The following is a 72,089-nucleotide window of genomic DNA, read 5'->3' as shown; positions in this document are numbered from 1 at the left end:
ATTGTTTGACAACCGATGCTGGTGTGTTTACGTCCCCGTCACTTAGCGGTTCAGCAAAAGAGACCGATAGAATAAGTACTGGGCTTAGAAAGAATAAGTCCCGGGGTCGATTTGCTCGACTAAAGGCGGTGCGCCAGCATGGCCGCAGTCAAATGACTGAAACAAGTAAAAGAGTAAAAAGAGTATACGCATAACATGGTCTCACTCGGTTGGGACTACACATGTGTTACTTTGACATCTTTCCATAAATTTTGTTTATAGGGAGAAAAATATTGAAATATCAATAGATGCGTGAGTGAGAAAGAAACGAGGAGGAAGGTTGTTCAGGAAGATATTGATCTTTTCCAGAGTACTTAGAGATTCTGTCCAGATTAAAAGCAGTCGTCATGTTATCTCTTTCATGCCTTTTCAATATACTTTCTAAATGCAGTGCTATAGCTTTCCTCTACATCGACTTCCTGTCCTATCTTTCCCAAACCTCAGAAACGAATTCATTTTTACTTCGTTTTGATGTAGTAAGCCTCTACAGAAATATTCCATATGATTTTGGAATAAAGACGATTATATACGGGCAGATAGAGAAGTAGTATATATATGCGCGCGCACACAACACACACATGTTCTAGTCTGTGTTAACATCCCCCTTTTTGCTTCATTGCAGATATATTTGGTTGGATATCGTTGGTATTATACTATTTGGGTATTTCTATAATCTGTCATCCGTGATAATATATAAGTTGCTTTGTGAGTATGTTTGGTAAGTAAAATTATCTCCCTCCTCTTGCTTCTTTCTTTTTCTTTCCTTTTCTTTCTCCTTGTCATACTATATATATATATATATATATATATATATATATATATATATATATATATATATAATATATATATATACACGCACACATATATATATTTATACACACACATACACACACACACATATATATTTATACACACACATGGAAGAAATACAAGCAAGCAAAATAATATTCTTAAGATTATAAAACTGGAAAAGTACAGGACAAGATATTACATCTGGTAAAGTACATAACAAGAAAACTTTTACTTAAAATATTGCAGCTAAGGATAAAATTTGTATACTAAAGACTATTTAATTTTCATTTACAAAGTAACATTATAATTAAAAAAGGTATCATCATTTTGTTAAAATATTGACACACTTGAATACTTAAAAGATAAGAGCCAAAAGTACAATTATAGCTAAAGTTTTATGCAAAGTAGAATAGTATATATGGTAGACAAATTCATTGAGTCAAGACTAAACATGGGAAGACGTGGTAATAACTTAGGCAACAACTCAAGCAAATTTTATTGTTATAGGTAGATTTTACTGTAATATATAACCAATTTTTGTATTATTCTATTTATTGCGCTAATTATGTACTACTATATTTTATGGCCTATTTTCAAGTTTCTAATTATTAATTAATAAGTGCAAAAAATATTTTAAGTTATTTTTTTAATTTTTAATAGAAGTAGCAAGTAATTACAAATAGAGGTAGTGACTTGTAATAAAATTTTTAGTTTTAATAAAAGCTAATATTTTCTAAATCTAAATATTTTATTTGAAATTTTATTATCAGCTGCAACATTTTCCGAGTGTAATAACTTGTCCTGTACTTTTCCAGTTTTATAATCTTAAGAATATTATTTCTCTTGCTCCATGTAATCCATGTTTTTCCCAGTCTATGCTATTATGCTAATTAATAATGTGTCAACTAATAATATAAGATTTTACCTTATTGAAAAGTGTCTATCATTTAAGTTTAATTAGAATTAGTTTATTTTTTGAAATAAAATTTTAATTATACTTAAATTCATTTTCTTTTTACTTATATTTTTTCATGATATTTTACCTCACAACTTTTTTATACTAATTTTTGTTGCATGGGATCAAAACTATAACATTCCACATGCTTTCTTCTATCATTCAAGCTAAGATAAATGTATTTTGCTTTTAAAATAAAAAAAGTTATTTAGATCTAAACTTGATTAGAGGTGTTACATACAGGGACCAGTCCTCTTCAAAAATGTTAACAGTTTTTAATTTGGTTTAGAACTGAATTAGCGACAAAGCTCTGAAAGATGGTGCGTGTGAATAAATTGCGGTCTTAAGCCGTAGTTGAATGATATATATATATATATATATATATATATATATATATATATATATATATAGATATATATAGATAGATAGATAGATAGATAGATAGATAGATAGATAGATAGATAGATATGGATATATTGTATTTTGGAACACTCTTTTACTTGTTTCAGTCATTTGACTGTGGCCATCCAGGAGCATCGCCTTTAGTCGAGCAAGTCACCCCCAAGACTTATTCTTGTAAGCCTAGTACTTATTCTATCGGTCTCTTTTGCCGAACCGCTAAGTTACGGGAACGTAAACACACAAGCATCGGTTGTCAAGCGATGTTGAGGGGACAAACACAGACACACAAACATATACACACACATACATATATATATATATATATATATATATATATATATATATATATATATATATATATATACATATATACGACGGGCTTCTTTCAGTTTCCGTCTGCCAAATCCACTCATAAGGCTTTGGTTGGCCCGAGGCTATAGTAGAAGACACTTGCCCAAAGTGCTACGTAGTGGGACTGAACCCGGAACCATGTGGCTGGTAAGCAAGCTACTTATCACACAGCCACTCCTGCGCCTTGGTAATTTTTGTTTTGCAAAATAAACACATGCACTATATTCGTCCTTCACTCGTTTATTGCTGTTCTTTTTCCATTGTCCGGAAATCTTTCGTCATACATCTGTGACCACTTCAGCGACACTTTCCGTTTTCGTGTGTGCTCTTGCTCTACTTATTTCAGTCTCTTGTTCTATGATGTGTATCTTTATATGCACATGCGGTTGCTTCTGTGTTTGTGTATGTGTGTGTATGTGTGTGTATGTGTGTGTGCATGTGTATGTGCAAGTGCGTATGTGTATACAAGTGTGTCATTGTTCTTAGTGGAACAATGACCTTCCCCTCAACCCCTCTCCCCCGTTGTCACCCCTACAACTACTATCATTGTTAGTCGTGTTGCTGTTACTGCTATGGCCGTCTGTGAAGTTACTGTGTGTGTTTGTGTGTATATGGGTTCGTTTCCTATGTAGTTTGTATCCATGACCTTTAAAAAGATTTTTTTTATTTATCTCTGTTTCTTATATTTATCACAGGTATGTGATAAATATATTTATTTATTTCTATTTTTATTTATCTATCTCTATTTCTTATATGCATCATAGGTATGTGCATATATGTCTGCTGTGTGTTTATTATGTTGTTTGAATCTGTTTTATTTTTTATTAATTTATTTTTCTCTCTCTCTTTTCCTTCCTTCTGTCTTTAGTCGTTATATTGTGTGGTATAGTGGTGGGTGTCCGTGCTCTACCAACATGCTCGAGCAGAACATAGAGGTTCGATTAATAGCATAGAGGTTAAGGAATTATCGATGCATAGAACTGACACGACACTTAGACAGATCACAGAGGCTACTCACATAACAATAGACAGAAAGAGCCTCAACAGAAGACACGAATAGAAAAATAACATCCACCACAACACCACACATGACGACTAAAGACAGAAGGAAGGAGAAATGAGAGGGAAAAATAAATAAGCAAAAATAAAACAGATACAAACGGGGTAACACACACACAATAGACATATTTGCACATACCTATGATACACATAAGAAATAGAGATAGATAAATAAAAATGAAAATAAATATATTTATCACATACCTATGTTAGTATAGGGTATTTCAATGAAAGAGGTATGTTCATAAGAGCTTTTTACAGTTGGAGAACCAAAACTTTCCCGAATTACTAGCATCCATTGGGCAGATACTTAACCCGTGTTTCAAAAGTGTAAAACAGATAAGTGATAAATGTCCTCCCAGATAGAATACTGATTTATAGCTAATATTGTGCCATGCTAGGAACCGATCACAGAATCACAAATCAACAAATATTTTATCAATTCTGATGTAGGGTACTGCCCAAAGATCTATGAAAGATGAAATGTAGACAGGAACTTCGCTGCGGGCTAGCTGGCGAAGTTGACTTCCGGTTATGCAGGCTTTCTACTAAGCAGGAGTTGACTGGCGGCTATCGCTCTCCTCATGTATTTAACTCAATAAATCTTTCCTTATTACATTGTGGGTCTTATCTAATTTTTTTTGTGTATAGCTTAAATAAAGCTATAACTGGTGACCCCCTCGAAAGAACAACAGCTTTTGCTTCGCACATCGAAGTCAATAGAAAATCAAAGAAACATAGCAAGAGATCACACAACTGTACTGAAGCTACCACAGTTCTGGTTGAAGAGATCTGAGCTATGGTTTGTGCAGGCTGAAGTGCAACTTAACGTACGCAATAAAACTCCAAACCTAACAAAATATTCGTGTGTAGTAGCGGCACTAGGTGAAGACACGGCCACGAAGGTGCTGGACATTTTAACACAACCCCCAGCAACGCACAAATACACTACGTTAAAAGACAGCCTGATGGATACATTCCGTTGGAGCGAACGGGAAGCGGCATCAAGATACTAAAGGAAGAATTAGGCGATTCCATACCTTCGGAGTTGATAGACATGATGTTGGCATTAGTTCCCCCTGATGAATCACTTTCCTTTTTATTTTGGGAAATATTCCTAGGCAAGTTACCACTCTAGATCCAGACCCTCATAACTCAGACCGAGATCAAGGACTTGCGGCAGTTTGTGAAAGCAGCCAACAAACATTTTTTTATCTAGTAGTGTTATAGTCAACGCAATTGGGTCTGTCCTGAGACATGGTAGAGTTAAACAAGACGACCTGTGCTTCCACCACACAAAGTTCGGCAAAAAGTCTACGAAATGCAAACAACCATGTTGCTTCAGGACTCCTTGGCCATCGGCCCCAGGAAAATCCAGGGCCGACCGCCACTGAATACCCTGGTGGCCGGCAGACATGATCACCTGCTCCTCTATGTCTGAGATCGGACCTTCGGACGTAGGTTCTTAATCGACACAGGAGCAGAAGTCAGCTTGATCCCTTCGTCGGCAAGAGACCTCCGTTACTGAAAGCAACAGTCAACCTTTAACGGCCGTCAGTGGCCCCACAATCGAGGCGTTCGGTTGCCGCATCAATTCTCTCAACATCGACTCACAAAATACACATGGGCATTCACCATCGCCGATGTCCATCAGCCCATTATCGGGGCAGACTTTCTTCGAGCATACTTGCAACTGGTTGATTTGCAGGGGAGACGACTCATCAACAACAACACATATGCCTCCGTGTCTCTGGCAACATCTGCACATGCTGCCTCCCGCATAGCAACGGTCTCTCAGACCTAGAATGAATTCTCGAGTCTCCTTTCGAGTCGCCCCACGCCGACATTCTCCAAACTTACAACCTGCTATGGAGTAACACACCACATCCCCATCACTGGCCCTCCAGTATACAGCCATGAACGTCCTCTACCACTAGACGAATTGCTATTGCAAAGGCTGAGTTTGGTAATATAGAGGCGTTGGGCATAGTTCGTCGATCAAGCAGTCCCTGGTCGTCACCCCTTCATGTGGCACCAAAACCCAATCGAGGTTTGCAACCTTGCGGAGATTACTGGTATCTCAATGCAAATCCTTTTTAGCACGTACAGGACTTCTCAGCCCAGTTAGCCAGGTGCTCGGTTTTCTCGAAGGCCGATTTATTCCGTGGTTACCAGTACAAGACGATGATGTACCGTAAGTCGCAGTAACCACTCGTTACGGGCAGTATGATTTTCTACGTACACCCTTTGCTCTGAAAAACGTGGTACAATCCTTCCAACGCTTTATGGACACCACGTGCAGGGTCTTGACTTTGACTTTGCATATTTAGATGATATCCTTATCGCAAGCCAAAATGCGAAGCTACACAAGAAGCGCCGAGTTACTGTTTTTGATAGACTTTGACAGTATGGTCTAGTAATCAACCCCGCCAAGTGAGTTTTTGGTGTTACAGAAATTGACTTCCTGGAACACTGAATCACAGGCGCTGGTTCTACGTCCTTGCCAGAAAAAGGAAAGCTATCATATCCATTTCACGCTCCTCCACAAGCAAAGCTGTACACCAATTTCTGGCCATGGTAAACTTTTACCATGCCTCATCCCTTCTGCAGCAAGAGGAATGAGATCCTATACAAGGCACTGTCAAAAGATGGTTCGAAAAGATAGGTGGAGTGGGATGGTGCAATGACCCCAGCCTTCAAATTCACTAAACAAGCTCTGGCTAAAGCAATCATGCTGTCCCATCCACATATGTCATGTTTGACTACACTCACAGTCAATACCTCCGACACATCCACTGGGGGCATTTTGGTCAGTGGCGACCACTTGCCTTCTTCAGTCAACAACTACGACCTGCTGGCTGTCTATCTAGGTGTCTGCCACTTTTGCTATTTTCTTGAAGACCGTAGGTTTGCAGTGTTCACGTTGCAACCCGACAGATGACGATAGTAGGACCTACCGCACTGCTATCGCGTCACTTTCCTTGCAGGATGTGCATTTGGCTCCAGTGGCATAATCCTGCTGTGTCATGTAACCACTGGGAAGCTACGATTGATCGTCCCATCAGCCTGGCGCAAGAAAGTTTTCGACGTCATTCATGGACTGTACCATCCGGGTAATAGAGCCACACGGCACCTGCTGTCGAGCAAATTTATCTGGCACGGTATGGCCAAACAAACTGGGGAGTGGACCAAGACCTGCATCCACTGTCGATAAGCCAATGTTCATTAGCACACTAAAGCACCTCTCGGTAACTATGAATCACCAAAGACCCGATTTAGCTACGTTAGCATTGACCTTGTCGGCCGCAACATGGAAACACAAGAAGTCAGCCGAGCCTTCATCACAAACTGAGTTGCCCCTTTCGGTGTCCCAGACAGCATTTTATCCGATCGGGGTCCACAATTCACCCCAAAGCTGTTGAATGACATGTGCGATCTTTTTGGAATCACAATGAAGCGTATAACAGCCTACCATCCACAGGCCAACGGGTTAGTGGAGAGATTTCATTGCCGCCTGAAGGAATCCCTGACAACCAGACTTAACGGGTCCATTTGGCTTGATCAACTTCCATGGGTGATGCTGGGAAATCGCACCGCCCCAAAGGAAAATCTCAACACTTCTTCCGCGGAAATGGTGTATAGTGCCCCTCTTACAGTGTTAGGAGAGTTCCTTCCGAACCTGAAATCAGACCCGGATGTCAAAAGATACCTCGCGCAACAGAGAGAGTGTGGGCCAGTTGCGCCCTATTCTCATGTTGCACCTAGATCATCCGTATCAAACGACCTCTGCACAGATAACTTCGTGTTCGTTCGACGTGAAAACCTCTCCAGTCACCTTACGATGACCCATTGAAAATCATATGTTCAGGAGACAGATCATTCCAAATCTTAGTTGGCGGACAACAAGGCGCAGCTTCGATCGAAATGTTGAAGACGGCCCATCTTGATAATGATAGCTCCGTCCAAGTAGCTCGACCACCAAACAGGAGCCGCCCCAAGCAAATCACACCAACCCTCGACAAGGAACAATCACCAAAGAGCCGTGTAACCACAAGCATAGGCAGGGCAGTTAAAACGCCTTCCCGGTTCCAACGACAGAGCTATATGGAGGGCGGAGAGCTATATGTAGGCCCAAGAATTTATGGCAGATGGACTGTAGACAGGAACTTCGCTGAGGACAAGCTAGGGAGATGGTCTGCGGTGAATTTGACTTCCGGTTAAGCGGATGTTCTACTAAGCAGGAGTTGACTGGCGGCTATCGCTACCAACTGAATATACTTCTGCTCTCATGTACTTAACTGAATAAATCTGGGTCTCCGTTAATATTTTTGCGTATAGCTATACACAAACTATACTGCTGTACTTTCACAGCCAGCACTGGAGAATGATGAACTAAACAGTGATAGCTGTTTACCCAACTGAACTAGAAATAAGTGTATTGACTAGTGTCAACACCTCTAGTAAGCAAATACTAATCTATGACCTCTTGGCAGGTAATCCAATATCATTCTGTCGAGGCAATCTACATCTCTCAGCTTGGCATATAATGCAAAACCTATTAGAGACTGGCATCCTGATCAGGAGGAGCTATGTCCAGTAAGATGATCTGCAGAATACCATGTTTTATTCTGGAAACAAAAGAATGGGTCAAAGGAAAACGAAAATTGAAGTTAATTAGAATAGGCTGTCGACAATCGTAGAAATACAGTTCCTTTCTTTTTTATTTTTTAGTCAAGAGGGAAGGCTTTTCCCATGACTCATTACAGGGCCTCTGAGAGACTTATGAGAAGGAGGAACTGGAAATCTGTTCCTCCTGCTTGAAACTGAGTGAACTATGCTAAACTCGCTAAAGGAAACTCAAGGTACCACGCTGTGGTGTTAAACTGGGTGAAAGGTTAAGTCAGCCATCTGTGTAAGCCATGATATTTGAACTTTGGACATAACTAGCTGGAACAAATGAAACTACAGATTTATAAGGTTAAGGTGGTAAGATATTCTTGTAGGGATGCAGCAAGGAGATGAAAATTAGCGATTGTAGGCTCTAATTTTAGTCATTTCAAGACAACATTGTATTTAAAAGGTATTTATCAGACATTGCATTACAGTTCAGTTTACATCTTTGACAAATTGTATTTGTGTTTGACTTTTAGTGGCGATAAAACGGAGCAAACTTTACAAGAATCCAGTACAATAAACAGCATTTTCTACACAAGTATATATGTTGGGTAAGTATTAAAATATTTATATTTACTGCGCAAAATGCCTCTTGGGCACTGTTCTTGATCGTCCCTTATATTAGATGATGTTGTAGATGATTGTGTTATCAGCACTAACACCATAAAGAAATAGGTATGAGATAAGGATATGCCTCACCACATGTCTTGGGAATTGACAATATGAACAGCATATGATGGAACTTTAGTTTACAGATTGACAAGCAGATACAAAAACATCTTGTAATAATTTTGCTTGTCATTACGTTACTTAACCCGTCGGCAACGCTTTTATGTGATTAGAGAAAAAATGGAGAAAGAAAAGAGCAAGAGAAGAAAAGAGGATAAGGTGAAGAGTGAGGCAGAAAGAGAAAGAAAGAAAAGAGGGAGAGAGAAAAGATGGTGAGATAAGCGTTCATGTCATGAGGTAGGGTGAATGTAATATTTATTACGTGGTTAAAAATGTTGAAGGTAGTGATGATATAGAGCAGAGTTAAAAATACAGTTTTAGCAATGGGATGAGGTTCTGATGGTGAGATTAAAGAAAGGCAGAGAGAGAGAGAGAGAGAGAGAGAGAGAGAGAGAGAGAGAGAGAGAGAGAGAAGGAGAAAGAGAGAGAGAGAGGAAGGAGAAAGAGAGAGAAAGACAGTCAGACAGAGACAGAGAGAAACAGAGAGAGAGAGAGAGGCAGACAGAGACAGAGAGCAGGGAGAAAGAGAAAAATAGCAAATGAGCTACTTTTGATACAGACACAATTAATCTACGCTTTCAGTTTTTCAGGTGAGATTAAAGAAAGTCAGAGAGAGAGAGAGAGAGAGAGAGAGAGAGAGGCAGACAAAGACAGAAACAGAGATAGAGAGGAGAAAGAGAAAGAACACCTTAAGCAAATGTTTTCTACTATAACTCTGGGCCGATTAAACTAGAGACATAAGTTTTGAAATATGTGTGTCATTAATTTTTAAGTAATACAATCGGAATTATACGTAAACTTTTCTATAAAAACATAAATAGATATCTATGAAGAAAGAAGATATGAGTATTTGGATTTTCAATGTCTTGAAAGAATTCTGAGTCTGAAATCATATCTTGAAACCAATATTGTTATATTTGAGAAGGGTTAAAGTTAAGACTATAAACACGATCACCGACTCTTAGTCGCCTGCATTACACCTGATTAATTATGTTTTTCCCAGTAATGACAATAGACAGAGATGCTCAAGATACGCAAGATACGCAAGATTATCCACCACTTTTCCAACAACTCTGGCCACCTTTTTGAATTGAATATCTTTATTACCCATGGACATCCTTATTTAATATAAAACAGCGCAGCATCTATGATGTTCGGAAAGATTTTTTTCACATTCAGAATTGTTGAAGCATAGCATTAACATCCGTGGCAGTTGTTATTTGTCAGCACACTTTCAAAACTTTCATCTTCCCAAAACTTGCCAGCACTATACTTAATGTAGATATACACTCTTTCTCATTTATGTTTCTTTTAATTTTCTGTCTTGTGCTTTGTTCTCTATAATGTTCATGCACTTAATGCTATGTTCTAGCCAGATTCGAACCACCTTGCTTGGATTTCTACCAAAATACTACAGTTTACACATATAGCCATAAAAGGCACAACCAAACCCTTGAGAGAATAGAATCCCCATGTGAACGTTTACCGGTCAATCAGCATTGTTGGCATGTATCGACTAACGGCGGCAAACATCAACGGATTATGAAAATTTCGTCCATTTGCAATTCGAAGTTTCTGGAATGTTGTGCTTAGGGTTATATAAAGTGACGATTTAAATTTTACGCCAGAATCTTTGTTCCACGAGATGAGCACTAACTTCCTGCGTATTCTTATGTAATACTTTGAAACGATATGTATTTTAATATCGACATTTAGCCATCTATCCAATTAATTAGTTTATTATCTTCTATTTCTATAATAATGATGAATACATACAACATAACAAATTTAAGAACGTTCTCTATATTTTTCATGTAATTGTTTTACATATAGAAATGCAGAAATATTCTATTATTTGTTTCAGTCATTTGACTGTAGCCATACTGGAGCATCGCCATTAATCGAACAATTTGACCCCGGGATTTGCTTGGGGCGGCTCCTGTTTGGTGCAAGTTAGCAAAGATCGTCACCACGCTAGACAAAATACTATTTTGTGTGCCTTTACGTTATGAGTTCAAATTCTGCCGAGGTCGACTTTGCCTTTCACCCTTTCGGGGGTCGATAAATTAAGTACCAGTCAGATATTGGGGTGGATGTAATCGACTAATCCCTTCCCCCATGATTTCAGGCATTGTGCCTTTAGTAGACAGGATTATTATTATTATTATTATTATTATTATTATTATTATTATTATTATTATTATTATTATTATTATTATCATTATTATTATTATTATCATTATCATTATTATTATTATTATTATTATTTGTTAATAATGCTAATTTCATAATGCTTGTTACAAACAAAATAGCATAACTTTGTAATATTTCTTTTTTATGATTTTGTTTTTCGCAGACATCTCACTGGATTTATAATTGCTGGACCTATTTTAGATATATTTGGCTATAGATGGAGTCTTACCCACATAGCATTTCTTATATTATTAACTGTAAGTAGCTCTGTTGCTTCATTGGTATTTCATTCTTTCCTTGTCAAAAATGAAGGAGACACACACACACACACACACACACACACACACACACACACACACACTCACACACGCACACACACACGCACACACACACACATGTGTATATATATATATATATTTTTTTCTTCTTTGCGCCCTTTTAAAGCCTACCCAGGCTCATGGGCCCGGTTTCCCGGTTTCTATGGCGTATGTGTTCCCCAGCTGGACGGGAGGCCAGTCCATCGCAGCGTTTTCTCATTTTTGCTAGCTGAGTGGACTGGAACAACGTGAAATGAAGTGTTTTGCTCAAGAACACAACGCGTCGCCCGGTCCAGGAATCGAAACCACAATCTTACGATCGTAATACTGACACACCCAAACTACTAAGCCACGCGCCTCCACGTATATATATGTATATATATATATATATATAATAGTACAAAGTAAGATAGGGGTTATGAAAGTAACCCACTATAGGATATCAGTTATCAGCTGTAAGGAGCAGTTTATTTGTATTATTTTAATTTTTATTATTATATTACATATTGATGTATATTGGTTTGTTCGATTTTGATGTTCCCATTTGTATAATTAATAAATAATGTGAAATTGTAATATCCGTAAGTTGATGATCGAAATGAATTTGTTTCACCATTTTCTTATTTGTATATATATATATATATATATATATATATATATATATATATATATATATATATAGATAGATAGGTAGATATATAGATAGATAGATAGATAGATAGATAGATAGATAGATAGATAGATAGATAGATAGATAGATAGATAGATAGATAGATAGATAGATATTACGGAGATGTACTTGCATAGCGAGTGACTTGATCTGAGATCGTGTGCTGGAACGAAAACAATTGCAGCGTGGAAGGTGTTTATAAGCCATTTAAGAAACACACAAATGTTGAAGTGAATCTAACGGTTTTATGTGTTTCTTAAATGGCTTATAAACACCTTCCACGCCGCAGTTGTATATATATACACACACAAATATATGTATATATGGTTCCAGTACAGTTCCCTGAGGGATTCGGTTGAGAATTGATGTCTTCTCATTTGCTCTGACTTCTACTTCCTAAAACGTTATGCAGTCAATCACCTAGTTTTTCAGTGATACCAAGGTCACACAGTTTGTGATATATCCCATGATCATCTTTGTCGGAGGCCTTAGCAAAGTTGAGATATATCATTTCTACGTTTGAACGGCTGAGCTGTTTCTTCATTACCCAGTCGAAATGCTGTAGTAGCTGTGTGAGGCAGCTCCTTCCCGAATGGAAGCCATGTTCCGTGTTTGTGAGCAAGATATGTTCCTCTAGGAACACAATAAGCCTCCTTCTGACAATGAGTTCCATGACTTTACTAACATATGAAGTTAGAGAGGATAAGCCTGTAATTTTTAGTATCTGCTCTTCTTCCTCCTTTGTGAACAAGGCATAATATATCTTCTTTTAACATTTTGGGAGGCCCGCTCCAGCAAGGAAGCCATTATTATTATTATTATTAATTATTATTATTATTATTATTATTATTATTATTATTATTATTATTATTTATTATTATTATTATTATTATTATTATTATTATTATTATTTATATATTTATTATTATTTATATATTTATTATTATTATTTATATATTTATTATTATTATTATTATTATTTATATATTTATTCATTTATTTTTGCGTTCAGAGTTCCATTTTGCAGAAACTAACTTTGCGTTTCACACTTCAGGAGAAATATAATTTGTAAAAATTTTATCCACTGAGACGGTCGTGCGATACGCCTCGAAGTGTTTACAAGATATCAAAAATATAAACAGAAGACACATATACAATCTAACTCGGATATTTGTACCTTGTAAATATGTATATATATATATATATATATATATATATATATATATATATGTACACAGAAAAATGACAATTTCACATACACATACATTTGTAAACACAGACGTTTGTGACTGGCAAAACTTTCACAATACAGAGGATTAAATAACACGATGGCTACAAAAAGTGTGCTGTTCGTGATGATACAAACATGAACTCATTGTGATCTGTACAGCATAGTATGAGCATAAAGTGAGTCCTGAATTTAGTTTTCTGGCATATTCTATCCAGGATTAGTTTATCCAAAATATTTACGATAGGTTATTATTTGAAGATTTAGTTACTGGTTATATTAGGTCAACGATTGCATAGAGGCATCCTCCTCCTCCTTTTTCATTTATGTTGCTACTGATTTAACAATGTTATGATCATGAAAATGATGTCTCTGATGATGATGTCGCTGTGATTTGTTTCTTTTACAGACTTTACTTTTGACATGTCAGATATTGTCAAAATATTTACCAAAGATTGAAGATTTTAGAAAACTATGGAACAACAAAGACGAAGGAAAACATCTTCTGAATTCCAATAAACACCAACTTCATGACCGTCCCTGAACGTCAAAAACTAAACAATTTTCCATTGACGTCGTAGTGGAAATCTACAGCTGCCCACGCAAATTCTTATTGCTTTTATTATTATTAGTTAAAAGGTTGCTGGGCTGGTAAAAGCTGTAAAGCGTTGGGAAAAATGCCTTGCGTTAATTGTTCCGTTTCTATATATTTTGAGATCAAACACTTCCGAGGTTAACTTTGGCTTTCATTCCTCCGAAGCAAATAAGATAATGTACAAATCAAGCTCTGGGTTAGATTAAATTGACAGATCTCTTCCTGTAAATCTTCAGGTTCTTTGCCTATATTAGAAACAATTATTGTTATTGGTTGAAAGGCAAAGCACAGGACACTAACTTGTGGAATTTGTTCTGTTACTTTACATTCTCATTTCAAATCCTCTCATGGGCAACTTTGCCTTTCATCTCTCTAGGATTAATAAAATAAAGTACCAATCAACTGTGTGGTCAATTTAGTAGATTAAACTTTTTTTCCAGAGTTTTGGCTTTGTACCTAATTAAAAAATTATTATTATTATTATTATTATTATTATTATTATGTGAGAGAGCAGTGCATGCCATCAAAGTGACACTGGGGTAAAATATACGAAGCCCAATATACCCATCATGACTATCCGTCTGATAAAGGTACACCAGGCACATGCATCACAACCATATGTGCGCGACATGGTGATCTCATATCAAGATAAACAGCACATGACCTTGCAGGTGGGGCCCAGTTAGAATTTTCTTCAGGTTGAGTAGCCCATCCCGCTCAAAGGTCCCTGAATAAGGGTTGTTTAAGGATGTTGAAAGAACCACCCATGTTTCCAGAGGTGAATTATTCAAACCCCAAAGAATCCCTCTCAACACATGGCTATGATGCTCCCCCACTACTTCTGCTCGTGATCAGAGATGCACATATCGTCAGCCACTAAGGGACATGCTCAACTGGTTAAGGTCAAATAACTGACCAGCAAATCTGTGGTATTGAGCAGAATATTTGCTGTAGCCCATCTTTTATACCAAGACAAAACAATGTACATGATAACACTTCTAATCAGTTAAGATCAGAAGCCATGAGAGCCATTATTATTATTATTATTATTATTATCATTATTATTATATGGAAACTCACAGCTTATTTCGATGAGTATGATTGAAAGTGTCTTTTGTCTACAGCCAGCAGACTAAGGTGACACTTGTTTATTGGTCATGCTTCAAGAATCCTACGAGGAATTCTTGCAGTTCCAAACAATGCTGATTTTTGTAGGTATTCTACCTTCACACTTACATCAGTCTTTTTCATCCATGTTGGTAGTTGAGAGCTGATACTTCCAAGTGCACCAATTACAACTGGCATCATGCCTACTCTCTTCATTGACCACAAACTTCGTATTTCCCACTTCAATTCGTCATAGTTTTTTTATTTTCTCTTCATCATCCACATTGGTCATGTTGTCACCGGGGCATGCTATGTTGATTATCATACATGTTCTTTCTGTTTTATTCACCACAACAATGTCCGGTTTCCGATGTCTGGCCGGCTGATCTCACTGGATTATTGCATCCGACAAGATTTTGCAATTCTCATTTTTGGTGACTCCTTCTGGAGTTTGCTCATACTGTGTCTTTGCTCTCTGAAAACCGTGATTGCTACAGGGCTCCCAATGGATCATTCTTATCACATTGTCATGGCGTCTTTTGTATTCACGTTGTGCCAATTTCTGCATTCGCTAACAATGTGCTATACTATTTCACCTCTCTCACCATACATTCTGCATTTGTCGCTACTGGTAGTGTTGTCTATTCTGCACTTCATATAATTGGACCTTAACGCTTGTTCCTCAGCTGCGCATATGAGTGCTTCTGTCTCTATCTTCAGGTTACTCTTCCACATCCATAGCCACTGGTTCTCTGTATCTGTCTTGGCGTTCACATATCTTGAAAATTGACCGTACATTTTCTCCGCATTCCCTGCTCTTTCTTTTTTTCATTTCTTGTTTAAATTTTTCTTTAGTTGCACAATTTTCAGTTTTGATGATGCCGACCTTCTCCGTGTGTTTCAACAGTGGCTCCACGGCATTTTTTATACCACCTTAAGCTGTTTTCCTCTGCTTCGATAAGTCCTGTTAACTGATCAAACATCTCCCAACTTTTCTTCTGGACAAGTACAGCCTATCGGTGTCACTCTTAGCATGGAAGGCTCCGTTTACTGTTAACATTTTTCTAGTCATGGTATCCATTTTCTTCACTTGTCTCTTTTCCCATTTTATAACTCCCACTCCTTACCGCAGTAATGCCATCGCCCACGTATTAACTGTTTGGATTTTATTCCAACCAGTCAATTCTGAGCGCCACACCAACCTCAGTCTTCGGAAGTATTCCTTCCTCAGTTGCCCTTTCATTCACTTTCCCATTATCTCGTTGAAATCTAGTACACCAAGGTATTTGTATCCTTCCGTTTCAATTTGTTTAATCAAGTCTCTATTCGGTAATTCTATCCCTGATAGGGACTATACCTTGCCACGTTTCAGGTAGATTATTGCGCACATCTTGAATCCAAATTCCATTCTAGTATCAGTACTAAAGTACTAAAACAGTAGACCGTGCTCACCGAGGAACTCGCTTATGTCTTATTTGTGCCATACAGATTCAAATTGTGACGGACGCCTCCAGGTGAGAAGTGGGCTGGTCCACTACTAAAAAATTGTGGGCAGGCTCAATAGGTAATGTCAGACAGCGAAGGTACGCGAATAGTGTCGTACGAGCGGCAAGTTCATTTGAACGAGAAGTCATGTTTTCTTAGTTTTCCTTTTCAAAGGTATTGTTGAAGTGTTGTTGTTTGAATTGTTTGCCTTGTTAAACTGTTGCTTGCTTGGCAGATGTTGTTTTCGAACTTGTGTTCTTTCCCCCTACGCGGGGAAGATTCTAATATTTACTATAATTGTGAATTATGGTCTGTTAGCATCTATGCCAACTAGCACAGAATGGGAGAATTCTCAAAGCTGCAAGTCGAGATGCTGATCAGAAAGGGGGAATATTGTAAGTGACTTTAGAAAGGGGAATATCGTAAGTAAATTTAGGCCCATAACTCTGCTAAACTCAAACTTAAAGATTTTGGCCACGGTGCTAGCAAAGACGTTGGCGCGGATCGTGGAAGGCCTTGTTGGGGAAGCTCAGACTTGCGCTAACTCAGGCAGGTCGATACCTGACAATCTTCACCTCATACGCTACTCCTTAGAGAGGGTGGGTAAAATCTCTGGCAAAGGTGGGGCACTGGTACATTTAGACCAGTCTAAAGCATTTGATAGGATCGACCATCGGTACCTGGCCGCGGTTCTCGGGGCTGCCGGGCTAGGCCTGACTTTCTGTGGCTGAATCGCTGCTTTGTACAGTAACGTCGAGTCTATCGTTCAATACTGAGCGCCCAGTTCGCCAGCGAGGTATGTCCCCTGATTCCACTTTTGTATATGCTGGTCCTTGAGCAATTACTGCAAAGGATGGAGGCGGTAGGGTGCGTTTCGCATGATCTATGGGGCGGAAGAGCAGCTACCGCGTACGCGGATGACACACCATCATCGTGTACGATGAAGGGCAGCTACCTAGTGTAGAAAATGCTATCAAAAGATACGAAACGGTGGCAGAAGCAGTAATTAAGCAGGTCAAGTCAGTCGAACTGAAACTCAGCACCTGCAGGGGAAAGTCGATGCTGCCCAATTACGTCGTGGGATGTTAGACGGAAGGTCCGATTAAGGGTTGTGGTTCGGTCCAGAACTACAGATAGAGAAGAATTGGAGCGAGGTTACAGGCAGGGTAACTGTACCGACCTGGACTTGGTCTAGAAGGGCGTTATCTCTGCTAGGAAAGGTGGAGGTGGCGCAGATGCTTATAGCTTCTGTTATCACCTACCTCCTGACTCTTGTGCCTTGTCCCGATTTGTGACTGAAGAGGCAGGAACGACTCCTATTCCACTGTTTGTGGAAGAGAAGAGGAGCACTTGTAAGGCGTTCTGTCTGCTACTAAAACCTTTAAAGGGTGGCCTAGAGATGTCGTGGTTGAGGATGCGCATGTTCGCGCTAAGGCTTAAGCACCTCTGGCTCTACCTGGATGGTGAGCAGGTGTGGGTCACCGCACGTGAGGTTGGTATAGTTACAAGATATTATTTTATTCTTTTACTGACTTCAGTAATTAGATTGTGACAAGGCTGAGGTACAAATTTGAAGGATTTTAGTCGATATCATGGACATAGGTATTTATTTTAGTCTGAGGTGTACCATTGATATAAATTTGTTGAATCATTCACTAAGTTACACTTTTCTTTATACAACTCTGGTTCTGATAACTGGTGCTGTGACAAACACTCACTTGAACACAAATACACAAGATACATGTATACACGCATGGTGAGCTTGATGAGATGTCTAATTGACCAAATTACTCTCACAAAGCATTTGAGGTTAAAATTTATCAAAAGTTCTGTGCAGTGGAATTGAACCTGAAACTACTTGAGAATGAAGCAATCTTTTTTACCATATAGTCATGCCTGGTAATGGAGGTCTGTTATTGTTTCACTTGTATCAATAGTGAAAATCATTATTATAACTACTTTGTTCAATTCATTCATTCAATTTAAAACATGAATTACACTGGCTGAATTGGAAGCCTTTTCACATTAAATTTTTTTAATATCATATATTTAAAAGTTAAATGTGGAAAGAAAAATGTTGTACATAAACATTATCACACTCGCATGCACAAAATATAAAAAGAGAAAATTGCTGGGTATAATGTATTTGAGCATGATGTTTTTACCTTGGAGAAGGATGACATTCCCCATTTGTGTATAATAAATCCATCTGCCCAGCTTTAATCACTTGATAATTTGCAACTTACTTCTAGAAACCAACTAAAATCATTTGATTTTCTACAAACAAGTGAACACACAGGATTTCATACTCATGGGGAAATGGAAGAGGCTGATAGTTGTAAATGCTAAATCTTTCTCTGGAGATGGCTTAGTAACTAGTGACTTCAGAGTAAGAGCTGTGTCAACTCAGAGACACAAGACAAGTTGGAGACGAAAGATATTGAAACCTGAAGAACTGTTGAATAAGCAAAAATTCAGAGAAACTCAAGTTGGAAAATTTCACAAAAAATGAGGATGTGATGGAGACATAACATAGAGGAAAACTGGAAGTTCTTATAGAACAACATGTTGCAAGCCATAGACAAGACAAAATTCCACCCAGACAAAAGGTGACATGGAGGTGGAAGATTCTGGGTATTACTGCTGTTGAGGGGGGCACTACAGGCTTGATCAGAGTATGATAGTTGCTGTTTCTCACTGTATGTACGCAAACATCTTTACATACACAGATCTTGAAAGAAAAGGTTCAAATCCTTTTTGATATAAAGAGTTTAAGTTAAAATAAACTGTAGGTTTTCAAGGCTTATAGTAAATAGTGTTGTTTAAATTCTGCTGTGAGGTGTTCAATATTTTTAGTTAGTAGATTGTAAATCTATTTATGTGTTACTTTCTCAAAGTTTTGTATATACATAGACATTTCTAAAGTAAATAGACATTATCATATTTGAAAGATTTATTTCTCAAAACAAACTAATGTCATTTGATGCTTTTAAATAATTAATCAAATATTTGGTAGACATGATTTATGCAGTTTTTCAAAATTATTTAACGATTTGGGGGATTGTACTTATGAGTAATATCCACACTGTTAAAATGTTATAATGTGTGTAGTCTAATTACTTCTGAGATGTCTGTGCATATTTTTTTTGCTTGGACTGAGCAAGAGGAGATAGTATTTATAGGATGATGTAGTTAGGCCATACATCATGTAACCCCCCCCCTTTGCCCATGGGTTGGGAACCCTTCCAGTAAAGAAAATTGAACGCCCAAAAGGGCCCCCGACCTTCTGTGTGAGAAGCGGTTATGTTCAGATCACAACTAAGTATATATGGGCAACACACACAAACATATACGTACATACACCTATTTTCGAAACATTGTTTACAAAATAATAGCTGATCGTTTGCGAAGAAGCTTGTTTCGGGCAACACACACACACACACACACACACACACACACACACACACACACACACACACACACACACACACACACACACACACACACACACACACACACACACACACACACACACACACACACAAACAAACAATCATATACGTACACACACCTATTTTCGAAACATTGTTTACAAAATGCAAGTTTCGAAACATTGTTTACAAAATAATAGCTGATCGTTTGTGGAGGAGCGTGTATCGGGCAACACACACACACACACACACACACACAAACATATACGTACATACACCTATTTTCGAAACATTGTTTACAAGATGCAAGTTTCGAAATATTGTTTACAAAATAATAGCTGATCGTTTGCGAAGGAGCGTGTCTCGGGCAACACACACACACTCACACACATTGCATACATGTGTTTTGTACGCATACATGTTCGTGTGTGTGTGTGTGTGTGTGACAGAAGCCATTCACACATACATACATAACAACCCCTATATGTCTGTTTTTGCCTCTCAGCCACTCATTAAAAGGACGAAATTTTAAAAATCTGTTTTCTCTCTCTCTTTAAAATCAACACTCAATCTTTCAAAAGCTTGAGTAGATTTAATTACTGACGAAACAGAGGTTTTATAAAGCGAGGCTTCACCTCACAACATATTACACAATTTTTAGTTATACGCTTTACATCATCTACAGAGTAAGATAGATTCTTAACTTTAATATAATGAAACAATCGTATGATTCCAGGATGACACAGCGCTTCATGAATACAATACAGTTCATTATCAGTCGTAGCTGTGCAATAAGTACGCGATAAAGTATCAGATGCAACATTAAACTTGCCTTGGCGGTAAATGATATCAAATTTATACTGGGCTAATTCGATTCGCCAACGCATAATTTTTTCGTTTTTAGGTTTACTGCGCTTTTGACAATCTATATATATAAAACTGTAGTTGTGTGAGTGTCTGTCCCCTTCGATTTAGATTCCTAACTCCTCCCACATTTTGCGGTGCAGTTTAACCAAATTCGGGTATCTTATAGTCGTGATTAATATCGAGCCCGTCTGGCTATTAGCGCGCGTCTACGATGAGTCTACGATTTTAAAAATAATTTAACATCATTTTTTATTCCATTTTAATGCATAATTTTTCGTGTGTCGATGGCGGCGGAGTTGGCGTCCACGCTCAAACACCTGCCCTGTGTTTGCTTCTCCCCCTTCTTCCCTCCCTCGTGAAGCTGTGGGGAAGGGAGTGTATGGAAATCAACGTCGTAAAGCGTTGTCAAGGAGACCAGCGTTCTTTTAGAACAACGACTTCATGGCTTGAAGACACCAAAACAGAAATGGCTAAGAAAGCCCGAATTGGCATCTATAAGGGAAGTAACTCTCTAAAAATGCTTATATAGTTATTTCCCTTACAAACCCGAGCAACGCCGGGCGATACTGCTAGTCTATATATATAAAAGTGAAGTTGTGTGAGTGTCTGTCTCCTACGATTTAGATTCCTAACTACTCCCACATTTTGCGGTGCAGTTTAACCAAATTCGGGTATCTTATAGTCGTGATTCATATCGAGCCCGTCTGGGTATTAGCGCGCGTCTACGATGAGTCTACGATTTTAAAAATAATTTAACATCATTTTTTTCTATTTCTTCCAATTTTTTCGTGTGTCGATGGCGGCGGAGTTGGCGTCCATGCTCACACCTGCACCTGTGTTGTTTCTCCCCCCTTCCACCCTCTCGTAAAGTGTGACTGCGCATGCGCGAACGTGTCGCGCATGCGCAGTCACACGTTCGCGCATGCGCAGTCACACTTTCGCGCATGCGCAGTCACGTTCGCGCATGCGCAAGCAAAATTTCGAACAATCGCAGTCACACTTTCGCGCATGCGCAGTCAAACTTTCACGCATGCGCAGTCACACTTTCACGACCGAATGTTTTAGTTGTTGCACAAATCTTTATATATAAAAGTGAAGTTGTGTGTCTGTCTCCTACGATTTAGATTCCTAACTACTCCCACATTTTGCGGTGCAGTTTAACCAAAACCGGGTATCTTATAGTCGTGATTCATATCGAGCCCTTCTGGGTATTAGCGCGCGTCTACGATGAGTCTACGATTTTAAAAATAATTTACCATCATTTTTTTCCATTTTAATGCATTTTTTTGCTATTATATAAGGGAAGTAACTCTCTAAAAATGTCTACGATGAGTCAACGATTTAAAAAAATTTACTATAATTTTTTTTCCATTTTTAATGCATTTTTTTCCTATTTTTTGGCTATAACTCTCTAAAAATGCTTTTTAGTTATTTCCCTTACAAACCCGAGCAACGCCGGGCGATACTGCCAGTTAAACATAAAGCCACACTGTTTTGATCAGTTATTAGTGTGAAGTTACGTCCAAGAAGAAAATGAGACCATTTTCTCACAGATTCTACAATCGCTGTCGCCTCTTTTTCAATACAAGAATAACGACACTCATTTGGGTTGAGGGTTCTTGAAAAACATGCATCTGGCTTTCCGTTTGGGTGTAAAATGCCAGATATAGCTACCTCCGATGCATCTGTTTCTATTGAGAAAGGAAGGCTTTCATCAATCACTTTTAAAGTAGCGTTTGCTAAATCATCTCGTAAAGTTTTTAAACTTGACTAGGCTAGTTCACTCAAAGGAAAATATTTAGTATCAACCAACAGTTTTTATCATGTCAGAGAATTTGGGAATCCATTTAGAATAATACGCAAATAGACCAACAATTCGACTCAATGCTTTGTGGGTACTAGGAATAGGTAGTTCTAGTAAGGATTTTACCCGGTCAGGGTCAGGTTTTAAGTTACCATTTTGAATTTCATAGCCAAGCAATCGAATCCGCGTAGTGCTGTAAATGCATTTGGTATCATTAAAAGTTAAATTACAGTCCTTAGCAACTTGAAGAAAATGTTTTAACTTTCGATCATGTTCTTCCTTCGATTTACCACACACAGTTATGTTGTCGATATATGCAAAAGTAGCTCTACAATTATGGCTTTCGATTATATTATCGATCACTCTACATTTGTAAGTCCGAAAGCAATACGTTTGCGTTGATATAATTTTCCCTGCGCTTTGAAAGCCGTATAATGTCAATCTTCAACTGGAATCTCAACTTGATGATACGCATTTGAGATCTAGTGTGCTAAAATAATTTACCTGAGCTATTTTTGTGACCATGTCATGCATATTTGGCAGTGGATATCCATCTAATTGCGTAAACTTATTTATAGTCTCACTATAATCAATACACAGTCTCTTGCGATGATTTTCTCTCGATATTACCAATACCTGGGCTCGCCAGGGAGAAACACTCGGTTCAATTACCTCTTCTACCAGATCTCGGCTTAAAGTATCAGCAATATTTTTTTCATTATTGGCGGACTGTCTTCTCGATTTCGTAACTATGGGTTTACAGTCAGTGTTTAAATTTTCAAACAACCTACGTGTAATGTTACTTTTAATGCTCTTTAAAGCTCCCAAATGTAACGGGGGCATATCGCCGTCTATGATATTTGTACATGTTGATGCTGTTTTAAGAAATGTTGTCTTAAAATTATATCTACAAACAAATTACTAAGTACCACTAGATTTACTTGCTCGTAAATTCTTCCGTGAAGTTCAAATGAACTCATACAATAACCGTGCTTTGGGAACGATTTCCATTGACAGCCATGTTAATTTCATTCCTTTCAGACTTCACCACCAATTTGTTTTTCTTTGCAAAGTCTTTGCTAATATGATTCATAGTAGAGCCGGTATCAATCAAAGCAAATGCTTTCACGCCATCGACTGTTATTGTATAATTAACTTTAGTAGTAACTCCAACTTGACATAAAGCCGCGGCGAAGTTGCCATCATCAAGAGCTGCTGATGTCTTATCGAAATTTTTACGGTTACTTGACCGGCATTCTTTAGCAAAATGACAAAAAATCTACATTTGTAACACTTGCTCCGCCTAGCAGGACATTTAAACCTCGGATGAAATTCATTAGATCCGCAAAAGGTACAGGATTTTTGAGTTCGTTTTGTCGCTATACAAGGTGTGTTTCCGTCAGGAATTGAGATTTTGTCTTCTTCACGTGGAATAAACGTTGACAAACAGCTTCCCTGGCTGTTTATAGCAGACTGACTGCTATTATACACTTCGGAATTCCTTTGAGCAACTTCCAGCGGACGGGCTTGGTTAAATATCGCTTCTAAAGTTATCGCCGCATCTTGAATATTTTCTAAAAGTCTAAGGCGAGTTAAAGATGACGTTAATCCCGAGATAAATGCGTCACGAACAGCTTCATTTTTGTGAGTCTCAGCGTCTACAGCTCTGTACCCGCAATCTTTAGCTAGTCGTTTCAATTTCTGTAAATAGTCGTCAACTGATTGACCTGGTTCTTGTTTGCATGTCATTAAAAGGTATCTCGCAAAAATAATGTTCAATGGTTTCACGTACATTCTCTCCAGAGTTTCAATTGCTTCTGAGTAATTCTCACATTCACATATGAGTTCGTAAGTGTCTTTATCTATGTGCGCTATTAAACACTTAAGTTTGCTTTCATCCGTGATAGGCGGTTCAGCAGGGCATGATACTAAAAATGTTTTTTAAGTTGTGAACCAATATTTCCATTCTTTCGAAGCTTGACTCGAACTTGGATTAGCGGTGAACAAATTTGGTTTTATAAATTTGCTGTACATTTTCTCTCGCTCTCTCTCTCTAGCTATATATAGTCGCTTAAATTGCTATAAACCCAAACTCGAATATCGAAATACAATAAAAACTCGAATAATAATATACAATACAAACAAAGATTGCTAAATTGTAAGCAAAACCAAACTTCAACGCAATAACATTTTTATGCAGCGAGTTGCTACATTCTAGACTAAAATCAACGCAGAACACGTCGTGCTGCAAACAGAACAGAACTCCGCGCAGTCGCACTGCAGGCATATAACAGCAATCGAGACAATCAAAATCACGTGATCAAAACTAAAATCACAAGTATTGACTTGCTCTTAAATAAAATTCAATTTATACTGACAACATTAAACACGATTAACTATAGGCTGTTTCTAAATTCCAGATCTTGTGCTTCTATTATTATTATTATTATTGATGTTGTTGTTGTTATTTATAGCAGCGAGCTGGCAGAAACATTAGCACGCCGGGCGAAATGCTCAGCAGTATTTCGTCTGTCGCTACATTCTGAGTTCAAATTCCGCCGGGGTCGACTTTGCCTTTCATCCTTTCAGGGTCGATTAAATAAGTACCAGTTACGCAGTGTGGTCGATATAATCGACTTAATCCGTTTGTCTGTCCTTGTTTGTCCCCTCTGTGTTTAGCCCCTTGTGGGTAGTAAAGAAATAGGATATATAAAAAAAAAATGGTTAGCAGCATTTCTCCTGGCTTTTTTACCTTCTGAGTACAAATTCTTCCAAGTTCGGCTTTGCCTACATTTTTTCAGGGGCGATAATATTAGATATTAATCAAGTACTGGAACTAACCCCTATCTTGAAAATTGCCGACCTTGCGTCATCGTTTGAAACCATTATTAATAATGTGGTGATCAGGTAGAATTGTTGGAGCGTCGGAGAAAAAAAAAAAGGATTTGTGGTATTGGTTCTGACTCTTTACGTTCTGAGTTCAAATCCCATCGAGGTTAATTTTGACTTTCATGCTTTCGATGTCGATAAAATAAAGAAACAATCAAATACTGGGGTTGATCTAAATGATTGACTCAATTCCCCTAAATTTCAGACTTAGTTTGATGACGGTGGTTGGTAGAATTAGTAAAGTGTTGGACGCAAAAATTCTTCACGAGTTTTTAAGTAAATTCTTTAACATTGAGTTTGCATCATATTCAGGTAGATTAAACATGTCTAATAATGGAGATTAGTTTATTCGACTGTTCCTTTCCTTAAATTTGTGAACTTGTGGCTAAGTTATAAATTGTGATTATTAACCAAAACAAATGAGCGTTTCGTTTATCCTATCTATCCTAGAGTGTTTCACACCTCTATGGTCTATGATCAAATCCTACAACAGTTAAATTTCCCTTTCGTCACTCTACGGTTAATAAAATAAGTTGAGTGCCAGTTATGTACTCAAGGACCTTATTTCAGCGGGCTACCAGGAGACAAGTCTCCCCCACTTTACAGGAACAGGGGACAAACCAGCTTTTGTCCTCCGTACTTTTTCTCAATTAAAAACAAAGAAAATCCCACTAACATGTCAAACATATGTATAATGCACATTATTACATGTTTATAAATGTATATATATTTATATGAATATATATAGACCCTAAGTTGCAATCGCTATTGAATTTTGTTCGTTCGATAATTACATCCATTTGCTAAAAATTAAAAAACAGAACGACTCATCAATAATTTGTATAAGAATTGTATAACATTTATATGTATTTGTCGGGATCCGGACAAAACCCCCTCAGACAAAAACCCTTCGGACAAAACCCTCTTAAAGTGCGAAAGCAAACAAAACCTCGTCAGATATCTTTTTGGGTTATGTTTCGTTCTTTTATATTTCTAAAAAAAATTTTTGCTTGCTTCAGTCATTGGTCTGTGGCCATGCTGTGGCACCGCCTTGAGGAATTTTTAGCCGAATGTATCGCCCCCACCGCACCCAATTTCTTTGTTTTACTTGTCTCAGTCATCACACTGCTGAAATTTTAGTCGACTGTATCGGTTATTTTTAATTTTCTTACTTGTTTCAGCCATTAGACTGCGGCCATGCTGGGGCACCCCCTTGAAGAATATTTGCTAAAAATTAAAAAAGACCAACTCATCAATAATTTGATTGAGAATTGTATAACATTTATATTTATTTGTCAGGATCCAGACAAAAGGCAATCGGACAAAACCCCTTAGTTAAAGTGCAAAAGCAGACAAAACCCCCAGTTATATTTTTGGTTATTTTTCGTTTTTTTTTATAATCTAAAAATGCTTTTAGTTGTTTCAGTTATTGGGCTACTTGCCATGCTGGGGCACGGCTTTGAGGAATTTTTAGTCGATTATATCGATCCCAGAATTTTTATTTTATTTTCTTACTTGTTTCAGTCATTAGACTGTGGCCATGCTGGGGTACTGCCCTGAAGAATTTTTAGTCGCAGAAAAATCAGTATTTTAAAATTTAGATTTACAGTCTTCTGTTTTCTTCTCTCTGCCATTAGAGATTAATGAGAGTGAGCTGACCTTCTGAATGGCCGTTGAATGTCTAACAGAATTATAGCGCCGAAAGCTAGTTATTCAAACGTCATTCTTATCGTTTCTATGTTTCTACAAATTTTTTGAAGTAAATTCTTTCCCTTTTGTTATATATATATATATGTGTGTGTGTGTGTGTGTGTGTGCGTGTGTGTGTGTGTATTATATATATATATATATATATATATATATATATATATATATATATATATACACACACACACACACAAAGATAAATTGATAGATACAACTGAGTGGGCAAACAAAAATATGAGACACAGCGTAGTGCTTTTTTATGTTGATAAGCCTGGTACTTATTCTATTAGTTTCTTCTTGTGAAATCAGTAAGTTATGGGGATGTAAATAAACGAACAGCAGCTGTGAAGCAGTGATGAGGGTGAAACACAGAAAGTCACAAACATACACTTAAATATATACATACATATATATACGATTGATTTCTTTAAGTTTCTGTCTACGAAATCCATATATATATATATATATAGATATATATATATATATATATATACACACACACAAAGATAAATTGTGTGGGCAAACAAAAATATGAGATACTGCCTAGTGGTTGTTTTTCATTTTGATAAGCTTGGTACTTATTCTATAAGTAAGTTATGGGGATGTAAATAAACACCAGTTGTGAGGCGGTGATGAGGGAGAAACACAAAGACACACACACAGACTTACATATATACATACATATATATACGATTGATTTCTTTCAGTTTCTTTCTACAAAATCCACTGACAAGGCTTTGGTTGGTATGAGGCTATAGCAGAAGACACATGCCAAGTCACCACACAGTGGGACTGAACCCAGGACCATGTGTTTTGGAACGAAATTTGTTACCACACATCCACATCTGCACCTATGTATGTGTGTGTGTATGTGTGTATATATGTATGCATGTATATTTGTGAATATATATGTGTACATGTTACATGTACATCTATATATATATACATCTACACATATACATGTATACATATACATCTATATGTATAGAAATAAATGTATACATATACAGCTATACACACATACACACATACACACATACATAGGTGCAGGTGTGGCTGTGTGGTAACAAACGTCGTTCCAAAACATATGGTCCTGGGCTTAAATTTAAATTTAAAATAATAAGGGTGAGAAATTGAATATTAATTTGATTAACATGAATTGAAAACCAGTGGTGTAGCATATAAGACCATAGCGGATCTTCTTCTAGCAAATGGATGTCCACTGTTAATGGTTCATCCCTCTTATATAATAGTTTGACTTCAATAGTTTCAGTATTAAAGTGAAAGTATCTGACATTACAATAGAGAGATGTTTTTCTTTCACTTTTAACACGTAATACTGGAATAGTGGAGAAGATATGATATTGCTGTGGGCTCGCCCTAGGCAAGAAGTTAAAAATGTTTTTACCCATGACACTACATGGACCCTAAGTAAGGCATGTGTAAAATTTGAATAAATTGGTTGTATAGTTCTCAAGTTTTAGGGATTCATACAGACAGACAGACAGACACACATTCTCAGTTTTATATATATATAGAGAGATATATGTATATATATATGTATATATATATATATATATATATATATATATATATATATATATATATATATATATATATATATATATATATATATATATATATATATATATATATATATATATATAAACAATTTATAAGTAAGGGCAAAAGAATAAATTTCTAATGCCAAAATATGCCGAAAATTGACACAACGTCAATAACCATGTAATTTATCACTACAAGCACGCGTCTCGAAGAAAGACGACAGAAATTTCTAAAAAATCCCGTTATTACTATATCGGACCGATTTCAGAGTTATTTCATAAGAACCTTCCCTTCATCAGTGATAAATGCGGCAAAGAAATAAGTGAAATACTTACTTATACCCATGGAAGAAGTGAACACAGTCATGAGCACAATTAAGTACCCCAAATATATCCAAAATAGAAACTCTCTAGCCCATCTCGAGACACGTGCGATTCGAACTGAAAATCAAAATTGCCTGACGTCATACTCTACGAGGTGGGCAAAAAGAGTTCATTGGCTGATTATAAAGGCGTGATGCTAGCGTTGTGAAATCTTGCATGCATTGATTTAAATTCTTCTTAATAACTGCATTATTTTCCCCCAGATAAACTGGCACCTCACAGCACAAGACATTTGACTGCTTCAAAAGTAACTAGTTGCAACCTCTTTTGAAAATGGACACAATTTGGCATTGTGGTGTTATCAAATACCTGCAGAAAAAGGATTTTGTCCCTAACAGCATCCATGCTGACATAGTTGCTATATTAGGGGATGATACTCCAGCTGTATCAACTGTGTAAAAGTGAGCAGCCGAATTTAAGAGGAGAAGAGACATTCTTGAAGATGAACCAAGGTCTGGATGTCTAGCAATTGCCTCCACTGAGGAAAACATTGATAGTGCTCCCCACACGGTGATGGATGACAGGTAATTGACTATGAATCAAATAATCAATGCTATTAACATATGCTGTGAGAGAGTTGAGAATATTCTGCAAAACTTGGTATGACTTGATAGGACGAAGTGTCTTCTGACACATGATCAAAAGTGCACCAGGCTGATCACATCACGGGAAAATTTGACATTGTTTGAGCCAGATCCAGCTGGTTTTCTTAAACGTTTCCTAACCCAGGATGAGTGTTGGCTTTATTACTTGAACCAGAGACAGAGACATAATCTGTGCAGTGAAAACATCAATCCTCACCTGCACCAAAGAAGGCCAAGGGTGTTTCATCTGCAGGGAAGATGATGGCATCAGATTTTGAGGATGCAAAAGACATTGTGTTTATTAACTGTCTTCTAAAGAGCCACACCATCAAAGAAAAGTACTATGCCAACTTGCTGAAGCAGTTACGAAAAGCTATCAAGACCTAATAGCCAGAAAAACTGAAGAAAGAGGTCTGGCTTCCCCAAGTCAATACTCTAGCACACAAGTACATGGTTTCAATGGATGCTGTACGCGACTGTGGCTTTGACCTGGTTGATTGGCTTCCTTATTCTTCTGATTTGGCCTTATCTGACTTATCATCTGTTCCCTAATATGAAAAAAATAAACCGGTTGGAAACCAATACTGCAGTAATGATGACGTCATACCTGTTGCTGCTCACTTTTTTGACTAACAGATGAAAGGTTTTTCCCCAATGGCATCCAAGCACTGCAACACTGATAGAAAAAATCTCATTTGGTCACATTCTATGGGAGCATCTTGGTCAGCCTATGAACTTTTCAGCTGACCCTCATATTATCTTGAGAAAAAAAGATGTAAATATATATTGGATATCCTTACATCTTTTATTCAGACAGAAAAGCCATGTCTTAATAAACGCTGTGATGGCTACAGTTAGAACAGTTTTGATCTACTGCGTCAAAGAATTAACCGGGGTTAAACAACAGCAAAAACAATTACAACGTCAAGAAAGGCTGTTTTGGATAATGTAGTTCTTGACTCACTGTCTGGAAAAAAGGTGTGTTGGAAATGGTTGAAAGATTTTCGGTCATTGATCTGTTGAAGCTGAGCTGAACTGGGATTAAATAAGAACAATAGCCAGTGAAGAAGTGAGTTATTCACGCTCTATCACCAGCACTGAGTTGTTGCTGCCGTTATTAAGCTCCAAGTCAATCCTGATTCAGCAGACCTATGATGAAAATTGTTTCAGTTGCAATAATCTATGATCACATGACCTTCTACAAATTACTCCAAAATTCTCTGAAACCACAACGATAGCCGTATTCCCCCGCCTAGCGGAAGCTCCAGCGATTCCGTCCGCTTGCCGGCGAGCTGCATGTCGGTCGACAATTCCAGCGCAGGTATGAGTGTTTGTGTGTTATACGTTTGTCGCCAGCTACCGGGCGTTCGGCGTTGTGATCGTGGCCGTCTTAGTGGTCGTCTTCATGTCCGTCTTCGAGACGTATTCGTGGCCATGCTTATGGCCGTGCTCGTGCTCGTGTTCGTGGTGGTGCCCGAGCTTGGTTCTCAGCTCGCATTCGTGTTCGTAGTCGAGGTCGTACCCGCTGTACGGCCAACCCGTTGTCAGCTACAAAGGAACAACTACGCTCATGTTGGTCGTTGCACTTTGAAGTATTCTGTGACAACTATGGAGGAGGAGAGAGCGTACAACAGTTGGCTGAATCGATCGCCATATTCCGTTGCCGAGCCGAAGCTTCACCGATTCCGTCCGACTTTAAAAAGGCGCATGCACATTAGAGATTGCTGTTCTGAATGTAGCTCCATCATTGCTTAGATCAACACTGTTGGGTTTCTTGGACAATATATTTTATTCTCACCAAATATCATATCAGACAATAATTTTCAACGTTCATTCACAGAAGCAGTTGGTCAGTGTTGTGAAATCACTTAACACTGATAAAAAATCTATTTTCACCATAGACCGCGGCTTTATTAAGTCTAATATTTGCAACTGATACTTATGAACCGACCGGATACTTGTGAACTTGTGAACTTGTGAAACTGTTCAAACACAATGAGACTTTGTAGATTGATAATTGTGATTTTGAAGAGGTCAGGAGTATGTTTATTTTCAGGAAGTTGAGAATAGTTATGAAGAATAGGAGCAACTTTATGCTGTTTAGAATCAGTAGCAGCACTATTAGTTTTGACAAGTGTTTCTTTCCACAACTTATAGTAATGAGTTCAACTCCTGCTTTGGAGGAATTGATGCGAAAATGAAAAGTAAAAACAAAAAAGTAAAAGAAAACAATATTAAATTTTGGGTGCTACTTTGTTATGCGATCTACGTAACCAACGTGTTCTACAAGAGTCAATTTCTACTTTAGTATGCGATCTACATGTTTCATTTGTTTATTATGGCTTAAATAAAACATTCTCACATTTTTATACATTTATTTTTAAAAATTTAAATGAAGTAGATGTAGATTTGAAATAAGTTTACTAATTTTATAGCAGAATCGAACGAACATCAGCTAGAAAAGTAAAAAAAAGACAGATAATTAAAATTTTTATACATCCTATACATTTATTTTGACACTTATGCTTCATACTCTCTAACCAGACATTTTATCGAAACCGATACAGGTGATTTCTTTGTTCTCAATCAGCATAACTTTACTTGTAGATCACGATATAAAGTGTAGGTCGCATACCAAAGCAGTTTCATGATACGTAGATCGTATACCAAAGTAGCACCAAGTTTTGTTCCACAATTAGAAACATTTCCTTGGGTGTAAATTCTTTAAAACTATTGAAATTTGTTTTGTTAAACAATAAAACTATGACATTTAATTTACCGAACAAATATAAAACAGTGTTATTTATGTCCTTCTCTTGGACATTAACGATGTTGGAGAAGTAAAGTGAAATAAGTGCAATTAGGAATTGAACCTAAATCTCAGGAGCGCGCTGATAGGAACCGAAAACATTTCATACAGTGCTGATGACCATATTTAAAAGAAAGGAAATATTGATTTCATACGAAACACAAATTGTAGTGATTAAACTTGAAGGGAAACTTATTTGGGTGTGCCTGTTGACCTCAGTATATAACTAGTATAACTATTGTATAGACACCCTGGATGGATAGAAAAGCTGTGCCAATTACAAGTGAGCTTTGAACGCAGAACCTAAAGAGACATAACTAAATATTGAGTATTGTCTGACAACTCCACCGTTCAAGGCACTGCGACTAAAATCTAGAATGATCTTTTGATTTTGGATTTGTAGCTTTCCACCTGTGATTAATGGCGAAAGTATTTTATTTTTGATTTGAGAGAATGATCGTCAATTTACTAAAAAAAATTAGATTATGTAACTTCTAAGCCTTTCTCAAAGTCATTTATTGGTATAAGCGAAATATATCAACTAAGAGTGGAAACCGTGTCACGAACTCGGTTTACCGTCGCTTAATCTGTTGCTCAGTTGCAGTTGTTATTGGGATTAAGAATAGAGTGGTGTATGTTTAAATGACAGACAGATTGACTTATTTAGTTGTTTTAAGGGAGTGTAGAGGAATTTGTCTTTCATTCTGTGGATATAAATAAAATCAGTACTAGTCAAGCACTAGGGTCTAAGTTAAACGACTGTATTCTTCCTACAAAATACGTGGACTTGTCCCTACAATAATGCACCATTACACCTTTATAATTGATCAGATTTAATGAACCAAATGGATATTCTTTTCCTGCAGGCTAAACTTCGTGGAATCAACAATAATTTAATCAACTTGCTGTTTGGTGTTTATCCACACATGAATGCATTGGCTCCACAAATGGTAAAAAAAATGGTAAGCCAACTGAATTTTTCCTTACACACACACACACATATTACACCTAGATAGCCATTAGCGAAGGGAGATAACTCCCTTGTTTACATCTACCTTTCTACCGAGACTTCTCTCCATATTTGAAAGAGGTCTAAAGCTTTCAGTGTTTAGTATAAAACCCTAATTTATATATTCTAATAGTATTTTTCTTTCTTTGAAGGTTACTTTATATCATAGAGATTAAATGCGTAATGATATCGATTTTACTTTTTTAAAATAGATCAGACCCATACCAGACACTGCGTGCCGTATGAATTCGAGAGGGGTTTCTTAAGCAATAGGAGAGGCCAGAAATATTTGTTCTGCCTATGGAAATGAAACTAAAATGCATGAACATGCTAACAGTGGTCCGACCAGTTTTGTTCGGAAAAAATGTTTCCTCGTAGATTACTTTCGATCCAAGTGATGAAATGTGGGTTCTCTAAAATCATATCCAACGAAAACGACATTCGTTAGCACCCAATGAAAAAGAAGAGTTCATCCCTAAACCAGGGTTGCACCTGGAAATGTGCTCTGTGTTTGGAGGGGATATGGAACGTATTCCGATATTACTGCCCCACCATGTCTGCTTTCTGTTTGTCTCTCGCCTCGTACACATTGACACAACAAATTTGCACACTCTCTTTTTTCTTCTCGTACATACATGCATACATACATACATACATACATACATACATACATACATACATACATACATACACATAAATACATACATACATACATACATACATACATACATACATACATACATACATACATACATACATACATACATTTTCAGGAGTATTCTGTTGTTTCTATTTTCTCTGTTGTCCCATAAGCAGCTACAATTTCCTTGGGAATTGTAAGTGTTTAGGGACTGGCAGTAAAGGCAATAAATTGTTTTTTAATTGAATTATTTGGTATCTCTAAAGTGGAAAAAATCTATGGGTATTTGTCATAAAAGAGAATCCATTACATTTTATAAAAAGTCAAGATAATTTTGTATATTGAGTGTAGCTCATCATGCCTTATTGCTGGAAGGTGGTGGTGGGAGGCTTCCTGTATTGAGTGTTACATACCTTTCCTAGCAGAGGTTCCCAATACCTAGATGCCTGGAGCAATTGCCCCCTCCACACTCCTATAAATCCGGCCCTGGGGAGCCACTGGGTAAACTAAAAGACAGAAAGAGATTAAATTCGAAACAATGATAATTTTTCTTTTCCTCATGACACAAATATAATTACATTTTTTTTATTACTATTTTATTTGCTTTTATTGTTTTCTTACTGACAAAATTTATATTTGTGTTTCCTGTTTTCGACTGTTCTCACTATGAAAATGGATAACCTTGCACTGTTGTTAGAAACCATTATTAATATTTGTATATTTCTTTTCTCTCTCAACAGATTGCTTAAATACATCCCTAACAAGGGTTCTTATAATATGGTGTTCATCATACTAAGTTTCATTGCGAGAGCTTTAGAATCTTTGGGTTGTGGTACAATCAGTACCGCAGTTATGATATTTTTCGCCACTGAATTCCCAGATGATGTTAGTTGTTTATTTGTGAGTATAACTAAACGCATACTTCTCATTCCAGCTTCTCTCTCTCTCTCTTTCTCTCTCTCTTTCTCTCTCTCTCTCTTTCTCTCTCTCTCTCTCTCTCTCTCTCTCTCGTTCTCTCAATGTAATAATGGGATGGTGATGATAGAAATAGTGATGATGACAATAGTATGATAGCAGTGGTAGTAATGGTAGTTACGGTGATGAAGTGATAGTTATAGTAACGATGAAGATAATGGTGATTATAGTGTTGGTGGTGATGATTGTGATTGTGAAGGTGGTGCTAGTTAATTATATACTAGCAGTAGCAGTGGGAACTCCATGCTAAATACGAGATTCTTTGGGTGATTATAAGTTTATATAGTCACAGAATTTAGTATTCTTTTATAAATTGTATATTCTGCATTATCCTTCAGTTTTTCTGGATAAGGTCTTAATTGAAGGAACATGACTTTCCTTTTCTCTCAGCAGTTCAGAGGTTCATTTATAAATCTAATAGCTTCACAATGATTGCAGAGAATATTCATGTCACCAACGTTGTATCTTTCGACCATACGTTTTCGGTTTTTTTGACGTTCTCGTTCATTTTTATTTATTTCTATCCCTTATTTCTTGTAAATACTCACTCAATACTCTTTGATTAATATTTTCCTTTCAACACACTGATGCTCCCGTGCTTGTTTTAGTGATTCGAACCTCTGTTTCTCTTTATATCATTGCCTATACCGTTTTAATCTTTCTCTTGTTAACTTATATCATGTGTCAACCATATTTTATAAACAAATACCTATTTTCAAGGGAGAAGACAGTAAATAACTGCACTTGTACATATGAGGAGAGGCGATATAAAAGAAAAAATTAGTTCAGTTGAAATAAAAAAAGACTACACATTTCGCTACCCACTCACCACCATCATCTTCATCACCACAATGACCATCACCATCACCTTCACCATCATCATTATAGCTTTCAACAACAAAGCTCAATCTAAGTTGTTTCCCAACCACGATTGTTTCATTTTATTTCAGTTCTTTGTTTATATCTACTTCTGTTGCTGTCAGCACAAAGCTAGAATAACAAATTAAAAAACAAAATGCAAAAACACAAACAAAAAATAACATCTACGCTTATTTTGCCAAGTCATTTCACTTTCATTGAAAAATCTATTTTTCTATGATAAGGTTATTATTATTATTCCTTTTTCAGTCCACCCAACGATGTAATAAGCCACAATAATATATGATGTTTAAAATTTTCCTTTTAACATTTTATCTCTCTCTCTCTCTCTCTTTCCCTCCTTCTCTCTCTCCAGCTCTCTTTTTTTTCTCTCTCTACCTGAAATTTTAACAAACATTCTAGCCATATCATTCCCCTCTTCACGTCTTTATGATTTCTCTCATTCTCTTTCTCTTTATTTTCATCTCTCATTTGCACTGACCACATGACAGCTTATTGCATCGGCTGGCAAAACACCTCTACTCGTTCTCCCTTACACTCTCCACTTTCTCTCTCCCTCTTTGTCTTTCTTTAACTGCACCACTAGAACCTCATTCTGCTAAACTTTGTGTTACTGACTCTCTTTCTCTACATCACTACCTTCAGAAAGCTTTTTAACCCCGCAATAAATGTTACGTTTCTCCTACTTCGCACCATGAACACTTCTTTCTCCCTCTTTTTCTTTCTCGCTCTACTCCTTTTCCTTCAACTAATCACGTGACAGCGTACGCATTTCGTCCTTAGCGTATTAATATATAGATATTTCAAATTACGGTCCCATACAGAAAAAAGCGAATTGGTTGCATCTCGGGAGCTGATTTACATATCTATCACTTGCCAGGCTATTATGTTATTCATTACATCAAATAGATTGTGCCATCATAAAGATTATGTCAAAATTACCAATTAGCACTTTATAATATCTCTTCATAACATGTAAATCATAGACAATTTTGTAACCACTCAAACACCATCGGATATATACGAGCGCAGACACACACTCGCTTATAAAGTTTGAGTTAGGATGTAGTATGTGTTTCATATTCCAGAAATTATGTGTAGATATAGGTTTGTGTATAAATAAACGACGATAATAGTGAGTTGAACGTTACAGTAAGTTAGGAAACATACAGAAATATTTTATTGGTAATGGAAGCTCCAAGCAAATGGGGTCCAGTCTGGAATAGAAGTAATGGAACACTAGCTTGAAAATTTACAAGCCAATGATCCGTTACCTAAGTGGATCAATGCTTAAGAGAATAAAAGATGCTAGTCTGAATCACAATGGAACGCCAGCCATGGATTTTGTCCTATGATCCATGTGTAGGTTGTCAAATATTTGGTCCTATGATCCATTTGTAGGTTGTCCTGTGATCCATGAGTAGGTTGTCAAATATTGTAAAACTAAATATCTTTCCCATATATAAAATTTATTCATTGTTTTGTCAATTTATCGCCATTTTAAAGAACTGAAATTTTAAGGAATATCGCATTTTATAGTACAGATACATTTTAGAGAAAAATGCATTTGAGATTATATCATTCTTTACGGAATGAGACAATTAAGAGATTGTGTAAGTTTTGAGAATGTTACATGTAAGTAAAGATACTCACTTTTAAGAAAATATTTCAAAACATAATTTTCTTACAAAAACAGATTAGTATCTTCTGAATTTCCACAGCTATTGTGTTTAAACGTTTTTCAGGGTTTTCGTTTGACTGCAACTGGGTTTGGCTTCGCAACTAGCCCCCTATTTGGAGGAATGCTTTATGATGTAAGTATGATAACATAATTATCTTCATTGAATTTTTGCTGCGGGAGAATGAAACCATATGAGATGTGTCGGGTACCTAGCTGACGTTTAGCTGCAGTTAAACAAAAATATGATCAAAGATGTTCCAGACAGAACAGTTTTCAGACTTAGCGTACCCAGGACAGTATTACCCAACGTATATTTTGTTTTTATGAAAGCGGGGTAAAATTTGAGGGAGAAGGCAGCTATTTTTTGCATGCCGACAGACTATATAGAAGTCGCCTCAATTATGTTGTCACAAGCATTGCACTGAGTTTGTGATCAAGTTACTTCAATTTCAACATCTGAGCCATCTGAATTCATTTAAGAGGCTCTTCAAGAAACATAGTTCACAGCTGTAAACACCGTCATTACTTTAATGAGGCTTGCAGCTGAGGTTATTTCTTCACGTGAGAATAGTTACCTGAAATAATCTAGTCGTATCCAGTAATTCTTTTTTTACTTTTTATCTCTTTATCACTAAAGTAAGTGGAATTAAAGATCGTAATTATTGACCTTTGTGTCAGGGAAAGATTATACACTGTGTGAAAAATATAGACTCCACCCCAAAACTGGATTTATACACCATAAAGATGGCTACATACAATAATAAACATGGAATAGGAATATATATTCTTTAATTGCCAATAAATTAAATTATGACACATCTAATCGGCAAAATGTAAAGTCTATGATACAAATGGTGTTTCAATTTCACAGTCAAGTAATATTACTTGAAATTAAGTGAAATTTTCAGAAATATAAATGGATATAACTATTTACAAGAAGCGTTGATGGAGTGTATATACAGTTTTGTGTGTGTACATGCAAATGAATCATCAAATGTAAACGAAAGCGCGTTCATGTATGTGTGTATACACAATAAATGTATGGCTATAGAAATTTTTAGTACACGTATATAAAGAGTATATACATGTGTTACAATCCAGTTAATAGGTACTTTCAATGGATTCAAGGTGAAAAAATAATCTTCTCTATTAAAACTTTGAGGTGGGGGTAAGTCAATTACATCGACCCCAGTTCTCAGCTGGTACTTATTTTATCCACTCCGAAAGGATGGAAAACAAAGTTGAACTCGGCAAAAATTGAACTCAGAACATAAAGACGAAGGAAATGCTGCTAAGCATTTTGCCCTGTCTGCTAACGATTCAGCCAGCCCGCCACCTGAAGGTGGAAAAATAATGAAATTTAAGTTCCCGGATCATAGATTGTCTGTACAGTTCGTTTCAAGCAACAGATCTTGAAAACGTAGTGAATCTGTAAAAGATGTTGGTTTATAATTTGTTGCGCTACTGACTGTCATTGCATAGTTGATACAAGCCGTTGTATCACAGCTGAACTGTGTCTGCTGCTACAATGGCTGTGGGATATTGTTTGCTGAATGGCTGCTGACACCACTATCAAGGATTAGGTAAGCCACTTGATATACCTGACTGAGAGGAATTAATTCAATAATTCGGACATCTACTAAGTCCATGGGCGTGAGTTTACATCAGTAATGCAAATATCTATCACCTTCTGTTTCCTATATGTATAAATATCCCCTAAATCTGGGCTTAGTGGTTTAACGTTTTTCATGCCTGTTCCTTGACTATGGGTACAAAAGATGACAGATAACTTTTCTTTGAAAAGGAAGCCGATCTATCTAAGATAATATTTACTATTGATTTCGTAGTATCTAACACATTCGAACGACTAGGTGAACCGAGGCAATAGCGATATTTGATCAAGTTATTTTTATTGTTTGCACTCCGGTAAAGATGACTGTCCATCCATAAACATTGCAAGTCGTTTAGAAATGTGCTCTTTCGAAACACTAGTGTGTTTGATGCAGTTCATGTGAAACTTAAATTTTCTGTTAAATAGTTTGTTGTTTCATAGATTAGACTGTTGCAGAAATAATAGAAGAAACAAAGGGATGACACACAGACTAACTTATAGTCTAACTTATCTGAAAATTTGTAATAGAATATTTTTCTTTAGATATGTTAGCTTTTCTCAAAGATTGGGCGCTCAACAATTGTACATAATGTTATAACTGTTCAGGTGTGAATTAGTGTCTAGTTCTCAAGATGAAGATGTGAGTCTATTATAGATTTATAGAGTTTATGTGTCGTTTATTTCTAGGTGACACATAAGCTCAATAATTTGAACATATGATACATGGGAAGATAACCCAATGCTTATACCTTCGGCCATCTCGTCTGTACCTTGAAAAATTAATTTTAGTCTCCCCTTTAGACACAAGACAATTGTTTAAGTACGAAACTGACCATAGTAAATCAAAGAATATTTATTTAAGAGTTGTAATAAGATCAGATAATGCAAGATAGATAAAATTGGATAGAATAGGATATGAGATGGTATGATAAAATACTATACTACGTAATATGTATATTATAAATAAAATAAAAGATAGGCTATGAAAGAACAAAAACCAAGCATTTACTTAGGCTACTTCAAAAGTCTGTTCCGTTCCCATGAATTTATGTTTCTCTGCATATGCAAAAAAAAAATAATAATAATAAATCAGATATTTTCGAATATAACGTGTTAAAGAGGAGTCCAAGGACCAAGTTTTTTGGAACAATACATAGCTAATAGCAATAAACAATATTAAATCGCCACAACAGAGTCAACCATAATTGTATTAAATCTTTTTCAGCTTGGCGGATTCGATTTACCTTATCTGATATATGGTACACAGCTTGCCATTTGTTTACCATGCGATATATACCTTCTAAGGAGCTCGAGTAAGTGTTTTATAATATAATATAATTTAACAAGATACTCTTTTACTTGTTTCAGTCATTTGACTGCGGCCATGCTGGAGCACCGCCTTTAGTCGAGCAAATCGACCCCGGGACTTATTCTTTGTAAGCCCAGTACTTATTCTATCGGTCTCTTTTGCCGAACCGCTAAGTCACGGGGACATAAACACACCAGCATCGGTTGTCAAGCAATGCTAGGGGGACAAACACAGACACACACACATACACATACATATATATATACATATATACGATGGGCTTCTTTCAGTTTCCGTCTACCAAATCCACTCACAAGGCTTTGGTCAGCCCGAGGTTATAGTAGAAGACACTTGGCCAAGGTGCCACGCGGTGGGACTGAACCCGGAACCATGTGGTTGGTAAACAAGCTACTTACCACACAGCTATTCCATTATAATTTTAATATAATATACTGTCTTCATTCGAAAAATAAAACGTAAAGTTTTTGGAAAGTAAATTTATTTTACTTGCAATTCAATGAAACTTGACTTCTACAAAATAGTTCCATATATTGTGGATGCAAGGAGCCTAGCATTTTTCCAATTTTGCAGTGCATTTTTAGAGGTGGTGAGAAGTTCTTGCATTGAATACTTTTCGATAGCTTTTATAATGACTGAAATTGGCAACCGTTCAGAATAAATTTTAAATTGTGAAGATAAAAAATCCTAAGTGACCAAATCTGTAAAATACGGTAGTAGGGAAATAAACGTCGTCCAATGTTTTACCAAAACGTTAGGGATAAAAAGTGACGTATGAGCTGGGGCCATTTTGTGCAGCATCAAGATTTTATGCTACAGGCCTCTCCTTTTACACTGTCTTTCTGAAATGTCTCAAGATATCCAAGTAAACACTCTGGTCGTTTGAACACAAGAAACAAACTCATGATGAATGAGATTCTTCCAACCAAAACTGACGATCAACATCCCCTTCGCATTTGAGTATCTCTGAGGCACTTTTCTGGTCGAAACAGCACTGGTTCCACTCTATTGTGACAACTATCTTTTTGCTTCTGCATCGCAATCGCACACCTGTTATGGCATTTTCAGAATGTTTTCATCAGCGTTCTAACTACCAAACAGCACCAGTTCTCTTTTCCTTCATCCCACAACAGATGCAACACTAACTTTGCGACTTCACGATGCATCTTTAATATATTTATCACGTAGCACGAATTTTTACGCACGTCTACTTTAGAAACTTTACGGATAATTAAATGAGGGTTTTCATGGATATACAACTCACACATTCAAAATATGATCACGATTAGATGCTGTAGGAAGTTACAGGGACGTAAACACACCAACATCAGTTGTCAAGTGATGGTGAGGGGTAAACACAGCCACACAAATCCACTCACAAGGCTATGATCAGCCCGAGGCTATAGTAAAAGATATTTTCATATCATAAGGTCCCACGCAGGAGTACTGAACCCCAATCCATGTGGTTAGGAAGCAGGCTTCTTACCACACAGCCACTTCTGCGCCTAATACGATATATGATATGAAATATGATATGATATGATACAAGTAATATTTCTAATTTTGGTGATCAGTGAATAGATTTCACTGAAAATATATATGTTTGCGGAGGCTTGGCAAACATCTCAACTAGCAGGTCTTGTGTCGTTCAGACGTTTTTTTTTAAAGTTCGTGCGGTGAAAACGTTATGCTGTTGTAAAAACGGCGTTACACGTTCGGTTCTCTTGGGAAGTCGGAAAAGTCGCTTTGAGTCATAAGGATTACTTGTCTTTATTGTTTTTCACTGGAGAATTTAGTCTGTCTGTGTGAGACAGACGAGGGAAAATGAGTTTTTCCGCATTAAGAGGAAGAATGGAGGAAACAAGAATGTTCAGCGAGTCGGACATGTCGTCTTCCGAAGAAGAATTGGTGGAAGCGGTAGAAATAATGGACATGATACAACAGAAAAGGACATACGCAGGTGCAGCGAAGCCGGTGGAAAAAGAAATAAATCTGGCAAAATTACCGGAATGCCAGGACATATTAAAAAGAGTGAATGGAGAGGTGGAGTTGTTGCTGCCCAACAGGAAAAAAAGTAAAATGGAAAAAAAGAAAATAATATACAGAGTATTAGCAAACGACAAGAACAGCACAGATATAATAAACATGGAAATGATAGAGGAGGCCTTAAGAACAACAGAGGAAGAAATAGTATTCCTCGCAAGAGGAAATAAGTATGCCACAGTGGTGGTGCAGTATATAAATGAGGAAACTGCGGAAGAATGGCTACAAAGACGATAAAAAATGGGAAAATAATACTTCTACCCACTCATCTGGGGAGAAGAACATGAAGAATTAGGGTGGAGGGAATGCCACCGAATATCGAAGCAGAATTAGTAATAGCAGCGGTTATCTGCGGTAATGAAGATAAGGTCGACATAGTCCAAGCGACTATAACAGAAGATAAAGGATGGATAGGAGCGACGCTGGAAATGGGCGTCCAGGCAGAAATGGAAACCCTACAAAGTTTGTCGGAGTCGATTACGACAAGTGATATAACGATGAAAGTATGTGTGGAGGGCAGAGCCCCTCGTTGTTATAGATGTGGTCTGAAAGGCCACATAAGAGCAAACTGCAATACGACAGTGGAACAGATAACCAAGGAAACAGCAATGGAAACGGTAGCACCCCAGAAGGAAACAGAAGAAAAGGAGAGTCGAGTGAAGGAAGACGGAAAAGAGTGGGAAACCCCAGGAAAAAGAAAACAGCGGAAAAGAAAAAAGGCAAGTAACTGTGAACCCCAACCCACCCCAGCACCACCCTCACCCACTGTGTCCCACCCCGTCCCTGCACACACTAATTCCACCCACTCCCCAGCAACAAGAAAATAGAAAACAGACAAACAAACGATAGCACAAAACCCCCACTCTGAAAAATATTGTACAGGTATTATTGACAACAAACATTTATATGAAAGATTGAAAATATGGGGAAAGATAGAAATGCCAGATGGCTGGCATCAGAAAATGGAAATAGTATTGTCAAAAAATCAGGTTGAGGAACTTGAAAAGGAACTTGAGGATGAATATATGTTAAAAAGAGGAACACTGGCACCGGAAAAGAGGAATAAACTAGAAGAAATATACGAGGTTGAATTTGTAGACTTTGTGGTTTTCGCGGTAAAATAGGAATAAAAAGGTAAGTGATGTTGACTGATGGAGCAGTTAACATCACTTTCATCTCTCATTATTTGACCTTTTTTCTCATTTTATCATACAATGATTTTTTTATGTTTTATGTTCCCAATGTGTTGTAGTGTCCCCTCTATGTAAGACCTTTTATGGTTAATAAAAAATCATCAACTAGCAGGACTTGCTACCCTAGACTGGTGACGAGAAGACTCAGAAACATGCATGTCTCTAGGTGCAGGCCCTAGCTGGTGGGGGTGCTTGTCTCTCCTTCGCAAATATAAGGACACAGGAAATGTGTCAAAGCCGACAGGAAGCGTGGATGCATCCTAGGGCTAAATAGTGGTGGTGTGTTACCCTTTACGGGACTGTCACGTTAAGTTGACAGTATACAACCACTCTATCGCTCCACCACCGCTCATATCTCTTTGAGATATTTAGAAATTTAATATTTCTAATATATATATATATATATATATATATATATAATCTTGTAGTAGATTAATCAAAAGTTTAACCGATACCTTGGTAGCAAAAATCCCAGCAGTAAACAGCACGGTTGGAGGTACAACCATATGGTGTTGCAACCGTGCGTTGGTGCGGATAATTGAAATTAAAATATTATTGGTGAATTGAAGAAATGGAGCTGTTCAATCTGCGTTCAGCTCCATTTCTTCAATTCACCAATAATATATATATATATATATATATATATATATATATATATATATATATATATATATATATATATATGTATATGTATATGTGTGTATATATGTATATGTATATGTGTGTATATATGTATATGTATATCTATATATGTATATGTGTATATATATATATAAATATATATATATATATACATACATATAAATATATACATATATATATATATATATACATATATATATACACATACACACACACACATACACACACATATATATATATATATATATTCAAAGAGATTCCAACTCTGTTTTTCACATTTTACTCTTTTACTTGTTTCAGTCATTTTACTGCGGCCATGCTGGAGCACCGCCTTTAGTCGAGCAAATCGACCCCGGGACTTATTCTTTGTAAGCCCAGTACTTATTCTATCTGTCTCTTTTGCCGAACCGCTAAGTAACGGGGACATAAACACATCAGCATCGGTTGTCAAGCAATGCTAGGGGGACAAACACAGACACACAAACATACACACACATATACACATATACATATATACGACGGGCTTCTTTCAGTTTCCGTCTACCTCACAAGGCTTTGGTCAGCCCGAGGCTATAGTAGAAGACACTTGGCCAAGGGCCACGCAGTGGGACTGAACCCGGAACCATGTGGTTGGTAAGCAAGCTACTTACCACACAGCCACTCCTGCGCCTTTTATTTATAATCTTCTAATATTAATATGAGATATAAAATAATATAGTAAAAAGAAATGAAATGAAATATTAATTGTCTATTCTTATTGAACAAATGAAATATTAAGTGTTCATTCTTATTGAACTGGTATACTTTCTTGCATTTACACAATCTTTTGGTTCATTGGTGGTGACAGTTCTGATCATTGGTTTCAACTGTGGTTGACTGGTTAAATTTTGTCCTTTATATACATTCCTGTGGATAGAAGTAGTAGTTGCTTGGCTATTTTTAGTACAAAGCATGAAAAGTTTTACTTAAAATATTGCAGTTATTGAATATTATAAATTATTTGATTTTAATTTTCAAAGTAACATTATAATTTAAAAAGGTACCATAATTTTTTTAAAATATCGGTACACTAGAATACTTAAAAATCAGAGCCAGAAGTACAAATATAGCTAAAGTTTTATGCAAAGTAGAATAGTATATACTGTAGGCAAATTCATTATGTAAAAATAGGCATTGTTCAGGACTAAAAATGTGAAGACTTAGCAATACCTTAGGCAATAACTCGAGCAAATTTTACTGTGAATTTGTTATAGGTAGATTTTACTGTAATATCTAACTAATTTTTGTATTATTATATTTATTGTACTAACTATGTATTACTCTTACTTTTTATAACCTATTTTCAAATTTTTAATAATTAAATAATAATTTAAAAAATGAATTTTTTGGAGTTACTTTTAATTTTTAATGGAAGTAACAAGTAATAACAAATAGAAGTAATAAATTGTAATATTTTTTTTAGTTTTAATAAAAGCTAATATCTTCTAAATCTAAATATTGTGTTTGAATCCTTAGTTGCAATATTTTAAGTAAAAAATTGTCTTGTTCTGTACTTCACCAGATGTAATAACTTAGCCTAAATTTTTCCAAGTGCAATAATTTGTCCTGTACATTTCCAAATAATAATCTTAAGAGTATTATTTCTCTTGCTGGCATTTCTCTATGTAATGTATGTAAATATGTATATATGTATATATATACATATACATACATACATACATACATACATATATATATATATATATATATATATATATATATATATATATATATATGCATGTATGTATCTATATATATATATATATATATTTATATATAAATATATACATATATATATAACTACATATATATACATATATATATATATATATGTACATATACACACACACACCACACACACACACACATATATATATATATATATATATATATATATATATATATACATATACTTATGTGTATATTCATATACATATATATATATATACATACGTATTATATATATATATAAATATATATATATATATGTACATATACACACACATATATATATACATATACATATGTGTATATTTATATACATATATATATATATATATATATATATATTTATATATATATATATATATATATTTATATATATATATATATATATATATTTATATATATATATATATATATATATATATATATTATATATATATATTTATATATATATATATATATATATATACATATATATATATATATATATATATATATATATATACATATATGTATATGCTTACATACAAACGTGTATGTGTGTGCATATTTATTAACGCTTGTAATTGTTAAATATAAATATAGTTATGACAATAACTGAAGGAGGATCACTCAATATATTTGTCACCATACATTCACATATCCCACCACACCTGCTACCTCTCAGACTTTATGACTGGTTGAGTTCCCTTAATTGTATCTCTGAAGTTGATTTCAACACTCGACCTACCGATAAGTGGTACACTATCTAATCCGATAGGATATCTGACTTCATAATTTTCAGTATAGTAATATATTGGATGTTATGTACAAAACAGTGGAGGCGCGTGGCTTAGTGGTTAGGGTGTTGGACACATGATTTTGATTTCGATTCCTGAACCGGGCGACGCGTTGTGTTCTTGAGCAAAACACTTCATTTCACGTTGCTCCAGTTCACTCAGCTGGCAAGAATGAGTAATCCTGCGATGGATTGGGGTCCCGTCCAGGTGGGGAATATATACGTCATTGAAACTGACCCTCATGAGCCTGGGATGGCTTGAGAAGGAAACATTTATTTTTATTTATTATGTACAAAACACTCTACTGTCGTTACTGCAGGCATTTCTCTCATGGTTGATATCAATATTTATCGTAAATTAACCCTGGCAACGCATGTACTTCACTCCTGATTCATCAAAAACAACTTCATGGTTGACTAAAACCATTTTAGATATGCACTCGGCTAATGAGAACTAAAAGTTTCACTATGTAAAAACTAACATTTCCTTTTTCCGCGCTGAGATTCGAAACCGAATCTAAGACTTCTCGCTCGTCTGACCACCACTGACCAAACAGGCGCAAAAGAAATTTTTTTGTCCTGTCAAAAAAATGAAGGATGGTTCCCCTTTGACCTTCAACCTCAGCCGTGTCATGTAAGGTTCAAGTGGACAGGAGGCGACCTACATATGTAGGAATTTCTCATGTGGTATGTCTGTCCTTCTAGCTGTCAAGACCATTATAAATATTGCAAACCGTCAAGGGAAGGCAGGGAGAGAGAGATAGTCAGAGGCGAGACGGCCAGAAAGTAACTTCGCCAGTTAAGCAGGCAATAGAGAACCAGATATTCAGCATGAACGACCCTACACAGTAGCAGACGCAGAACATAAACAGACACCACTGAATGACCAACGCACACACAGATACAAAACATGTCTGGTTCTACCTCATCATATTGACTCAGTATTTACCCTGTTAATTTCTACTTGGCCAGCTCGAAGTAAGTTGGTAATGTCATGTAGTGAGATTTTTGATGTATACAAGTAAATGCAAGTGTCGTTTAAATAAATTATTTAAACTACAATCCGATGTTTTCCTATTGTTTTACTTTGACGTCGTCCACATGCTTATTTCATCTGCAACCCCAACATCTTTTGCTACACCTTTCCCACTACATTTGGAGACCCTGACTAAGAATGACAGCCTTCATTTCACCTGTCGCTAAATCAGAACTGAAAAATTGCTGCGATTAATCGTCACACAATGGCTCTATCAGAACACAACCCAGTGGCGAACACATCTACGGTCAACATGGCATACCAGGCAGCGATTACGTTCAGGATTCCACCATTTTGGACGCACGACCCTGCAGTATGATTTCACCATATCGAGGCCCAGTTTCTTCCAGCCGAATAGTGAACGATGCGTCTCGCCTTACGCACTTGATTGGTTCCCTGTCGCCAGAGATCATGAGCGTAGTCCGTGATCTCATTATGGCACCATCCGGTTGTGTGTCATATGACACTTTTAAAACCACCCTGATCAACAGGACTTCAGAGTCCCAACAAAAGTGACTCCAACAGCTCCTTACGTCAGAAGAATTAGGTGATAGAACGCCTTCTCAGCTTCTACGAAGAATGAAATAGCTTTTTGGAGATGAGATTCTCCCCAAAAAGATTTTTAAGCATTTTTTTTTCCAGTGTCTGCCCTCCAACACGCAGGTGATAGTCACTTCCGCACAAGAATCCACTTCCATTGAGGAACTGGTGGAGCTAGCTGACAAAATTGCCGAGGTACAGCATAGATATTCAACGATATCGACGGTGACCCCCTACAAATCCTTTCCTTTCCGTCACCAGTGCTTCCGAAATTTCGGGCTTGCGCTCATTGATAACGCAGCAGGTATCGCAGATACAGGCCCTGACAACACAGATACAAGTCCTATCGCTTGGTACACCGCGTCGAAGTAACAGCCGATCGCGTCGATTCGGTAGACGGTTCCGAAGCCCAAGTGCCACCAGTAACTCGCAGGAAACTTGGTACCACCGAAAGTTCGGAACACGGGCGCAGAAATGGACGATCCCTTGTTCGTTTTCAGCATCCCATTCGGGAAACGACACAGCCAGGAATTGAACACGATGGAAGTTCCTGGCTCTCACCCACAAAATCGCCTGTTTTTCGTTTGCGATCGTATAACAAGCATGCGTTTCCTTGTTGACACTGGCGCGGACGTCAGCATAATCCCTGTTTCCTGCACTTCAGGTAAAAGAAAAGAGACACCAGTCTGCCTTCAGGCAGTCAACCACTTGCCGATTCTAACACTGAACTTAGGACTACGCCGTACCTTCCAGTGGGTTTTCGTCATCGCTATCTTAGGAGCCGATTTCCTTCATCATTTCGGTCTCCTAGTACAGAAGACTTGTCGACAGCACCACTCAGCTTACTGTGCGGGGTATAACCGCTCGTATGGCCACAGTCAGCCCAGCTATTTTGCAAACAACGACAACCCGTCACAGTACTATCCTTAAAGAATAGCCGGTCGTCGCTCGACCAGTATTCCATAGTAAACCTATAAAACATGAAATCATCCACCACATCACGACCAGCGGTCCACCTGTTGCTGCACAACCTCGAAGGTTACCACCAGATCGTCTCAAAGCTGTCAAACAAGAATTCCAGCACATGCTCGACCTCGGAATCATCCGCCGGTCTAGCAGCAACTGGTCCTCGCCAATACACTGCGTTCCTAAAAAGTCTTCAACCGATTGGCGAGTTTGCGGTGATTATCTATCGCTAAATAACTGCACTGTATCTGATGCATATCCTGTTCCAAATCTACAGGACTTTTCTAGCTTGCTGCATGGAGCTCGCGTCTTTTTAGAGATCGACCCTGTGCGAGCTTACAATCAAATCCCTGTGGAACCTGCGCATATTCCGAAGACAGCAGTCACGACACCCTTCGGAATGTTTGAATTCCTGTGTATGCTTTTCGGTTTACGCAACGCGGCACATACATTCTAACGGTTAATAGACACAGTTATCAGAGGTTTGCCTTTCGTCTATGCATACATAGACGATGTGCTTGTGGCCAGTAGCTCAGACGAAGAGCATGATCAACACCTGCACCTGCTATTCGAAAGCCTGCGCAAATACGGTATTGTTATCAACCCCAGCAAGTGTTCGTTCGGAGTTACTTCATTTTCTCGGACACATCGTCGATAAGGATGTCATTCGCCCATTTCTCGAGAAAGTCAAAGCCATCGTGGATTTTCCACCACCCAAATTTCTCCGCAAATTGCGAGAATTTCTTGGCTTGGTAATTTTTTACAGATTTTTACCCCACTGTTCAGAGACAGCACAGCCTCTCACGAATATGCTGCGACAGCGAACATGCAAAAATACAAACATTGCCCTGAGTGAAGGACAACTTACCTCTTTCGCTGCCTTGAAAAAAATGTTTTCTAACGCTACCATGCTGGTGTATCCCAAACCAGACTCCCCACTGTGTGTACAAGTGATGCATCCGATTCTGGAGCTGGAGGTGTGCTACAACAGCTCGTTGACGACATATAGCAACCGTTGTCTTTCTTTTCTAAGCGGTTAAAACCCGCTGAAACGAAATACAGCACTTTCAGTCGGGAATTATTAGCGGCATACCTGGCTGTTAAGCATTTCCGACACCTGCTAGAAGGTAGCAATTTTGCCATATACACCGACCACAAGCCACTAGTGTACGCCTTTAATACCAAACCTGATCGTCACTCGCCGCGAGAAGTCCGCCACCTCGACTTCAAATCGCAGTACACGACAGATATACGCCACATCAAAAGGTCGACCAACTCAGCAGCCAATACACTATCACGCATGCAGATCAATGCAATCCACACCACTGCCACAATTGACCTTCCACGTATAGTAGCTGACCAGGAGAATGACGAAGAACTTCTAAATCTCCGAAATTCGTCATCTCTCAAATTTCAGCAAGTTCCGGTACCATCATCCATAGCCCATATTTGGTGAGATATCTCCACCGGTCACCAACGCCCTTATCTACCGCAGAAGCATCATCGTGAAATTTTTTCTGCCCTGCATTCTCTGTCACATCCTGGTATTCGTTTCATCGCGTTCGTAATTTTTGTAGAGGTGTTCCAGATTCTCTGTAGATCTGTAGTCTCGGTGAATGTATGTATATTGAGATGTTATAGTTGACTATAACATCTCAAATCTCCCTTGAAGTGGTTTTTGCCAGCAAGTGCACTTTGTAACCAGCGGAACTAATCCCGGTCTAGTCAGATGTTTCCTAACGAACAGCACGAAAGTTAGCGGTAGCATATTACAGAAGTGAATATAGATATCAGTCACTTCTACCTACATCTCAGGGACAGCTTTCTTTCATCTGATTTTTGTGTGAACCTGGCTACCTTGCTCGCATCCTTTCCCTAGTTTTTCTTCACTTGAACTGGAACGTTGTTCGAATAACAGAAGCCGCCGATATTCAGCATGGACATTCTTTTCAGTGTGCTGAGTTGAGCTGGAAGCCTGCTGTCTTGAATGAGTTCATGTTTACTCTTGTAATGCCTAGTACATTTCTAGAATGATCACGAGCATCATGAGTTCAGATGTGTCCGACACCATGGCAGAGATTTCGTCGCATATGCAGATACGACTGTCTTATGTTTCAGTTCGAGAAGTATACCACTCAAAATTTGTGAACCCTATAGCAATGGTTGCAACACTAAAATATGCAGAAGAGAAAGAAGAGAATCCCAGGTGGTTCCGCGCCGGTTGTGAAACGAATCCAATTGATTCATTTGTTTAGTTTGACTACAGAATAGAAACCAATGCACATTGTTGTGATCCAGTTTCAGAAAGACAAGAATGAAATCGTTTAGCCGATGCCGACTCTTTCGTACATTTGGCGAGCATTATTACCAAAATCTTTGAATAGAGTTTTTGACCTAAAATCGACTATTATATCATTCTCGTCCTAAACATTCGTCAGCAAAGTTCTGACACCTCACCTCACAAGTCTTGTAACGTTTCCACTTTGTTGTCAGCTGCAATAAATACTCACCCAAACCATCTGATTGGTGGACAACAGTAGCGAATAAGTCTTGAATTCGACGTAGTTACGGACGGCCATTAAAGTAAACACGAAATCCAACATCTTCGCGAACATTTCGTGAAAGTTTTACTGAAGTATCACATATAGCAGCTTGAAATCAGATTACACGCACCCGCTGCAGTTTGCCAAAGATCGAAGCTTGTCGTCACGCTGCGTCACTTCCAGCCGTGTTCATTGAACAACTTTCGTATTGTAGTGTATCATTGAATGCGCATTAGCACGAACGACGCATTCTTCGTCTTTCGCATCAATAGTTCTTTTACATTTGGTTACTTGAAGTGAGTTCTCAAGAGCTTAACTCTGACAATTGATTAATCCATCATCATGGTTCCAGATCAACTGCCCTACGATAATGGTGATATTACTAGAATTTAATATACAAGCAGACTTTGGTATTCAAATGTGGATAAGATAAATGATAGGAAAAGGTTATGAGATATGGAATTTCAAGTACATACAACTGACCTCAGCAACTTTTTTGAGTTATCGTTTGATTGGGTATATCTGTCAGGCACGCAGTGACCGACAACAGAATGTTAATGTCGACTCTACTGTGTGTCTGACAAGATATTCCTAGGTTGCGAATGAAAGTGTAATGGGGCTGTAGCCGTTTGCGTGGTGATCGCGTTTTATAGGTTAATTTTCAATCATCAACCAATGAGTCATAGTTTGGCATGCAGCTGTTTTCGAGAATTTTATGTTACTCATTTCGCCTTCTTTTCGTTGCTTGGTATGTCGTTTTAGATTTTGCTAATGATTTTCTAAAAATTGATATTATTAATATTTTTTATAATGCATTTCTTTATAGTACAGCTTATAGTATGCTAGCTGCTGTTCAGTACCTCTCTGTATGATAATAAACAAATACAATTATTATCAATTTTATCGTACATTTTTTAATATTGTGACAGTCACACTATTTCAATTAATCGGTGCTTGGGTGTCAATTTATTAGAGGTTGCTACACCATTAGGAGAAATACGGTACATATATAAAATATTACAAGCCTTGCCTTAAAAAGTACGCAACTAGAACTGAAAAATGCGCACACTTAAAAGGATTACAGAATGTCATAATAAACCTTAAAAAGTATGAGACTAGCATTGTAGATCAAAAATACTGGAATCACCATACATTGTACTTTCTGTGGCATCCTTTTATCACATGAAATTTGTTTAGTTCATCGAAATTAAGTTATATTAAAAGTTAATTAAGTTAAATTATCGTATACTCAATTTTAACAAAACAATTGTGTACAAATACTAATGTCATCTTTACGCAATAATTCAATCTATGAATGATAATTTTTCTACATTTACAAGTAATCAATCAAAAATAATTTAGTAATAATTTGTTTAATTCACATAACTGTTCCATTAGTATGTGTATCATAATGTGAATTATCTTTGCTTATAATCATTTCAGTTTCGTACTTTCGCTGTTATATAGACTAGTAGAAAGACCGCCCTCCCGGCGATTTTCTGCTACCCACTTCATAATATTTTCACATTTGATTCCCATTTATAATAATTTTTGTATTTTATGTCTAATCATTTCTTTGTATGATAGTGCTCACTTAGTAAATATTGCTTTCATTATTTTATCACAGTCATAACATCACGGTAGTCCAACAACAGAGGGGGAAGCAGTTTGTCAACTTTTACCTTCTCAAAGCAACATAAAGATTTCAATTCAGCAGCCCATCTGTAAGCTTTGTAGTGCGTGTGACAGAGAGAGAGAGAACATTGCAAACAATGAATGAAATAAACATGAAATGAAAAAATCGTATAAATAAAAGGGCATTACTACAGATGTATACGCCCCCGACTTTGTTGCCTCATAACATCCAGAAAAATGGATACTTTTTAACAAAATTTTCTACAAATACTGCTTAGATGCTGTGGCTTCAGAATATATAGGGATTTATGGGAAAGAATTTTTGCGAGGAGGTGTACAGAGGAGTTTCAGAAAATTCACACAATCTGACTTCTTTCCTTCATAACTTTCAGGAAGATGGATATCTTTTAATGAAAATTTATACAAATCCCTTTCAAATGGCATAGATTACAATTATAAAGAAATTTGTGGGGAAAAGTGTTTCGGGGATTTTCCCCATATTTTTTTTAACCACAGCCTTTGAAATGATGGGGTTGGGGGAGCATCTTTGTATGAAAAAGGTTTTGAAAGCTCTTTTTTTTATACACTCCCTCATCATCCCACTCTGGACATATTTTGGCCAACATTTTTTCTTTTTGCACTTCAAAACCACGAGAAGAGCATTTTCGGTAAAAAAAAGTTTTTAAATTGTTAATATTTTCAGAGGGAAAAGTGATTTAAGGGCGATTTGGCTGTTGTTTTTTTTGGGGGCACATCTAAAGACAACCCACATTGTCGCTTTATCATTCTCGCATATATTGATTTCTTCAGTATTTTTCCCCATAAATACATTTATATTCTATAAAAAATAAAATTTGAGAAATTATGAACCCCACTCCCTGCCCCTGATTGTTCCTGTTTAGAAATTAAAATATTGGAGAGCCTGAGAAGGTCATTGCTGGCATTTAACCACAGTGATTTTTAAAAAGTTACGGAGATGTACTTGCATAGCAAGTGACTTGATCTGAAATCATGTGCTAAAACAAAAACAATTTCAGCACGGAAGATGTTTGTAAACCATTCAAGAACACACAAATACCGTTAGTTTCACTTCAACATTAAAACTTCATATGTATTAAAATATTCTCATCGCTTCCAAACCACGACCTGTTCACTGACAATACTTCACAAAAGCGATGCAACGCGAAATTTTGTCAGTGAACAACACGCGCGCGCATGCATACGCACACGCACGGACGCACACACATTAATTGCCTTTCATTTATGTGTGTCTATGTGTATGCGCGAGTGTGTATTGTTGTGTGTCTGTGTGTGTGTGTATATGCGTGTGTGTGTCACTGTTGAAGTTGTGTTTGGAAACTGTGAATAAAGTGAAAGTTTCGAGTACTTGTCAGTAATTTTTTGCTTTTTTCTCTTCGTCTTCTAACAGTAATTACCCGACTTTCTAGACTCCTCTCACAGATATCCCGCATTTAAAAATTATGTATATTTTTAAAAGTTTTCATTCAATAAATAATGTTTTTACATTACGTATACATTAATAGCGAATTAAAACTTAAAAGAGAAAGTGAGTGACTTTGCAAATGAAAATGGAATACACCGCACTGAATGCAATGAATATTTAAATTTTTGACGAACTGGATGCAGTGAATATTTAAATTTGCGAGAAATTGGAATTAAAAATTCAATAAACTTGAGAAATCGGAATTATAGGAAATTTCCTTGAACATGAATTCATAAAAATATTTCTTTTAGTACTTTTAGTAATTGTTACTTACCTAATTAATAAGCAGCTTTTTCCATTATAGCATAGATTCAACTTTATCATAAATCCAGTTTTTTTTATTATCATGGTAATTTCGGGCCTTGTGCCTAGAGTAGAAAAGATTATCATGGTAATTTGCATGCAGTGTGAAATATGTTTTTTTATATATACTTTGGTATGAAGAGTTATATTATGAATTTACTTATTCGAAGTTAAAGATATTTTGAACGTTTTCAAATTTTTATATTAAGAATTCGATTTAATAATTATCGTGACATCGTAATTCACACATACGTCTCTTTTCGTTTTAAGATGCCACAGAATGTAAACCGTATAGTGATTCAAGTATTTTTGAGCAACAATGCTTGTCCCATAATTTTTAAGGTTTATCATGACATTAAGGTTTATTATGACCCTTTTGAGCGAGTGCATGTTTCAATTCTAGTTATAGATTTAGGTTAGAATATATTTATAGTGGCTGTTTCTGGCATTCATACACCGAGAGTGCAATCTTGAACGAAAAGAACTTTATTATCATGGAAGCTTCAACATATTTTTAAGTATGTGGCTTCCTTTTATCCTCCGATATACATCTGGGTTCGAGGCAAACATGAGGTCGACGTTTCATTACTGCTGTCTTTGGTAACGAGAATTTTCCTTTGGGAATGAATTACGACTAATAATCTTGGACCTAAACATCCTTTCATAGAAGAATTTTTGTATCTAATTAAAGTTTCTAAAGCTTTTGTTACAGTCCGAGATGGTAATTTTTTATCTTTTCTTTTGCCAAAGAAATAAAATTAAATTATCATCCCGAAATATAACAATATCTTTTAACACACGATTTCACTTCACAAATCTTACAAAACAAATACATAAACGTTTCTAATACATTTTTCATCAATATCCAACTAGCATCCCTAAAACGGTGAAATGGGATTGAACACACAGCTGCATGCTAATGAAACACTATTTGTAATACAATCGACTGCACTTCCTCATATTACATAACCACAGCTAACTAAACTGGATCATAAAGTACTTATTTATCACGAGCATGTGTTTACAATCTTAATAACAGTGTCAAGTTAAATGTCTGTCACTGTTTTCGTGATGAGATCAATAATTCAGACTCACTTTCTCAAATATTATTAGGTGTTGGCAAAAACAAAATACAAAAAAGGTAGAAAGAAAGGTAACTAGACATATAAAGATGATTACATAACTACTTTGTAAAATGCAATTCTTGATTTGCTTATCAGATTTATCATGATTTATCCTCTTCCGTATTTTTATCTGTCCATATTTCATTTTTTATTACATAACATATGTATATATTTTCACGCCTTGCTGACAAATCTGAACTGATGCTTGATAAAGTATTGAAATATACAGACAGAAATCACTATCAGTCAATAATCAGCAGTTTTGTTTATTAATGCATTCGTTTTGTTTTGTTGTTGCTGCTGCTGCTGTTATTGCTACTCAGCTGGAATACAACTAATTAGCTCTATATGCATACATAGAAAAATTCTTACGAAAGTAATGCAAAAAGCACATAACATATTTTTAAAGTGGCACAAGTCGTTCAAACTGCACATGTTGCTTGAGTAACTCTTCCTCTATATAAAGATACTACTCAACACAGTCCTCATCTCAAGCGATGCATTTGTACTATCGTTGGACCCAACTCTTGAATACCCTTTGAAAAAATTCAAAAATTCAGGTGTGCACTGTTGTGCCTACTTCAGCAAAATCACATTTACCCATCTATATCATCAAGACATTATCCCTGACGACTATTCTTTATTGGATTGAACAATTGGACGTTGGTGAGTGCCAAATCCGAATAGAACGGCAACAGGCCCAATTTGCTGATTGCCTGATTTGTTGTCAAAAGTGTGTGTGGTAAACATGAATAATTTTTGCATTCTTACTCGGTCTCTTCCTTCTAACGGCTACCATAAGTCCTCTGGATTTCTCAATGTACCGCTTGCGGTTCACGGGACAAACACGTTCCAGAAAATCAAGGGGAATGATGCCCTTGTCATCCGAAAATACAGTCATTATGATATTCGGTACCGATCGCTGGCTTTTGAATTTATTAAGCCTTGGAGAAAGGTATGATCCAATTCCATGGATTAAACTTTCGTTTTCATTTCCGAAACATGAGGATACACCCACATTTCATATCCTACCACCAGATCGGTAAAAAGAAAACGTGTCTTTATTGTCTTCCAACGCTTTCAACAAATCAGAACAGACTTGCACCACACTCCTCTCCTTCATATCGGGTGCCAACAAGCAAGGTATCTACACTTCACACACTTACTGATACCCAAATTCTTCCACCACTTTGTGTAACGAATTGTAACCACATAGTCCAGTTGCATAGCAGACTCACGGACTGCGACTCATGTGTCAGCACGAATCAATTCGTCTATTCGATGGCGATAGTGTGAGTGGTCGCAGTTGATTGTCTCCCACCGTATAGTCTTTAATATTGGTTTCTTCTTTAAACATCTTCATCCATCTGTGACATTGCTCTCATTTGAGGTGCCATCTCCGTAAACAGCATGTAGCCTTCTGTGGGTGATGGACAGCCTTTACCCCTATTTCACCAAGAACTCATTGAAGACAAGTTGCTTCTGCTTGGAAGCTATTTGCTTGCAATGAAGAACAGAAAGAAGAGTTACTCTAGCAACTCGCATTTTGGATGACTAATATCAACTAGTAAATAAGTAGTACCCACTTTTTCCTTACTTTCTGGAAAATCTATGTGTCTTGAGTAACTCTATCTCTCTTTCTCTCCCCTCTCTCTCTCTTTCTCCCTCTCTCCTTCTCTCTCTCTCTCTCTCTCTCACTGTTATAATGTGGGTCCTCGTCCACTTCTATGTTGTCGTCGGCACTGTAATATTCTTGTCACCACTATCATGTTGTGGCGATATTCCGCGTCTTATTATCTCTGACTCGCTGATAGCTCCGCAGGATAATGACTTTGAAACGTCTACCTTGACGATAACTCGACCTCGTATATATCACTGACTCTAACTGAGAAACTCGTACAACGAATCTACTACTACTGACTGACCTCTCTCACTTCATAGTGGCTCTCATAACACTTTGTCACGTGGGAAGAGGTGTACCATTTCACTACAACTCTCCCTCTCTCTCTCTCTCTATATATATATATATATATGTATATATATATATATGCATGTATATATATATATATGTATATATATATATACATACATACACATATATATATATACATATATATATATATACACGCATATATATATATATATATATATATATATATATATATATATATATATATATATATAGCACATATACCCGGCGTTGCCCGGTTTAAAGAGAATAATAAAAATTTAAAACTCCGTCCAGATTACGCAGGTCTCAACTGTTAGTAACTGAGATACTAACTTTCTACATTAATAACTCTCTAACCCATACCAGCATAGAACATAGACATCAAGTGGAATATATATAAGATAAATATACGTAATTCAAAAACACTTTTGTGTAGCTTATTTTGTAACCAAGAAACAGGTACAGATCATAAACAATGAAAGGCTGAATTTGGTGATTTATTTGACAAAGGTGGTAGAGAGCCAATCCAATGATAAATTTGACCTTGGATCTTGAAAGTTTGCATGAATCTTGGATCAGTTATAGCTCTTGTGACTCCAAATGATGTCATCTGTAATGCAGCGTTGTATTGTGTAATTTTGTTTTGGAAGTGCTTGGAATCTTGGTCAGTTGATGACAACAGTTTCTTCAATGGCTCTGGAGTTTGGAGATTGCAAGTAGTTTAACCTTTCCACCAATGCAGTACAGTGCACGTGTCTCTCCCGACCACTTTCTTGCTTTACAATGTATGCACTCAGTTGTCATTGTACCAATGGAAGCTCTAGTGTCATCTTCATAATGCGCTGCTGGATCATAATCGAAAGCTGCTTCATAGAATTTGCTACTCTGAGCTGTTGCAACAGTCTTCGTTCTGCAGTGAAGAGCCTATTCCTTGTCAGCCGTGCATACCTCTGTTCATCACTTTGAGATGCTCTGGCTTGTGTAGTGCACAGTCTGTTCGTTTTTTGGTATGCTTCCCTTTCTACAGCTGTCTCTCTTTCCCTGGGCAGAAACATTCTTTTGGCTGACCTTGACATTGTAGTAAAATTTGACACTTTTCTTCTAGGTATGGTTCTATAGCGATGCAGAAATTCACAGGTGCAGAAGATAGTAAACAGTGAAAATAACTGGGTAACGGAAATTATATTTCTTGATACGACGGACAGAAAGTAAATAAGAAATTTTTATGAGAAATAAAGAAATGTAAATGTTGAATCGAAATTTTTCACTCAATGAACCAAAGAGCCAGAATAGAAAGAACCAGAAAAAAGCCGTTAACAACAGAAAAACATAAAACCGTTGAAAAAGTAAAAAAGAAATTTTTAGGGAAATTAACTAAATGTACGGATTTAAGTGGAATTTTTAAAGTTACTTCTGTCAGTAAATTATGATCTTTCTGTTATCAGTAATTCCGGCAACAACAAAAAAACACAAAATGTGGCAAAAATAAATAAAAAATTGTAGGCTAACTTAACGAAGTGTACGGATTGAAGTGAAATTTATGAAGTTACTTCTATCAATAAATTATGTATGAAATTACTTTTATCAGTATTTGTGAACTTCTTTCTGTCAGTAATTTGTCATTGTTGTTTGTAAATAGCGATTGAAATCTGACAGTGAAGACAATAGCAATTGAACTTAAAATGAAAACAAGAGCGTCTAAAAAATTTAAGTGAAAACAATAGAGAGTGAGTGAGATATATATATATATATATATATATATATAGAGAGAGAGAGAGAGAGAGAGAGCTATCTATTTAGATATCTATCTATCTATCTATCTATCTATCTATCTAGATAGATAGATAGATAGATAGATAGATAGATAGATAGATAGATAGATAGATAGATAGATAGATAGATAGATGGGATGTAGAAAAATAGACACAGAGAGAAAGATATAGAGATAGAGATCGATAGAGAGATATGGATGGAGAGATATAAAGAGATAGAGATACGCGTGAAATGCGAATATACACACGTCTCTATTTTATATATTAGATGATATTGTGATAAGTCTTTGACCAATGGATGTAAAGGAGACAATCAATTTCTGAAAGTTACTTCGCAAAGATTTACCTCCCTTCTCCACGTAACCCAGAAACAGGTACTTTCTGTCCCCAGGGAGCCCGTTACTCATTATGTGAAAAGTTTTAAGTGTTAAAACCATCTCTGGAACATAAGTAATGTAGGTTCCCAATATGGAGAAAGTCAGTTGAAAAGTACGGCCGTTATAATCTTTTACACATATACACACGTGCGCGCGCAGAAAGGGATTTATATATATATATGTGTGTGTGTGTATGTATGTACATATATATATATGTGTGTGTGTGTGTGTGTGTGTATAGTATACGCATATATATAAAGTATAGGTAAAGGAAAAAATATAGGCGGACTTGGATGTTCAACATCCCTTTGAAGGATTTTGGTAAAAGTTATAAAAGTTATGTATATATATATATATATATATATATATATATATATATATATATATATATATATAAATAAATGGAGTTGGACGCAGATGTTATTAAAAGGTAGAAACTCCGGGTTAATGTGCAATAATTTGTGTAGTGTAAGTAAATAAATAGAGTTGAACGCAGATGTTATTAAAATTCTTTTACTTTCGACATAATGTTTCGAAAACAACATTGGTTTTATTCCAAAGGAATAAACAGTGTAAAATGCAATCTTCTCATCAGGAAAGAAAGAGAGCCTATCTCAACAACAAGACATTATAACAATTACGATGACTGCCTAAATGATAAAAAGAACGTTATTAAGTATTTTTAAAAACCGTTTGTAGATTCTACCTCAAAAGCAGATACTAGAAAGAGAGGGTTAAAGAAATAATAAGTAGAGAACAAATAAAGAGGGATACGTTGGTTGAAAAAATGTTCAAAGGCTTAGAAGTAGATTTCTCTATTGAAGTAAAGTGCAAGTTAAACTAACTGTTCAAACTATAAAGACTGGCAAATGTTATAATGTCATGTTGAGATAGGCTCTCTTTCTCTCCTGATGAGAGGATTGCATTTTACACCGTTTATTCCTTTGGAATAAAACCAATGTTGTCTTCGAAACATATGTCGAAAATAAAAGAATTTTAATAACATCTGCGTTCAACTCTATTTATTTACTTACACTACACAAATTATTGCACATTAACCCGGAGTTTCTACCTTTGAATAGGTCGCTTCATCCGTGTTACTTGCGTGAATTTTGCTACCCTGGTAACCCTGTTTATTGAATTTTCCATGTTAACGGTAAACAAAGGATAATTCATTCATCCATTTATATATATATATATATATATATATATATATATATCGGGCTACTACTGACTGACCCTTTTGACTTTATAGCGGCTCTCATAACACTTTGTCATGTGGGAAGGGGTATACCATTTCACTACAAGTCTTTGTTTGCCTGTCTGTCTGTCTCTCTCTCTCCCTCTCTCTCTGCATATATATATATATATATATACATACATATATATACTATACATATATATATATATATATATATATATATATATATATATATATATATATATATTTGTGTATGTATGTGCATATTTATAAAGTATAAGGAAAGGAAAACAATATAGGTGGACTTGGATGTTTAATATCCCTTTGAAGGATTTTGGTCCTTACTTCTTTTATGTATGTATATATATATATATATATATATATATATATATATATATATATATATATATATATATATATATATATATATAGGGCTTCTTTTAGTTTCTGTCTACTAAATCAACTCACAAGGCTTTGGTCGGCCCGGAGTCATTGTAGAGCACACTTCTGAAAATACAGCCACGCCTGCACCAATATACATACACCATGGACTCACACAAACACAGACATGCACATATATATTATGTGTTCTTGACACAAAGTTCCTATACTATCATAATACTATAAAGCAATGAAACGCAAGATAGCACATGTAATTTATCAATCGAAATTGTGTCTGAATTTCAATATTCTTCTTAATATGTACATATATATTAAACGATAACGCAGTCTTTAGGCCGCTCTGTATATGCAAATTGATTTATGCATTTTACTTAAACATTTAGTTTGAAGTAAACTAGAATGAGCTACTCCAAAGTTAACGGAACTTAACATCAAACTTTACGACGTTTAGTGTTAAAATAGTTAAATGCTATTCTTTCTCTCAAGCATTGGTCGTCTCAAGAACTGTATGCATTCATTTGAACAATTTTTATCTCACTTCTCAGCTTGTGGATGAGTTTTCCTATACATCTCTGCATACAAACTTTTCTAACATCTCATATTCTTCCCTTGATTTATTGTTAATAAAGTTGTCATATGTACAGTGTGTCCGGTTACTTTGAATGGGATTTTCCGGAATAACTGTCTCTATCCGACCCGTGAAATCTAAGCTGCAATCTGGCTCTCAAAGCCAAACGAGTTTGACACTGATATAGAACAATATGCTAGAAGATCGGTAGTGCATATCTTATCCTTTCTTATCCCCTGTTATATCCATCGACATATACTTGAGACTCTATACCTCTGTCCACCTAGCTGTAAAGTAGTACGACAATGTGATATAATTCATAATTCTGTGCCTATGACCAAGAATCTAATCTTGCAAAAAATCAACTGCAGGATAGTTAATGGCTGTTAGTAACGTTCTAATGATGGTAAACAGATGAGTAACATAAACCATCCTCTTAGTATGATGCCACTTCATTGCAGCGGCAGCGCTGTGGAACTGATGATCAGTTTGCTAGCCCGAAGTGCCGACTTCAAACCAATGGCCAAACCAAGGGCACGTTTGTCTTTCTCCTGCTTAACAATACGGAAAGTGTAGATAAGTATCGGCTACTGCAGACATTGAGATTCTCAAAAGGATTAATTCTTGTCATAAGATTAGGTCATGTTCTAAATATTTCTTTTGTGATCTGTATAGAACTAGAAGAGATCACATACCAAGAGGAGATCACAAACCCCAAAAGAAATCGTGAACTCGGGATTGTGTAATCAATTATATATTATATAATACAATATTATTTTTTTCTTAAATGCAAACATTGTAAACGCATTCAATATATATGTTTACCAGTGAGCTAGCTACAACAGAGAGTAATTGGCTGATTGTGTCGAAGCCAATAGAATGCACTTTTTTTGTAATTCAAAAGTCCGTCTTTATTACACTGTTCACGAGGATTCTATCACTTTGCGCACTAATTCGATAAGTTATCCGGTTAATTGAACAACTTGGACACATGTCGCAATCGTTGTTAAAATCCACCTTATGTATGTATGTATGTATGTATGTATGTATGTATGTATGTATGTATGTATGTATGTATGTATGTATGTATGTATGTATGTACGTGTGTGTGTATATGTGTGTGCGCGTATGTATGCTTGTATGTGTCTGCTTATGTGTGTGTGTGTGTGCTTTATTCAGCGTACTTAGACACTCAAATACTCGCAAAAAGTTTCGTAAAGTGTATTTATTTGGCAAATTAGAAAAGTCGTTAGAGCGTAGGATGAAATGCCTTGCAGTATTTATTCAGACTCTCTTCGTTCTGAGTTCGAACTCGCCGAAGTCAATTTCATTTTTCAGCTTTCCGGAATTGATAGATAAAGAGTCTGTTTAGGGTAGTAAACTGGCGATGTCGTTAGAACATTGGACGGGATTCCTTACATTTGTTCTTGCTCTTAGAGTTCTGAGTTCAAATGTCACCAAGACTTACTTAGGCAGAAGATTTAATTCGTCTCTCGGTTTATTACCACTACCTTGTTTCATAACATCTATTAGTGGAATCCACCCCTCTGTTGCAAAAATTCGCGCTTTTTGTTTTTAAGGCAAGAAAAATTATTCTTGAGGAAAAGGAAGGAAATAATCTGCCTCCGAAGACTATTTAGGAACAAGGACTTGACTTAAATTCTAATACGCAAAACTGGCTTAAATACAGAAGCGACATAAAGATAGAGAGAGAGGATGGCGTTGGTTTTCTGGTATTATTTCGAATTATCTTGTACTCAAGATTCATAGATTCATACTTGGCTCATAAATCAAGGGCGATACCGTTAAGTCCGGGTGGCAGATTAACAACCGAATCAACGTAAATTCTTTTCTGAACTCGAAAGAGTTGTTTCATGTGGTTATTTTGATGCCATCCTTTTCCAACACTCATAAAGTGATCATAACATACCCATAGCATAGAATGTGTAGAATGTGATTTCAGTCATATAGCTACGTAGAAGTGCAGGTGACTTGGCTTCCATGTCCTGCAGGAATAATTTCTCTTCTATTATGCTCTAACGTTGCGTCCAAAGGAGAGCCTTTATCCTTGCTAAATTTTGTAATGTTTTTCACTATACTCTAATATTTGGAAACCTGCTACAATGTGTCTCCTCTTAAATAAGTAGAACCTCTTAATGTAATGGATCTCCGTCGGTTTCATGATGGCGGTTCGGTAGTTTTATTTGCTCATTGAATTAGACTTCGAGTGATAGAGTATTACACAGACACGAGTAGCCTTAATATAATTTACAGGCACAGTTAGCGTAATACGGTGTGTAAGAAGGCTGTACATTTGAATTATTGGCACAATCCATCCGGCGGTTTTCTGCACAATTTCTATTTATTCAGTTTCACTTATGAAGCATGGAGTAGTTAACTCGAACCTATGGCAAAAGACATTTTCTCAAGATGCCACGCAGATGAACACTCGTATTTGCAATGCTAATTTAACCATTCAGCCAAACTTCATCTACAGGTAACCTCTATAACCCTGCCAACTATCATCATATCTCTCTGATTTCCAACATCATAAATGTGATTGAAGCATTCTTTAATAATCTTCTCCTACATCTGAAGTCTCTCTTCCTCCTCAATTTGTACATAAAAGGCTTCTGCAAAGCCAGATTTGCTGAGAACCTGCTCTTCTGTCATTCACTAGGAAGTATTGGTCAATGACAGAAGAGACCAATGTGGTTTTAAAACGATATTCGTGTATTCCATTATAAAGAATTTTAGCATTCTAGTTCGCTTTAATCATTGAAGTATAGAAGTAGAAAATGAAAGAAAAGGGAAATAAAGAACGCTTCTAAAAATGCAGAAAGTTTTACAAAAGGAAAACCTTATATTTCGAGCGCAATATATAATTTCTAAACGATGTAATTACATATTCCTTCTGAAGATAGGCCTTTGCGCCCGAAATATAACGGTTTATTGTAAAACTTTCTATATTGCAGAAGCTTTCTTTAGTTTCCTTTTCTTTCATAAAGAACTTTGTTTTTTTCTTGTAGCATAGTTACGGGATTGAATTTCTGTTTACTCAACGACACGTCAACTTATTACACAATTCGTTTATCTTAATACGCTTGATCCTGTTATCAAGTTTATTTTTATCTGTAAACCGTACGATAACATTCACCAACAATTAAGTATTATCACCTGTGAATCCTCTGTAATCAACAATTTTTCACATGAGCATGTGTTTCTTACTCCCTCCCTCTCATTCAACCTCACTCATTCTCTCGTACATGTGCTATCTCTCACGTGATACTTTAAAACAACAGCTCAAATACATTGAGTAGATTATAGCTATAAATTACTGTAAAAACATCGACAGATTATTATTTCCATTTGGTATTTGAAGGTAACAATTTTGGATTCACTGTTGCTATTGCAGATCACCTTTCAATCTATTTCTCCTTTCTCTATATCTCCTTCTTTTCTCCACTCTCTCTCCCTTTCTCTCTCACTCACTCTCTAATTTTCTCACCCCCTCTCTCTCTCGCTCACTCTGATTGTTACTTTTTCACCTGCTCTTATGTTTTTGAAATTATTCTGACTTTGTTCATGTTTTCATTGTAATTGTTCGTGTTATTAGTATTGTTTTTATATATACTATAGCTATTGGACTTATTTGCTTACAGTTTTCTTTTTGTGTTTGATGTCTCAGTCATCGTTGTTGTTATTGTTGTAGTAACTGTTACTATTGCTGCTGCTTGCGTTGATTATCTTTGGTTAACTCCGCATGCCCTAACAACTTTCTATAACCGTCTCAAACTGTGTCTGGCATTAAATGTGAAAGATGCAGGCATGCTGTCCTAAGATTTGGAAATTAAGAAATGTCGACGATAGCCAATGTTAAAAGAAGTTTACCTGTAGCATGGGGAATCTTTATTATTCATAATTTGAAAGTTTAGCTTTCTGAAAACAAGAATTAAGTACATGCATAAAAATGTCGAATGTTAACACAAATCTTCAAGGCTAAGAAATGATATGTGAAAATATCCTAATAATATTTACAGATTCTGATATTGATATTCGTTATTTTCTGGAACTTGCATGCTTTGAGATTTGGAGACAACAAATCTCAACTCTCTAGGATTTTGTTGAGGACAGTTATAAAAGTATAAAATGACAGCCTTCTGTACCTATTATCCACGTCTCAATTCCAGTATCTCTCAGACAGCTACCTCCTTTGTTATTACCGCTTACTGTAAGAACATGAATAATTTATACTTATATTTCCCAGAATGTTTCTCAGTTCACTGATTCAGCCCAATATATTTTAGTCTTCAATCTCTTTTTCATCAATCCTAACGTTATATCACGTGTCTCAATATATGATATCAAATACTTGTGTTTGGTTAATTCCCATTATCATAAATTCTCGCAACTACGCTTCTATTAGTTGGTCAGTTTTGATTTGAGAGAATTAGAACCTATTTGACAGAGTGACTCAAACGGAAAAACACCGGACAAAATGTCTTGCGGGGTTTAGTTCAAATACGTTTATATTCTGGAATAAAACCCTACCGGAGTCAACTTTGGTTTTCACTTATCTAGAGGATGGAGTTGATAAATTAAGTTATGGCTTAGGTGTATACTCTTCTTCTAAAAAAATCATCGTTGTAAATTATCATTTTATAACCGAGCAGCAATATGTTATCTGAATAGTCAGTTGAAGTAGACGTGCTCTACAGAATCCGTGAAACTATAGATATACCGGTATACCTGATATAGCAAATCTTCACCGCCGTTAAAAGTGTATGGTGGACGGTATGCTGTAGCTGTTCTTGTGGGTGGTGTGTCTGTTGACGTTGTTGCTGTCGTTATCGTTGTTGATGTCGTCGTCGTCACCGCCGTCGCTACCGCTGTTCCTGTTGTCTTTGTTATGATTGTTGTTATTGTCTTGATCGTCCTTGTCATCGGCCTTGTTATTGTAGTTGTTGTCGGCGCTGTTGTCGTCGTCATCGTTGTTGTAATTATTGTTTTTGATGTTGCTGGTTTAGTAAATATGTCATACGAACGGTTTTTTGCATTTCCAGATGAAGACCGCTATTATTTTCCTCGCATGCGCCGCTTTCGCGGTTGCTGCACCATTCCTTGACAACAGTCTTGATGAAACATGGAAACAATACAAGAGCTTATATGGAAAATCTTACGAAGATGTACATTCTGAAGTTATTCGGTAAGTCATGGCATAATTCTGATTTTTTTTTTTTTTTTGCCTAAGTGAGTGAGGCATGTTCCTTTAGTAATTACATTCAAGTTATTGTATTAATAAGAGTGAACCGATTCCATACGTTAAAACACTGAATTGGTGTTAGTGTTATTCACCGGACTACTGAAGATTAAATTTCTCTCTCATGGACAGATCAATGCGTCATTTAAGGGCATGCAAGGAAACATTCTTAAGTTTTAGTGAATCCTTTATTGACCTACAATTAATCATTCACGAATCTGCAAGGAACTATTGAATTGTCTACAGAGAATTACAGATTCTTTTGCGATGAACTATTCATTGGTGTGCAGTGAACTATTTATCTGTGTGCAATCGATAATCTATTGATCTGCGATAGCTGGACCATTTTTGATCTGCAATTAACCACTAACTGCATATATAATATATACATTCTTAAATAATAGTCGCTTTCAGCATTTGAGTTCAAAGGGTAAATCACAATGAATGGGTTACTGCAGGTGAACCTATGATTGGAAAATTCCGGTAATCGCATTCGTTCCGCTGAGACAATTTCATCTATGTTTAGACACAGTGTATCTACGACTACATTAGTCAATGAATTCTTTTGTAAGATTGAAGTAAAAAAAATATTTGACGATTTGGCTGATATTTCTAATAATTTGACTTTAGCGCCTATTAGTGTTGTTTCTTTTTTTTTCAAAAAAACTATACTTATCGGTTGTTGTTTTCAGACGTGTCATTTGGGAGAGAAATCTTCAACATGTGAAACAACACAACCTGAAAGCTGATATGGGCATCCACACTTATTGGCTGGGAATTAATGAATATGCTGATATGGTATGTTTTCTTCTTTTCCTTTCGGTCATTTATATTTCCGTCGCAAAATCGGTAGAGCACTGGACAAAATACAAGTGGTATTTAGTCGCGTCATTTCTTGATTAGAGTTGAAATTCCGCTATTATTATTATTATTATTATTATTATTATTATTATTATTATTATTATTATTATTATTATTATTATTATTATTATTTATTATTATTATTATTATTATTATTATTATTATTATTATTATTATTATTATTATTTACTTTTGATCGGCATGTTTGTTACAGTCACTTGCCGAGACACATCCAGCGTCTTGGGGCGAGTGAAGGATAAGAGGTGTTATACTATGACTGAAAGCTTTGGGAGGGGAAGTAGCAAAATATCTTCATGTAATGCAACACAGCCATTTAAATGGATAGGGTTTTTCTAAGGATATGGGCAGTACTTGTCAGTAAAATCTTTTGGATTTCTCTGAGACATGATTCTCCTGGGATATTATCTAGATGTTTCTGACATCTCTTTTCATCATACCTAGGGCACCTACAATAACAGGAAGATATCGCTTTAAGATATCACACATTTTGTATTTCAAATTCTAGTTCCTTATATTTACTCGGTTTGTCAAATTCCTTTACAGATGTATTTTTATCAGTGGGAACACTTACATCTACAAGTATTTTCTTCCTTGTCTTTAATATTTATGTCTGGTAGATTAGCCTGGATCGTTCTGTCAGTGTTGACTGGAAAATCTCAGAGGATAGTGACACTTTTACATTCAACAACTGGCTCAGAATGATGTTCATACTAGTAAGCAGAAGTAGTATTTACATATTTTCCAATGTAAATACTGTCCAAACCTATTGTGGCGATTTTTGTATTCGATTGGTGTTAGCATAGGACATCCCGAGGCGAGATGGTTTATTGTTTCGTCATATGTGTCGCAGAACCGTTTTGAAGAACGTTAACTTGGTAGATTTTTGTGAGCAAGCTTTGATCTTGTGCCCCCAATATGATACTTTTAATCTCTGCTTTCAGTCCTGAACTTCTCAGCTATTGTAGAGGGCTTATAGTACAGTTCTGCTTGCATCATTCCTCTTCCCCCATTACTTCTAGGTAGGTACAGAGGATCAACATCTGCTTTTGGGTGATGCATGTTCTTAGAAGTTAGTAGTTTTCTTATCGTCCTGTCCAGGCGTTGGAGCTCTGTAAGATTCCAGTTGATGATGTTAAAGTTATATTGGACTATTGGAAGTGCCAGGGTATTAATGGCTTCGGTGCGATTTTTAGAGCTGAGTTCAGTTTTTAGTATGAGTTTTATTATCCTGTAATACTCTTTTCTTACCTTTTCTTTCATAAGAGCATCTCTTTCGTTTATTCCCAGGTATCTGTAATTTTCTTGGGGGTCAAACTCCTTGATGGTAGTGTCGGTATCTAATTTAATGGAAGCTGGTTGCCTGAGATTGCCTCTTAAAAAAGTTGCTTTAACACACTTATCAAGGCCAAAGTTCATCCCGATGTCATTACTGAATTCTTTAACAGTTGTTAGCAACCCTACTCGCTCTTCGTCATTTGTAGCAAATAGCTTCAGATCGTCCATATAAAACAGATGATTTATTGTCGTATTGTAAATTTTGAACCCATCGCTGGGTTATTTAGTTCGTTTGAGAGTGGGATCAGTGCCATGCAAAAGAGTAATGGGGAAAAGGAGTCACTTTGAAAGATGACTCGTTTGATGTTGATGTTGTTAGCTTGCCTCATCTCATTTCTCTGGTTTAGAAGGAGAGGTGTGTTCCACTTGGTCATGCTACCTTGTAATCATTTGGAGAAGACAGGAGAGAACTTGTATATCTCAAGGGCCTTGAGTATCTAATTATGTGAGACACTATCAAACACTTTCCTGTAGTCTATCCATGTCATACTCAGGTTCTTTTTGTTCCGGAAATTCTCTTCAATCATTTTTTATTTATGAGTAATTGATCTTTGCACCCATAAAAATTCCTTTTACAGTCATTTTGAGCTTGTGGAAGGATAGACCTCTGTTCAAGGAATGCGTATATTTTGTCAGTTAATATGGATGTGAGGATCTTGTAGATGGTGTTGAGACATGTTATTGGTCGGTAGTTCTTTGAATTTTTTGTCTTCAGTTTTTGGTTGGAGGTATGTTGTTCCTTTGGTTAGCCAGGCTGGTATTTGCTCTGGGTTCTAGATGACATCAGAGATGCAACGAAATTTTAGTGTATTTCTGTCAGAAGTTAGGAATTCGATCCAGTCCCGAGGTTTTGCATTTGTGAGAATTCCCAAGAAGACAGCTTAGCTCTTCCAGTTCTATTGCCTCCCATTTCTGCGCTTCAACTTCATCCAGTTTCACTTTCTCACGCTCTATCCAGTCAGCTTTAACATTATATTCTGTTTTGTTACTGCATATCTTCTTCCAGAACTCTTTCATTTCCTCAATCTTAGGTGGCTCCTTTACTTCTATCTTACTTTTGCCAATTTCCCTATAAAATTTCTTTGCATCCATCTTGAATACCTTGTTCTGTGAATAAATTTGATTCTTTTGTCATATTTTCTTAGATGTTATTTGTTCCCAATCTGTGACCAGATAACAGTGTCACTAAATCTAATACTGCATTGGTTAGATCTTCATTTATTTGTGAAACATATGCTTTTTTGCACACCAACAAGATAAGGCACCGTAGCCCTATTTTTGTAATTAAAATAAGTGGTCAATAGTATAGTTGATCTTCCCAAAACATGATCATGTCAAATCAGAATTAATATTACTGAACACAAAATACTATCAGGTAAGAAAGAGTTTAATTAACCGTTCATTAGGGTTTTTTCTGGGAAATAAGCTTCCAAGAGTAAATCATAAAGTAAAGCAATGTCGAGCGTGCATTACTTCTGCTAATGTTTCTGTCAGAAACAAGGCATCACTAC

The 72,089-nt window shown here is 36.5% G+C and overlaps 3 protein-coding genes across 3 annotated transcripts in view; all 3 read left to right on the top strand.

Moving 5' to 3' along the window:
- LOC115215875 (MFS-type transporter SLC18B1-like) overlaps window positions 1-14,406 on the top strand; it is a 190,282-nt gene extending 175,876 nt beyond the window's left edge. Inside the window, exons 12-15 of the mRNA XM_036505822.1 lie at window positions 662-757; window positions 8,749-8,823; window positions 11,358-11,451; window positions 13,819-14,406. Of these exons, the coding sequence (XP_036361715.1) occupies window positions 662-757; window positions 8,749-8,823; window positions 11,358-11,451; window positions 13,819-13,953 (400 nt within the window). The 3' untranslated portion in view covers window positions 13,954-14,406. The remainder of the gene's footprint in view (window positions 1-661; window positions 758-8,748; window positions 8,824-11,357; window positions 11,452-13,818) is intronic.
- Window positions 14,407-35,030: 20,624 nt separating this feature from the next.
- Window positions 35,031-59,982, top strand: LOC118764798 (MFS-type transporter SLC18B1-like). Its single transcript, XM_036505825.1, has 4 exons — window positions 35,031-35,185; window positions 37,885-37,953; window positions 40,658-40,745; window positions 59,887-59,982. Exons 1-4 carry the CDS (start codon window positions 35,063-35,065, stop codon window positions 59,898-59,900), a joined length of 294 nt encoding a protein of 97 aa, XP_036361718.1. The 5' UTR covers window positions 35,031-35,062; the 3' UTR covers window positions 59,901-59,982.
- A 6,379-nt stretch (window positions 59,983-66,361) lies between these two features.
- LOC115215566 (cathepsin L1) overlaps window positions 66,362-72,089 on the top strand; it is a 15,451-nt gene continuing 9,723 nt past the window's right edge. The window contains exons 1-3 of the mRNA XM_029784766.2: window positions 66,362-66,483; window positions 68,165-68,307; window positions 69,054-69,159. Of these exons, the coding sequence (XP_029640626.1) occupies window positions 68,165-68,307; window positions 69,054-69,159 (249 nt within the window). The 5' untranslated portion in view covers window positions 66,362-66,483. The remainder of the gene's footprint in view (window positions 66,484-68,164; window positions 68,308-69,053; window positions 69,160-72,089) is intronic.

Source organism: Octopus sinensis, linkage group LG9, assembly GCF_006345805.1.
Source record: "Octopus sinensis linkage group LG9, ASM634580v1, whole genome shotgun sequence".
NCBI classification, from domain to species: domain Eukaryota; kingdom Metazoa; phylum Mollusca; class Cephalopoda; order Octopoda; family Octopodidae; genus Octopus; species Octopus sinensis.
The sequence above is the reverse complement of the archived record's forward strand: the minus strand, read 5'-3'. Positions and strand labels throughout refer to the sequence as shown.

Bases quoted from the DNA above. Each gene is read 5' to 3' on its own strand.
- LOC118764798 (XM_036505825.1), top strand. From the start codon at position 35,063: ATGGTGTTCATCATACTAAGTTTCATTGCGAGAGCTTTAGAATCTTTG. The intron at 35,186-37,884 runs GTGAGTATAACT...AACGTTTTTCAG, and splicing joins ATGATGTTAGTTGTTTATTT to GGTTTTCGTTTGACTGCAAC. The intron at 37,954-40,657 runs GTAAGTATGATA...AATCTTTTTCAG, and splicing joins TTGGAGGAATGCTTTATGAT to CTTGGCGGATTCGATTTACC.